We start from the raw sequence: 72,089 nt of genomic DNA on the forward strand, positions 1-72,089 counted from the left end.
TATGAGCCAAGAGTCGGCTCTTTCATGTTTGATTAGACATATGGGTCACGCCTGGGTCTGAAAATTATCATTTTGTGTGGTAATTGGTAGTGTTTTGTTGTTTACAACTGAAACTGTGGTGTAATTACAAACAAGGAATCTGACACTGAGTCAGGAAATAATATTTGTCTCAGAGGAGCACTTGAGAAAAAAGAAGTAAAAAAGTAAGCACTATGAGAGAAATAGAAGACTTCTGTTGATAAGAAAAGAGGCTAAGCAAAGAAATTAAACATTTGTAATTACTTTCTGGGTATGAGAGGGAATATGAAATTGTTGTGGGTGAAGACTAATGGTCATAGGTGAGAGAAGAAAAGGTGAATGCATGTGAAGTAATAGTGAAGGTTTGTGGAGGTGCAGGAAGAAGTATAGAAGTAGTTTGTATTTGTTCAAACTTCGGATGACAAAAGTCCAAACAACATTATTACTTTAAAATGCCAACATCCTGTAGAAAATAATCACTCACAATCAAAAAATGATCAGAAGAAGTTGGAACAAAAAACACTGGACAGAGTGGGGACATAAATATATATTGTTGTTCGCGGTTGTAAAAAAAGGCTGCAGTTTCGGTGAATTTAGGCTACAAAACCACTGACCGAGATTTAGGGCAAAAAAGTTCCTGGTTACACGTTATAAAAGACAGTTTAAAAAGTTAATAAATGTACGTAAATGCAGACAGTGAAGTAGTTACGAGAGTAAGTTATGTAAATTACATAAAAGTACGTGAAAAGTTACTTTTGTTTTCACATCGGACACCATTTAAACTCTTCTTAAACTCTCTTAAACTCAAGATTGCAGGGGAGAAAAGTTTAAAGCATAAATATGAGTCTTATATCGCTGCCTGTACAAACGCCCTATTGACCAGTCTTAAGGAGGACCAAACTAAAATTGTATTCCTGTCTCAACTTTCTAATTGACAGTGTCTTGTAGTGCTGGCTGAGCTGTGTGTGTCTTGCCTTGTTTCATTTGCGTTCTGGACGGGCAATCTCTGTCTCTTGTCATCTTTAATAACTTGTCAACCTTTAAAAACAAAGAAACTTTGTGTAGTGTCAGTAACACCCTTGGATTAGTTTAAATGGGTAAAATAACAATAAAAAAGTAATCTAACTGAAATGAAAGGAGTCTCTGTCCTTCAATATTCTCAACAAGCTTTAACCCGATCGACTTCACACATGGATGTTGTATTGCTTTCACGGTGTAACTTTTAGAATAGGCGATTTTGTTCCGAAAATAGTTTGGTCCCAAATAGCTTGCGGTTAGCAAATATATTTGTGTAAATGTGTATATATGTGTTTTACTTCACCACAGGGGAAAATCAACATGAATGACAGATTCTCAGGTTTGGCATTGCAATGTGTCCTCATTCAGATTCCTGCAGAGACCCTGTATGTGTGTGTGTGTGTGTGTGTGTGTGTGTGTGTAAATCAGGATTAGCTTGTGTGTAAGTGTGCCTGAGGAAGCATCTTGTATGTGTGCAACCATTATGTGGTGTGCTTGTGTGTGTGTGTGTGTGTGTGTGTGTGTGAGTGTGTGCGCCTTCAGCCTTAATTTGATGTCTAAATAAGTGGTTCCTGCCCCCAGGGGTTTCCTAGCAATATATCACCGCAGCAACAATGGAACTGCCGTTGTCATCGTCCCCGGGGACCAGCCGCTTGCCCGCTCATGCATGGCCTTGTGGGAAATGCGGACCTGGCGAACAACGCACCGACGCTAAATGATGCATGCACACACACACACACACACACACACACACACACACACACACACACACACACTCACTGATATGTGGTCACATATGAACCTGCAACCTGCTCATTTATTTCTCTTTTCATTTCTTGATATGCTCACCCTGTTTTCTTCTCCCTCGCTCCCTATATTTACATCCTCCTCATCCCGTCTTCTCTGTTACACTTCCCTCTTCTCAAGGTGAGATGTGTGACAGTTGCTTTAAGTAAATTGGTTTTTAGTGAAGTGTCCAAAACAGCACAAAGGGAATATTGAAAAGTCCTTGGAGAGATCCACTTAGAGAGGAGAGAGAGACAGTCAGACAGGAAGACAGAAAGGAGGAAGAAAGACAAAGACGACAGAAAGCTGTCTGCTGGAGTCTTTTGCCCTCACTATTCATGTATTTGCACAGTTATAAGCCAAATAATAAAGGTTGAAGAGAATGAAAGATAATTAAATGAGACCATTACCAATCAGAAAGCTGCGAATAAAACTTCTCCTCATGACATAAAACCTCACTGTATAGTTTGTTTCTATCCTCAGATACGACCATGAGGGGCATTTCCAAAATAGCACATTTACTGTTTGTAGGAAATCAAAACATCCACACATTCTAAACGTAACCGTTATAGTCATTGACGTTGTGAAATTTCGGTTTAGGCAACAGAAGTATTTCCCTATGGTTATAGGAGAAAAAAAGAACATGGTTAGGCATTATAAAAGATAGTTAAAAAAGTAAAATAAAACAAAAAATAATAATAAATAAAGGTTACTACGTAGCCGATAAAACTGCCAGTAGTTAAGTATAAACACAAAAACGCAACACAGGGAAGTTAAGTAACTTTACATCAAATAATTCTGTCTATTTTTGATTGGATTTTTTTGTTTTTGTTTTTTTAGCTTTTTCACCTGTAGTGTCATGCAAAATGTATGTCATTTTACAATATTTAAAGGCCGTTTTCTCAAAGGGAGTTTTTCTTAATACTCTCAGCTGGAAATCTCCACTTCAGTAGCACTTACACTTACATTACAGCACTTTTTTTAGAAAACTTCTCATGCAAAAATAATTGTGTTAGTAATGCACCAGGTTTGCATGGTGATATCTATTATTTATTTATTTTTACCTTACTCACCTGAAGTGTGACTTTAACCAGGTCACACATAGTACTGGGGAGCAGTTTAATGTCACTATTACTGCACTTAAAGATGGTGCTAAGATGGTTCTGAAGGGATGACCACTCTAGTATATAATAATAATATAATAATATTAATAATAATAATCTCCCTTTCAGGAAACAATAATCTAGTATAATCATATTGAAGCAATATTGTAAAATGTATTTGCATCATTTACATGGTAACAAGCTGGTTTCACGATGATTAATTTAATAATCACAACGATGTGGAACTTATTATGTCACTGTGCATGTTAGTGAACAATAATGAGTAAATGTAGTATTTACATCTAATTTGGAATTCATTTCGTTTGGCCTAATGGTAATAGAACTCTACATGATGTGGAGATGATTGGAGAAACAAACAAACAGACAGTATCCCCACAGGCAGTGTTTAAATTAAGCTGTTTCTTTATTTTTTCCCCAGTGTGGATATAACTGAGCCGTACTTCTCAAAAGCTACATACACAAGTTTGGCAGCGCTCCATGTCATCAGCCAGTACTTCATTTGTCAAATTAGGCATCTTGTGATATGTTTTCTGTGCTTTCCAAACCCTTTACAAGATTGTTACAGTTTCCTAAATCCAGACTGAACCAAAAAGTCTAAAACTTTTTCTCATCACTGCTTAAAAAAAAATGTTTTCCACATGATGCCAGATGAATAAACAGATATTTTTCAGATTACATTCTAATAAACATCAGAAAGTTATTTAAAGACTGGTTTAGCACATTATGGAAAAATTGTACCGCTATTTACCAAACTAAACCTGTAATCAGTCATTGTTAGCAGAGGTCGGGCTCTCAGTCGTAATTGCCTGTGCGACTAAGATGTCATTTTCTCTCCCTCTTTGTTTCAGTTTCTAAACTCTCAGACGATCAACTCAATTCACCTTCCAAAACAAATCTCTCTTTCTAGCCTCGCAACCAATTAGCGTACTAGGAAATCAATTAAGCCCATTGCTAAACGAGCTATTAATAGAAAGCTGACAAACAAAAGGGTGCCATATATCATGACGGGAGCTGATGTTTTTAATTAGTGTAACATTTAACATCCGTAATTAAGAAGACATAATGAAGAGATATGACTGCAAAGTGTCCGCTGTTCAGCTCCTTTGAGGTGATGTTGAGTGTGTGTGTGTGTGTGTGTGTGTGTGTGTGTCTTGGTGTTTGTGTGTAAGTTTAAGAAATATGTTAAGGCCTTACCTGCTGTGTATGATGTACTTAAAGCTATAAAAACAGATTGTTGTTTAGAATATATTAATTGATTCTGTTGTCTTAATGTCTTTTTCAACACCTTAGTAGTTATGAAAACAGAAGAAATGTGCACTTGCTGTACTTATGCACTTATTATATTTGTAATATCATGATAGAATACATTATTTGGAACAAACAATGTTGTGTTCTGGCTATTTAATTGATTAAATGTTACAATCATATCTCATATACAAAGGGAAATGCCAGTAAATGTACTTGTAATAAAAGTGGGAACAACAGAAAGAAATCAAAAGTTGCCAGGTAAAGAGGCTCATTCTTTAGTTTAGTCACACACAAACACGCACACAAACAATTCAGCTGCTGATTTGGTTACTGCCTCAACAAAACGTAGACTAACTTTAGAGAATTATTTGATAACTGCTACAACTGATTTTGAAATGGTTGCCAAGTTGCTTATGTAAGAGCCACAAATTCCCAGACAAGATACTTGAGACATGACTTCAGCATCCTCAATGATGGCTCTGGCCCTGACCTGGTCACCACTGACAGACATGGGCCTATAAATTGACATTTCTTAGTTTTAACCCTCTGGAGTCCACAAAAGCTCCAAACACTAGAAAACAAAGCAGCGTGGAGCCCTACTGTAAATTTACCTCTAAAGTTCTGGCTGTAAACTCCATGAGGCCAGTTTCAGTTTGATGATGATATACCAAGTAAAACTGGAGACAAGCTCAAATATATTTAGTATAAAATGATAGAACTGGATGTAACCCTCTTATATGTTATATTTGCAGCCTTTGTTCACATTTGCAACATTTAAAATTATTTAATGAGCATGATAATGTTTTAAAAAGTAAAAAAAGGATTCAAAATCACATTTGATGTTGGACTAAAGGACTAAAAAAAGACACAAAATGACCAAAAAAAAAGACACAAAATGACTAAAAAAGACACCAAATGACTTACAAAGACACAAATTGACAAAAAAAGACAAAATGACCAAAATTTTTACACTAAACACACAAGACACAATTAAAATAGAGTCACACTAGAATAAAAACCAGAGTTGGATCACAGGATCACACACAACCACAAGATCACATATATGTTGGTTTTTCTTTGTTTCTTTTTGGTTCAAAATGTTGATCCAGTAAGTCAGAATAAAAAAATCTATTATTATTAGGTCATATAGGTGAGGTTGTACTGGAAAAATGACATACCAACATGGCATTTAAACATTTTTGGTGGTGTATACGGGCAGGATGAAAAGGATTCAGAAATGGACAAAATAGCCCAAGACTCCATAGAGTAAGTAAAAAAGCTGAAGCAAAAAAACCTGATCTACAGCATCACTGCAGGATATAGGTGCATGCAAAATACATGTTGGGTTCCTACTTATATATGTATATATACTTGCCACAAGGTAAAATATTAGGCAACTTTTAATGAATTGGCTTCAACGAGGTGGAGAAAAACACATTTTTATCCTTGCCAACAACATTCTACCCTGCATTTGTGCCCTGCAGCTGCAGTGTTGTTGTGTTGCAGTGAGTGAGAGATGGAGAGAGAGAGAGAGAGAGAGAGAGAGAGAGAGAGAGACAGGTACAAATGGAGCAGCAAAGACACAGAGATGCTGGTAATAGCGGTGTAAATATGTCAGTGTGGCCGAGCTAGGAAGCAGGGGAGTTGACCTTGGTCATAGTTTAAGACCTGTCTTTTATCGAGCTAGCTAGCAGCTCTGAGAGCCATTCATCTGCCCACTGCCTCGTCTTTCTCTCTCCTTCTCTTTCATTGTTTCTTTTTCTGGCTTTTTGTCTCCTTGGTCCTGCTTTTATCTGTCTAATTCCTTTTCCCTCTTTTATCACTCACTTCAGAATTCAATTGAAAATCCTTGTTATCACTTTGAAAGCTTTGCATGGTCAAGCTCCCTCTTACATTACAGCGTTACTACAGCCCAGGGCTTGTTAGTTGTACCTCGCTCCAGACTTAAAATCAAAGGTGCTTGGCTTTATGCTTTTGAAGTTTTGGCTTCCAGACTTACCAAATCACTCCCACAGGAACTGATCTATGCTCTTTTGAACAGAGATCAAACCCCACCTGTTCAGACCTGCCTTTGTTCAGTTATTTTGGTGGGGTCTTCTTATCTTAGAACTTTCTCGACAAAAATGTTTTATGTTATGACTATTTTTTAAAACTAATGAAATGGACAACACAGGTTGATTTACAGCCTGTCTCCCTTTCTTCAAGCAACTCTATCCCTATGTACTATATCCTATATAATTTATTGGTTGCCATATTCGGCTTAAGCTGTGTTCAGACTATTGGTTACAAAACATCAGTTACAAAGGTAACTGGTAACATGAAACTACAAGTGCATCTCAATAAATTAGAATATCATGGAAAAGTACATTTCCAGTAGTTCAAGTCAAATAGCCCCAACCAAGTTTTGACTGCATATAGATGGACATACTTTTTAGAGACACTTTCATATTAAACATACTTTTAAAAATTGTTTTTTTTGCAATATTAAACATTTGAGACACTGAATTTTAGGTCTTCATTAAATTTAAGCCATAATCATTATACTTAGAAGAATATTAAAGAAAATTAAGACATGAAATGTTTCATTCTGTGTGTAATGGATCGATATAATGTGTTAATTCCACTTTTTGAATTGAATTACTAACATAAATAAACTTTTCTAGGATATACAATGCAATGATTTGCTGCACTGAAATGTAATTATTACAAAGACAATTTATTCCACGTTCAAACAGAGGGACTTTTTTGTACACTAATTCTGAGTTTTATGCATTCTGTTTTTATTTGAGTTTTACACAGCGTCCCAACCTTTTTGGAATCAGGATTGTACAAACTGACGCCCTGTAATTGTTGCTGCATGCTGGATGTGATGCATTTCAGCTCCCCATTGACACAGTGAGGTGTCAGTCAGTCCTATTGTTTCTGGCAGCAGTCATATAACACACATTTTAAACACACACTAGCTCGCTGTGGCACTGAGCTATAACTATGCGACCACATAGGTTGCTTGTTTCTACCCTGAAAAATGACACACATGACTGTTTTCAAAAACTAGAGCCCCTACTTCCAGCAGGAAACAGGAAGCAGGAAAGTCCTAAATAACACAAATTGTTTAACTTTGTAAAACAATAGCAGCTTGTTCAAATTAAGGCAACAAAATTTCTTGCTTAAGATCAGAAAAAACCTGGTTAGGCACAGAAAAAGATAAATAAATGGTCTTTACCCGTTTCCTCCAAACATTCAGGTCAGGGTAAATCAGTTGTGGATGTGTTTGTCTGTTTAGTCATCTTTTCACCAAAATGCATGCTGGGATTGTCTCCGTTTTAACAATGCGACCACATAGGTTGCATGTTTCTACCCTGAAAAATGACACACGACTGTTTTTAAAAACTAGAGCCCCTACTATCAGTAGGAAACAGGAAGAAAGAAAGTCCTAAATAACACAAATTGTTTCACTTTGTAAAACAATTGCAGCTTGTTCAAATTAAGGCAACAACATTTCTTGCTTAAGATCAGAAAAAAAACATGGTTAGGTGCAGAAAAAGATAAATAAATGGTCTTTACTTCCAGAAGTGAGGTAGTTACATGGGTGACATAAAGCGTGACGTAGATGTGACGTAGGTTGAATGGAAGTTAAGTTATGTAAATTCAAATGACTTTGTTGGCTTTTTTTTTATCCACAAGACATAAACAAAAGTCTCCTGTGTGAAATTGTATGTTTTTGTGTTCTTTAACCCATCAACCACGGACCTTTACATTCTTTATACTCCGTATCTTTGCTTCCACCTTAGTTTTTACAGTCCGTAATGTTACTTCCACATTAGCCTACTTTATAATTCCTTCACACAATAAATTCAAATGTAAATATAGATCATTTTAAGCTGCTGTACATATTTTCTTTTACACATTTCTTGTTATTTAGGCAGGTTATAGCAACTTTCTGTGTATTGTGGTGCATTTTACAATGTAGCAGCAAAATATAATATATAATAATATAGCATAGCATATATAATGCTCTTAACTGATGATATATGTTCTCAGACGCACATAAGGCTATAAAAGCATACCCACGTCAACGAGCACTTAAACACCACTTCAACTGTGAAGTATTGTTGCTGCACACGTACATGTACAGTACATGACGTACTTGCCTATTCACATACCAACATAGATGCTTAATCTGAACTTATTCTGAATGTCTTTAGAATCATTTCATCTAACAGTAGCTTTTACAATGTCACTTTTACATTCACAGACGTAAACATTACTTCCTCTTTGTTCCTTCTTTCATGCTGCTTAATCACGCTTCCAAAGAGGCTCGATTCTCTGTGTAAGTTGCACACACACCCACCCAGTCTCACGCAACCACAAGTCCTTGTTAAGTCTATTACAGCATCTACAGTCTCAACGCATATTTTTAAACTGGCTTAATTAGGCTTTCTGACTGTGAAGTGATTAGTGGCAACATTTCAGTTTTAATCAGTTTCTAGAACGCCTCTGGAAATCATGTTTGTGATTAATTTTTAACCCACTCCTTTTTTATTTAGCAACAAAAAGACCATTTTGAAAAACGAACTGTAGGTAACAGCCTACAGTGTCTGTGAATTATATCTGCACCTATAGAAGCTACTATTTCACCTCCAACAGCTGAAAGATTGTGCATAAATACCATGAAATCAAGCTACTTAACTCAGACAACCGGTGTGCTCGGGATCAGCTGATGTGTCAGCTTAACTTCCATATTACTATCACCAGCTGAGCGGTCTATTTAAAAATGCCGTTCTTCCTGGTTCCCCCTCGGGGGTTGCATTGATCTCTCCCCGCTCTCGCTTTTTGCTGTCTTTAAATTAGCCTTCACAGAGAGCGATATGAAACAGAGCCTTCATGCCAAAATAAAATCTATATTTACATGTATTCTCATTATAATGTGTCTATTCAATTTCTGACTGGCTGGGCTTTTAATCTACTATGCCCTTGTGAGGACTGGGCCGACATGCAGCAGTATTCTTTGACTCTTATAAGTACAAAAAAAAATGTTATTTAGAAGGCAGTGTGATTGTGAGCAGAGGGCAGACTGCTGAAATCCTGGTCTGACTGAGTCAAATCTGCAGAGAGAGTGATTGAGAAAGCTCTCTCCCCACCTTGATAATGACTCTGGGAGCTCAGCTGCTAATTAAGTCAATGCTCAAAGGCACAGTGATAGCAGCTCTGGTGAGGCTGCTTAGTGCTCTGAAGTCTGATAAACTTGGCCACCAAGCAGCTCCATCTAGGCCCTCGTCCCCTCGATTCTGGTTTCCTGCCAAAGTCCCACAATCCTGTTCAGGTCAGGGTAAATCAGTTGTGGATGTGTTTGTCTGTTTAGTCATCTTTTCACTAAAATGCATGCTGGGATTGTCTCCGTTTTAATGAGTATTGAGGATGGCTGGATGAATGGAGGACTAAATGAAATGCACTGCTGCTGCATATTAAGTCTACGCTGTCTGAATTAATAAGGCTGCAAATACAAGCAAAAGGAAATATATCCCTCATGACAGCTGTGATATAAAAACAACAAATATAATATATTTGCTGCTGATTGGTGAATAATCCATCTGTGATTTATTAATGGTCTCATAGAATTAATTTATGCCACGGTGTGTAAAAGGAGACGTAAAACAGCATTATGAATACAGAATCATTTACTGTATCAAGCTTTCATTTTTACGTGACAGGCATCATCAAGGAGACACCAAATAAAAAACAAGCGTGCTAAAAAACTCAATTAAATAATGACGTAGCCTATATCCTCCTCCTTCTACGGGAGCATTCACTAAAACCATAAATCTTGAACAGCTGAAGCTGTTGACATGACATTGTGAGTATGGATGTTGATAATTGATGTTTTCATTAGAGGCCTGTGACATCTTCAGGTTAATTGAGGCAAATGGGCAATCAGCTGCACATCTGGTTCATTAGCAAATCTTCTAACATCTCTGTTCCTTCTCCTGATGATGATGATGATGAAGGAAATCATCACTTTTTTTGAAGTAACTTTATTATTACGTATACTTGTATACTTGTATAATTATTAATAGATGCACAAAAGTCAGACTAACTGTATTGAACACTGGTGGTAGCACCTGGTGGTTTGTATTGCAGTTATTTCAAAGCCTCATGTTAAATGTCTTTATTTTGCTGCTAGGAGCTGGTAGCTGAAGTTTTGTCTCATTTCAGCCTTCGTTCTTCTCTCATTAAGGTTTTTTTTTTGTAATTGTCAATCTTAAAAGCCAGTGCATCCATCATACAATGCGGTCTCACTCCCAAGTCATCACATGCTGAAATTTTGTCACGGCCCTCGGCGTGTGATACTGATGTACAAGGCATGACCTTTTGTTTTTTTTTGAGACTAATTGGGCTATTGGCTATTAGCCGCGTTCCTGTTTAAGCCGAAGCGAATTTGAAGAGAAATTTTGTAATTTCCCATTAAAGAAACGGCAAATGAGCGACATTTCTATCAACTGGTATAGAGCGAATGAACAAAGCTGCATGAACACACTTTGGTCAGAAGATAGTGATGATCGGATAACTTTGGCCACCCATGAGGGACACTTCTTCTTCTTCTTCTTCTTCTTCTTCTTCTTCTTCTTCTTCTTCTTCTTCTTCTTCTTCTTCTTCTTCTTCTTCTTCTTCTTCTTCTTCTTCTTCTTCTTCTTCTTCTTCTTCTTCTTCTTCTTCTTCTTCTTCTTCTTCTTCTTCTTCTTCTTCTTCTTCTTCTTCTTCTTCTTCTTCTTCTTCTTCTTCTTCTTCTTCTTCTTCTTCTTCTTCTTCTTCTTCTTCTTCTTCTTCTGCTTCTTCTGCTTCTTCTTCTTCTTCTTCTTCTTCTTCTTGGTTTTCCAGCAGAGCAGAAACAGCTGATCAGCCATGTCAGTTAAAAATTTGAACATATTCAGAAAACAACATTTCTATCTCCCGTGTGCTTTTATGCACATTTGTTTCCATTAAGCTTTTCTCATGCCAATCTCCAAAATATGCAGAGAAATTTGTTGATGGAAACACGACTAGTGACTACAATGTAAAACTATCTGTAGGTATTTGGATGAACAGTAGGTGACCGGTTCAACCCACCGGTCCTCCTTGATATCGTGGCATATATCTCATAGGGCCACGATTTAAAAATAAACAATAAGAGAAAACATTGTAAATGTAAGAAGTAGCAGCAAAAGTTATGTATAAGTTTAAAGTTATAATAGTGCAAGGCAGTTAATATTAGCAGCAGAAGTTTTCTGTTTTACATAAGTGTGCAATTGGCACAAAACAAGTGTATAATCCCTACAATTATGTTTAGATGGATACCATTAACTTTATATATTAAGAGGAAATTCAACTTTTTTTTTCCAGTATTGAAGAAAATGATATTATGAAGCCAACATCTACACATGTATGGTATTGAAACATAAGGTCCTTCCTTATTACTGTGTTCAGTTTTTGATCAGGGCTGTTGCCACCTGCCTGTGAACCTGAATGTGCTGTATATGATAATGTATGAGATTGTCTGTAGCACTTTGCACTATCTATTGATTGTGTTACCTTTCATTGCTGCACTGAAGTTTGTGTAATGCTGTAAATGTCAGAGCTGTTTATCATTTTACATCTTTCACTCCACCGTCCGGACTGTGTGGCAATAAAATGAACATGAACTATGCCTGAAGAGGGATTGGATCTCTTTCCAAATCTGTCATCCATACCCAACACGTGCGCTTATTCATGCAACTGTGTGTGCGTCAGGGGCACGCTAGGTGTATGCATGCACGTGTGTTCATAGAAATATGTATCTGAATTTGTGCAGGTATCGCTGTGTGTTTATGTATGAACATGTGTGGTTCCGGGCACATGTGTGTGTGTGTGTGGGTGTGAGAGGGCCCAGGATTAATGCCTTGCTGTCAAAGGGCCCCAGATGATGAAGTAGTCAAACCACAGGAAGATGGGAAGAAGAAAAAAGTCTGAGTAAGAGAGAGAGAGAGAGAGAGAGAAAATGTGGACGGATGAAAAAGAGACAAAAAGATCAGGGAGAAGATGTTTCTTTCTTTTAGAGAAAAAACGCTGTTAATCATGAACAATATATACATATTTTTGATTAAAACAAGAAGAGGAATTTTATAGATGGAAAGTGTTTGCAGTAAATTAAGCTGTATTACTAAACAGCCAACAAGGCAAGCATCCAAACAGATATAAATTCAAAGATGGGAGTTATAGTTTCAGAGGCTGGGAAATATCAATGCAAGTGCCTCGACAAATAAATTATAAGCTAATTAGAGATCAGATAAACAAACACTAAGGAGAGAGGAAACAATAACAATGGAGGCAAAGATGAGGAGGGCAAAATGCCAATTTGGATTAGGTTATGAATGGCTTTTATACTGAGAGCTGAGTAGAGGAATCTGACAGAATATATACTGTATAGTTTTAAAGACCAGCCCCACAGCTGGGTTATACAGAAAAAAAAGAACATGATCAAAATGTAAATGAACATGCTGTTTCAGTCTCTTATTTTCCTTAAGGGGAGCAATGCTAGGCCTGTCACAATTACTACTTTTGTTGGATTATATATTGTCGATAAACAATATCATTGTCATTTTAAGCATTATTTTATTTTATTTTATCAGCATCACTTTATGCCAATGTAACCCTGACTTCATGGTTTGGTAGTAGGGCTGGAGGATATATCGATATATTTTTAAATGTGATATGGAATTAGACCATAACGTACATATTGATAAAGTTCAAATTTGCGCTGTGATCCTTGATTCAGGCAAGCTGCTTTATGTATAAATGCTGCCCTTTCTAGGGTTTGTCATATTTGGTTCTTTTGTAAATATATTTATTTCAGAAATAGATTGGGCTATTTTTATTTAAGATTTTTATTTATTTAAATGAGCACTTTATGAAACTTTGATTTAAAAAAAAAGATGCGTCTGTTGTTATGCAGTACTAGTGAAGTGCCTGTAGGAAGTATGTATTCATACACTACATGCAGACCACTATGTCTGCAACTCCATAAAACACTTACTTTTCATAAGGTACGCACATCATCCAACACATACACACTGAACATTGATATTGGCTGGAAACTATTTAAATATTATTGGATAATCACACACACAAGATAGGTAGGCTAAACAGACTAAAAGATGATATGAGGAAAGGATTGACAGATTGATAGCTCTTTCTCGATTCTGTGGGTGGGTTCCATATCGCCCTATTTGGTAGCGTTCTCCAGTCTCTGTGGCTGGTGGGCAACAAGCGGCCTACAATATCTCTTATTTACTTATTCTTTAATCTTCTTTAATCAAGACCAACATCGGTATGTCAATATACACTCAACTAAACTCTCTCTGGGTTCACAGCAGTGTGTTATTGCATCAGCTTGTGACGCCCCTCACATACAACTGAAAAACAAGGGCAGGAAGGAACTAATTAACCTTAGGCCAAGGTGACATGTAATATTAACAATTACACATGAAAATAAATAAATAAAATAATAGTTGAAGTGCCTTACATGATAATTAAATAATTATTTGTAACCAAGATTGTATTGTGTATATTAACTAAGGTAACACATTAATAAAATGATTGTATAATAGCATAATAATGCAAGTACATCCTTTCAAAGAGCAATGAACTTTTTAATTCTTAAGTATATTAAGACATTTGAATTGGAACATGAAATAAATACTGCAATATCCTTAATAAAGATAAAGCATTACGTAAAATAAAACCACACATCCAAGACAATATTGTTTTTTAATACAAAAAATATTTAAATAAATATTAAACATTCATTACTCAACGGGCAATAAACTACCAATCTGGTTCGCCAAAAATCTTTGTTGAATAAGTTAGATACAATTAGCAACCTGCACGAATTTCCTTTGGTTGCCACCGTTGCTTGATAATGATTTTGGTTATTATAAAAAAAATAAAAAAAACATGGAAAATTGCTAGATATCAGCTCTTAAATTAAACTCTTATGAGCTATTTTTGTTGTTATCATTATATTTGTCCAAACAAATGTACCTTTAGTTGTACCAACCATTAAAATTAACAAGAAGTTGAAGAAAACAATGGTCTAATGTTTATTCCATGACTGTTTTAAATAACTTTGACCTTGAGAAGTGCTACCCACAAATGTACACAACTATCACCTCACAAATTTCAGCACTGAAAACAAAATCTGATAATAATAGATCTGAAAAATATTTATTTGTATGAGAAGGTTAGCAACGAATAGGCAGAGAGTCTAATCACCACTCCGAGGCGTGACCGAGGCTGTCTAAAGGTCCAAATGACTGCTGGATAATGAGCGACAAATTGTGAGTCTGTGAGTGTGAAGTGTGTGTAGAAGATTCCACAGTTACAGGAAGCGAATCATCGGTACAGCTGGTGAACCTCTGGGTTGCCGGCGGAAACTCCAATCAGACCAGCTGAAGCCACCCAACTTCCTGATGAGAGTCCAGATTAAAACCCCCAGGAGTGACCTCAGCTGTCATTGACACACACACACACACACACACACACACACACACACACACACACACACACACAACCACACACACACACACACACACACACACACACACACACACACAAACACACACACAGGCCCACTCACACCTAGGTATGTATGGCAACACACACAGGCACCGTGACATGCACACACGGAAAAACCTACTCTCACAATCACACACACACACACACACACACATGCACTGTGATGCTAATTAAACTCCACACAAACATGACACTACATGCACATAGCACTGTACTAATTAATCCATACACACACATGTGAATATGCACACACAGGCTTGGACATGAGACACACATACGCATGCACACACACACACACACACACATACACACACACACACACACACACACACACACCAAGGTGTTAATTAAACATTGTGACAGGTGATGTCACTTCCCTGTGCCAACTCTGACAGAATAGCCATCCATCGCCCACTGTGTAAACCAGCTGCCACGTCTCTCGCTCTCTCACATGCAGAAACACAAACACACCACCTAGATCCTCTTCAGTAAAATAATTATACAGCCTATCATTTTTGATAAGAATTTCATACATTTATGCACATTTTCACTGCCATCATTGAGCAAAAAGGACCAACGTTTGGTGCATTTCTAGATTTGTGTAATGTCAAAAGAAAATCTAATCGGAAATCTTTAAACTAGGGCTGTCAAGATAATGCATTCATTTTTGATTAATTATTAAGTACATCACGGGTATACAATAAAAAAAGACCCAAATATCTCTTGGTGGGCTCTCATCAAGGCAAGGCAAGACAAATGTATCTGAATAGCACCATTCATACACAAGGTCATTCAAAGTGCTTTACAGAGGCTTAAAAATACATGAAAAAAACAACAGACATTTAAAGCATTAAAAGCCTGTAAGCATGTAGCATGTAATGTTAATGCGTATGCGGAGAGAGCCAGCATGAGCTGATCAGACCACACTTTTGTGTTTTCAACCCTTTAGATAGAAACACAACAGTGGAGCATTATTAAGATTTCCACTCTGGAGGATGGTTTAATTTTTTCTCGTTTTTAAGCCCCAAAAACACCATCACCGTCTAAAAGAAAGGAGTAAACCTTTTTACTCAGGGCTTAAAGCTTTTCTTGCTAGTCAAACAAGTCACATGGTTTAAGGGCACAGGCAAGTGTGTGTCAGTAACCAAAATATAATAAACTCAAACTAAGAAAAAACATTCAGTATTCCCAACTGTATGTAGAAGCCAGATGAGGCAGATAAAGGCAGAGAAACTTAAGGACTTGACAACACAACTGGCTGAACTTAACTTTGCAGATATCACTCTCGATCATAACACAATAACAATTTCATAGAGCTATCACACCACTAATAGTACTCATTGTCTGAGCTTCCTGATAGTTGCAGCCCCTGAAGAAGAACAGCTACCTGCTAACTGCCAACAACAACAAGATCAGGACCATGGAGAGCACCACAGGCCTGACATATCCACTAATCACTGGGAGTTGTTTCCTTTTAATACTTCTGTCTTTCTTTGCCCATGATTCATAAACATAATGTCCCAGAGGTTACAACTATCCACCCTGCATTAGTCTATCTACATTAAAATGTAGCTTAATGGGGGCGTCCCGGTGGCACACCTGGTTGAGCGCGTACCATAGAGGCTTTGTCCTCGTAAGCGGGCGGCCTGGGTTCGAATCCGACTCGGAGCCCTTTCCCGAATGTCTTCTCCTCTGTCTCCCCTTTCACTCTGTCTCTATCAATAAAGCCCAAAAATGGCCCAAAAAATATCTTAAAAAAAAAAAAAAAAATGTAGCTCAAATACAAAAATACACACCTAAACTGATACTTAAACTATACTAAAGAAACTTGCAGTTCCCCTATTCCTTATTTAGCAGTTTGTTTGCTTATGTGTTTTACTTTCATCGCATGGGTATCTTCTTTCTATCCTGGAAAACCATCAGAATTGGTTTTGTGTGTGTGTGTGTGTATGTGTGTGTGTGTGTGTGTGTGTGTGCATGAGGTGAAGAAAGTGTGTGTTTGTGTATGTTGGAGGTTGTCTTTCAGAACATCTGCTGAGGGGATAAATGATGCACCTGGATACCTGATCTTGAGCATTTACACATGAGTGCCAAATCCCGCCTGCCTACACACACACACACACACACACACACACACACACACACACACACACACACACACACACACACTCATTGCCTGAATCTTGGCTTCATCTCAGAGTTCATTTCACATGGCATGCAAAGCTCTGCTTTCATATTCCTGGAAGTTTACTCAGTTCCTAATGTGTGTTTGCACGTATGTGTGTGTGTGTTTGTACATGTCCATGCATGTGTGCACACATGAATTTGAGCCTTTCCATGTTAATAAAGCCTACAGATATAGCTGTCAGCTTGCTGTGTTGATTCAGGCTCAAGGCCAAATGCTCCAATATCCTCCCTGAGTCTACTGCCATCTTTCCATCTGTCCGTCTCCTCTCTCATCATCTCTCTCTGCCCGCATCTGTCTCTCTTTATCCCCCGACTGGCTATATGTGCATCTGGTCATCTGTCTGTACGTCTGAGTGTCTCTGTCCTGCCACACGGCTAATTCCACAATGAAGATAATGAGTAAATTGAACATAGAGACACTGCTTTATATCTACGGAGAGGGTTGGCAGGAGAAGAAAAAAAAGAAAAAATCCACCTGCAGATACTCTTGCACTGTTAATTATTTTCAACAACCCTCAGAGAACAGGTGCAGTGTTTTTGCATTCAACTGTGGTTTGCAAATGTAGTTAAGAAAGTGGAAGTGACATTGGCAGCATAATAGTAACAAGAGAGAGGGGGAAAGAGCTTAAAAAACAAACAAACAGCATTTTCTGTGACTGCACTCCATTCTCATCTAAGGCTGAGAAATTGCCATCTCTGATTATTCTATGATGCTTTCACCCAGTATTATTGTTAAAGACCATTTTTCTTTTAAAAAAGGAAGGACAAAGTAATTTACTGTTAATATTTAGTAATGCACTATCAGTATCTGGTCTTCAAGCATCACATTATAAGATAAGATAAGATATTCCTTTATTATTCCCGCAACAGGGACATTTTCAGTGTTACAGCACTTAAACTGTATAGCAAAAATAGAAAGAAGCATCAATAAAATAACAATAATTAGAATCAAACAATTTTAAAAAGAAATATCAAAAGTATTTACAATTCAAGCAAGAAGAAATGTAAAATTAGGAGCAGTAAACACAATAAAGACATACAGATTATATTTGGTAAGAGGTTTCAGTGTGGACAGCTCTTCAAAGTCAAGCCCCTGTTCAAGAGGCAGAAAACGGGAAGAGTGGGCGTGGGAAAAGTGAACAATGTACTTGACATGAAAAGTGTTTTTGTGTGTGTATCTGAGGGAGAAGTTCTAACAAGAAGCAACATTTTTGAATACTCGTAACAACGTGAAAGACATTTGGCTGATTTCAAGTATCACCTGAGTGTAATTATGTTTCTTATATGTATGATATGAGATTTAGCCTGCAGGAATGTTTGTTAGTTGCAGCCAAGTGTTGTGTGTTTGTTGTGACTCCTCACCTATGCAGAGAGAGATTATGAATGAAAATTTTAGCATCTCAGCACACCCGAGTGAACTCTTGTCCAGTGGGTCGAGCAGATTTGTTTTTTTATGAAGAATGAATCTTTGAGTTTATTTACATACACATGAGAAACAAGCTTATGCAGGAAGGCATTTATATATGCATTGATTATTCTATTTACCATAAAATCCATGTTTACATGCAGGACAGTAATCGTTCTCTCTACTGGCTGCTTTATTTTTGAAACCATTATGCTGACAGAATGACTGACAGAAGACACTGATGTATGTGGAGTATTTGCACTGACAGAACAGTGAGAATTCAGGCTTCAGTGAGAGTTTTACAAATCGCCAGATTTTCAGATGTAAATTTAGCCCTATTGTGACTACTTAGTGACAGTTTCTGTTGTGGTTGTAATTTAAATCAAATGTTTCTGAACACAGTGAAGCAATACTATGTCTGAAAATCTCATTTCATCCTGCTGCATTGCTGTTTTTTGTTTTTTGCCATGCACATGGGGAACTGATTAGAAACTCCAGCAGAAATCTAGCCAGGATTCTTTAATCCTCTGTCCCAATTATGGAAACTGGGGTTCTCATTTACATGAAGTTTAAAGCTGCACTAATCAATATTTTATATATATACAGCTGATTAAATTGAATATGCCTATATCAGTGACGAACCCACTGAGAATTATCACCCGACTCTGCAGTTCCCTTCAGCTTTACTGAGCATTTTGGCATCTTTCAGCTGATTGTTTTGGTTTTAAGTGGAGCATTTTGCAGCTAAAGTGCAAGATATGTTCCCCAGGAGTTGGTTGAGACCAAAACAGAGTAAACAGATTAATGAAGCCAAAAACACAACTCCAAATGAATGGTAATGTTTCTCTCAGTCTGCCTGATATCTATTTGCGAACAAATTTGCTCTATCAATCAGGATAATAATAATAATAATAATAATAATAATAACAGTAATATAAACATAATATTTTATTTGTCTTAAGTCCTTTAGCACCTTTCGAAACAAGGTTACAAGGTGCTTGACAATAACATAAAGACAATTAAGAACACACAATGAAAGCAATTTAAAAAAAGGTTAGAAGTTCAAGAAAAGTGAGTTTTTAAGAAGAGATTTAAGAGATGACACTGAGTTTACCTGCCTGAGATATCCAAATCTTGAAAGCCTGAACAACAAAGGCCCGGTTTGGATTTGGGAACCACTAGTTGAGCCCTGCTGGAGGATCTCAGGCAGCAGTCAGGCTCATATGAAGTAAGCGAATCACTATGTAAGCAGGAGCCTGATTGATGGCTTTAAAAACAACCAAGGAAATCTCACAGTAAATCCTAAAACTCACAGGTAACCAGTGAGGATTGGTGTGATGAGCTCACTTCTCGTCGTGTGACTTAAAAGCAGTGTTTTGGATCAGTTGGAGTCTGTGGATGTTATGCTGGTTGATGCCATTACAATAATCAAGTCTGGTAAAAAACAAGAGCAGGGATGACTTTAGATGTCAGTGTTGGTCTTACAGCTTGCTTCCCCCAAGAAGCTCACAAAACAACAAGTTCTCCAACATAAACGGCAGAAGTGGTGTGTCAGTACCACAAATTACGGCACGTAGGTACGTATCGCAGCTAGTGGTACATCGTCGCATTCTAAAAACACACGTACGGTCTGCGGTTAAAAAAGAGGATTTATGTTGTAAAACCACTGACCTAGGTTTAGGGCAGAACAATTCTGGTAAGACAGTTAAAAAGGTACGTAAATGCTGGAAGTGAAGTAGTTACAAGTGTCACGTGACTACCGCAAGTTACATAGAAAACGTGATTTACGTAAACAACGTAACTTAAGTTAAAAATGGTTTACTTTTGTTTTTACATGGGACACGAAGCCCGTTCTCCTGGGTGAAAATCTGCCACTTGTTTGACCCATCCGCCACTCCATCCTCCCACTGAATGTGGGAATCCGCTTTTTTAAACTTCTCTTTGCAGTCAATCACTACGTCAGCAAGATGCCGGTGGATGTAGTACAGCGGATGGTGAAATACGGAGACATAGCTTGTTTTTCGCTGCCTGTACACACAAGCATTTTTACGGGAGAACAGGCTGCACAAAACCAATCAACACAGCTTTAAGAAAGCAGCTTAGTACAGGAAGCTGATGTTAAATGTATGTAAACACACCTAATGGAGATAATGATGACTCGCTGTGATATGGAATTTGAAGAGAACTTTTTTCACACTTTTCTTTTCTCCTCTATGGACTAATATGTCATATCATTTATGTGTTTAGACCTGGTAAACCTGCACAGTTGATTACGAGCACATGGCACATGCAGTGATTTGTGGTCTCCCCCCCCTGCTGTAAACCCCCTCCCCCAATCCCTTGACCACAGCTTTCTTATCGACTTTCAGCTCAGCCTTTAATACCTTGGAGTGGCACCAGAGGATCAGGAAACTTCACCATCTCAGTCTGTCTTCATCTGCTCTGTGCTCAGCTTTACTCCGTCTCTTGTCTCTCTGCCTCCATCCATTTTTCCCCCCCAAGTCTGTGTCTCATTGCATTTGTCCCTGTCTTTTTGATCTCTCTCATGCACTTCTTTCATCATCTCGACATCATTCTTTCTCGCTCTGTCATACTTGTACTGTAGCTCTCTCTCTCGGTCCCCACTTCTGTCTCCGCCTCTCCTCATGTCTCACCTTGCCCTCATCTTTGCCGCCTCTCTCTCTTTCTCTCTCTGTCTGTCCCTCTCTGTTTTCCAATTTCACTCCCTCTCTCTCCACTCGCTGTGTAAATCCCCTCTTATCCACTCCCAGTAACAACTCGCTGCATCCGGCCCTCTTGTTCTGTCACTATGGATATTTGTTCTAGATTAACCTCTCACGCTCCCTCCCTCCACTCCCCTCTCTGTTGCCTTTTCACTCATCTCTCACCATTTTTTTGTTGCATCTCCTCCTCTGTTCTCCCTCCTTCTTGCTATTTTCTTGCTCTTTTGCTCTTCATCTCTACTCCGCCTCCTCGGGAGAGCTGCGACATCAGTTTAACTGGCATCGCGGCGTCTAGTCCAATGAAATATAAATGTCTGTCTCTCTCATGCGCATCCTCTGCTTCCATCTCGCTCCCATTTGCACAGAAAAAGAGAAAGAAGGACCCTGATGAGCCACCAACCGCCAGCCAATTCCCGGGGATGACACGCATGTTTGTGCCTCACCGATTGCCGTTTGCTTTTCATCTAAGGGATAGATTGAGCTCTTGACCCCCCCCCCCCCCCCCTTCCCTTTCTTTTTTCCTTTCTTCAACATCTCCTTTCCTCCTTTATTCGTCCCCAAAGTGTGCAGATGGATTTTACACACAGAGAGAAAAGTGTTTTCCATCTCAAATGTTTTTAAATATATATTTTCCTGCAGTCAGTGCAAGTGTTCAACATGTTGGATCCAAGTATGAAAGACAAGTTGTTTTTAAGTTGAACAAATAATAATTATCGTGATTATTGTTATTAAAACAAGCCGGTTTGAGAAAACAGTGCCAATATAACAACACAATTTCTGGACTAGATACAGAAATTAGACAGTTTTGATGATTTGAAATAAGAGATAATTTTTTGATGCAATGCTGTTCTGTTTAAGAATTTTACAAAATAAGAAAAACTTCTCAAATGTTTTGTTTTAGCATGAGCAGTCACACAAGAACGAAATTACGATCCAAAATTGGCAAAAAATTATGATGTAACTTGATCAGAAAATAACTGTTTGAAAAAAATGTTGGTCGACATACCAACTCTTCAACTAATCGATGGTTGATGGGGGCAAAAAATCGCACCGGGCCACCACTCCCCACATCCTAGAGCCATTCAATCGTGTGATTACACCTGTATCGGGTGCAAAATGAAAAATGAGTTTTAGTTGTTGAATGTTCTGCTTGAATAATTTCTGACTTTTAAGAGGAGCCCAGTGAGCCGGCTACAATCTGGCAAAGGTGAATATCGTTTGTTATTTGCCAAATAAATGACAACAATTTTAGTTTTAAACAAGCTTTTGAAAGATTTCTAAAATATTTATGTTTTCTTATTTTTAGGACGATGGTCTAATAAATTTGTAAAGCACTGTAGATATTTCTAAAAAAAAAAGGGGGGTAGGAATAAATACGTTTTTACTTAACTAACTACTCCTTTGTGAGCATGAAATACTCAACTTTAAGTACCGGGAGAATTTGACGTCAATGTTTCGTACAAGTTTTCCTTTCTTTTCTTCTTACTTTTGTTCATTTTTGTTCATTTCATCATTGCACTAAGGCCTGCTTGCTTTATATCTGCTTGTTTGGTTTTTAAACATGTTTGAAATAAAGATACTTCATCCATTCATTCATTGATTTTTGGAATAGTCTCCATGGAGAAAAACAGACCAGCCACCACTGCTATCAATCAAACAATAGACAAACAGATCAGAAGGTGTCGGCCTTACAGATGCTTATCAATTGGTACTAAAAAAGTGTGAAGGTTGATACTAATATCACCTGTTTTTATCATAAAAACATAATCCAGTGGTCTTGGTTTTCATTGCTCCATCTCCTCCAACATTTCTAATGTAAAATATCAATGTATGCATCCACAGAGCAAATACAATGTTAACCCAGTCTTAGAATGGAAATAATCTAATATAAGGAGTTGTGAGCGAGAGAACAAAAGAACAACACACACATTTAAACAACAGACATTATTTTCAATTAAGCTGCTTATACTGTGAACTACTGTCGATGTATGATGGATCTCAACATTTTCTAAATTGCATTATGATTCAGTGAGACATTGTGATGCGTTTCCTTTATGATGGAAAACTTTACAGAAGCGTTAATGTTATTATGATTTACTCAATTATTCTTGTGAAACAAAGGTTTGTTTTGTGAGTGAGGAAGCACGAGAATGATCCTGACTTATTGTTGACAATTACATGTTTCAATACAGAGCAGGCAGATTGACTGATGGTGGACCCATTTTGTCCAAAGGGAATTGCTGTTTTTTCAGCCAAATATGGAGACATTTTGTTTATTCCTGAAGTTAACAATACAGTATCTCAGTATTTTGCTCAACAAAAGACAGGAGGACTTGGGAATCAGAGCCCCAACTAAATAATGGATGCTCCTCTCAACCACCTTAGTCACATATATCAGTTATTTCTTTAAAGCAAGAAAAAGTAGCTTTAAATCTACTTAAGAGTCAGTTTTCAAGCTCATTGGTTGCCATTTCAACCTCAACAGCAAGACATTTGCTAAATGGATTTCATTAAGAATCCACTTGGTTTAAATGACAGTAAAAGTACTAATACCACACTGCAAAATTACTCCACTACAGGTAAAAGTCCTGCATTCAAAATATACTTTAGTAGTATAGTTTCAGCATCAAAATGTACATAAAGTATCAAAAGTAAAAGTGTGTATTGATGCATTTATGTAAGTAGCGTTTTAATTGTGCAAGGATTTGGTTTTATTTAACTTCTTAATATACTGTTATGAGGTTTATTCTAATAATCAAAAAAAAGATCACGGTAAATGTGGACCAGCTAAATACAGTGGAGTAAAAGTACAATATTTGCCTCAAAATGCAGTGGAGTAGAAGTATAAAGTTACATAAAATGGAATTACTCAAGTAAAGTACAAGTACAAGTAAATTGTATCCTCTCAACCACCTGAGTCACATATATCAGTTATTTCTTTAAAGCAAGAAAAGTAGCTTTAAATCTACTTAAGAGTCAGTTTTCAAGCTCATTGGCTGCCATTTCAACCTCAACAGCAAGGCATTTGCAAAATGGATTTCATTAAGAATCCACTTGGTTTAAATGACGAAGAAAATCTGAATTCAAAGGCATTATTGTGTAGCGTGTCACACTGTTAGAAGGCGGTTATGGAAGTGAAAACAGTTGCTTAAAACTAGACTGAAATGGAGAAGCACCCTCTAGGGGCCGAGCACCTTGTGACAATTGACTTATGGGCATTTTTTGAGGGGAAAAAAAGATGAAACACAAACTTTTTTATCAGTCACAACCAGATATTATACCCCAACTTTGAAAACAGACTAAAGTTAATGTTTTATGTCAATCCTACCAGTAGTGGAAGAAATATTCAGATCACTTTCTTCAGTAAAAGTACTAATACCACACTGCAAAATTACTCCACTACAGGTAAAAGTCCTGCATTCAAAACATACTTAAGTTTCAGTATCAAAATGTACATAAAGTATCAAATGTAAAAGTATGTCTTGATGCATTGATGTAAGCAGCGTTTTAATTGTGTAAGGATTGGGTTCATTTTAACATCTTAATATACTGTTATGAGGTTTATTCTAATAATAATAAAAAAGATCACATTAAATGTCGACCAGCTAAATATAGTGGAGTAAAAGTACAATATTTGCCTCAAAATGCAGTGGAGTAGAAATATCAAGTAAAGTACAAGTAAACTGTATCCTCTCAACCACCTGAGTCACATATATCAGTTATTTCTTTAAAGCAAGAAAAGTAGCTTTAAATCTACTTAAAAGTCAGTTTTCAAGCTCATTGGTTGCTATTTCAACCTCAACAGCACGGCATTTGCAAAATGGGTATCATTAAGAATCCACTTGGTTTAAATGACAAAGAAAATCTGAATTCAAAGGCATTATTGTGTAGCGTGTCACACTGTTAGAAGGCGGTTATGGAAGTGAAAACAGTTGCTTGGAGGTGTTTGTGTTGCATGGATTTATTCCTTTGTCTGGTGTCTCCATGAATGTGTGTCCCAGTGTGTGATTGTGTCAGTTTGTGTAAATATGTGCGCATCTAGAAATGTCTGTGTGTGTTTGCTGCACTTGGTAATTAAAGCAGTGTGTGCCAACCCAGCGACAATGTAATACCACTCTAATCATCCTCTGCTCGCCCATCTGTGTGCCCAACATGACTCTCTCCCGCTCTCTCATTGCACTGAGTGAGAGAGACACAGCGGGACAAAGAGAAACAGAGCGCCACTCATTTAGAGAGAAGGAGAAGGACAGACTGGAGACACCGACAGCTAATTAAGGGGACGCAAAGACATATACAAGTTTATATTTTATATAGTATGGTACTTAATGTTACGGTTGAGATTAATTAAGAGATTTGAAAACATTGGGTGGTGATACTACATTTAGCCCACAAATTATAAGAATAAACAGTCAAGTTTTGGTAAAATTTTCCTCCCTAAATCTTTCTCCTTCATATCTGCCAATAATTGCGCCACCTTTCTCTGAAGAAAAAGAAGCAGCAGCAGAGGTTTGTAACTACATACCGTAACACACATGCACACACACATACCAACGGACTGGAATAATAACAATCCAACAGACTTTCTGGCAGCATTTTGGATGGTAATTCATGGAGAATACAAATGGATTTGTGGATTAAGTTGGTTGCCGAAGATTTGGGGAACAGTTTTTTTTTCTCCACATCATGTTGTTCACACACCAAGGTCTAGTTTTCATTCACACATTTGTCAGTTGCTCACTGTGTTATGTTTAAGGGAAACCTTCACTCTTAAATAGAAGGACTATGGGCCAATTAAATCATTTTCTTTATGAGATGAAAATGTGGTCAACAGTGAAATGCTTGAAATGTTGTCAAAAGATGTTTTCTCAACAAGTTGGGTTAAAGTTGATGGTATGACTACACAGGTGGACTTGTTTGCAGTTTAATGGAAGAAGACATGCCAGGGTTTTGTCAAATAGTTGATATACTTCTGGTTGAAGATGACATTTTTTATTGACACACAAGCAATTTACAGAGAACTTTGATGAACATCGCCATTCTTTCAAGTATTACCAACTGAAGAAAGGTGTGTCATAAAAATCAACTGAACTTAAATGTCACAATGAAAGTTTGTACATTATACCTTCATTTATTATGTTTTAATTGACTGCATGGGAAAAAAAAATCCTTAGAATAAATGGTGTTTTTGAAAATGTATTTTTCGTGGAATTAATTATTCTGTCATTTTAATCATTGTTGTATTATAAAGTTTATTTTTTTTTAATATGTAGTGTTAATTTAACCCAGTTTAGTGAGTTAAAAAGCAACTCTTGACACAGTGTTTAATAGTTAACTATTTTGAAAATTTGAATTTAACTCTGTAGAGTGTGGAGCTATATAAACCCTGAAAAAGTGTTAAAATCAACTCTGTGGGAGTTAATTCAACTGGTAGGATTGACGTAAAACATTAACTTTAGTCTGTTTTCAAAGTTGGGGTTTAATGTCTGGTTGTGATTGATAAAAAAGTTGGTGTTTCATCTTTTCCCCTCAAAAAATGCCCATGAGTCAATTGTCACAAGGTGCTTAGACCCTTGCATCACGTCTGAGGGTGCTCCTCCATTTCAGTCTAGTCTTATGCAAGCACTGACAGGAACAGGGTGCTTATAGCTTTGTAACGCAAAGTAAAGTAATGTAGCTTTGTAAATGTGTGTCTATACGTTTAAAAGCCCGGTTAGTGGCACTAATATCACTGGCATATCCTATTTCTTTAAAAATCCTTTAGTTTCAGCTTTTCGTTTTCATTATTCGTCTTATTTGAAAAGAAGCATCGGGAAGCCAAGAAGCCAAAAAGACAAGAAGTCCACATTTTAAAAATTCACTGCACTTTTTGTACTCCACCCGTGGCTCCTGCCCCTTCTGTCCTCTTGTACCTCCCTTCTGCTCCCCTTGCCTCTCCTCATCTCCAACACTTGGAAATTGGATGGTCTAATTTCCAGCCGCCCACTCTTGGCTGCTGTGTCCAACAGGCTGAACACCACACTGTCAGCCTGTTGGACACAGCCTGTCAGTAGCATGTAACATTTATAAGTGGGAAAGCTTAATTTCCAGCCCTGGAGGCAAGCTTGCTTGGCTCTTCCAACCAAATGCAACCACAGAGTCACCTCATGTTGAAAATTTCAACAGTCAGGCGGATGTACATGATTTTATTAATTGTCTGGGGCTGGTGAGCGGCCCTGGCTTGGATTCCTTTGAGGGATCTGAAATGGGAAAAGAAGGGGGTAGAGGTTTTGGGAGTGCAGGTGGCAAAGTTGTACTTTGAATATTATAGTTACTGGTAGACCATATTGAATTCAAATGTATTGGTGTCTGCAGTGGCAGCTGAGCTGGAAGTGATCTACAAGGAAAGCCAAAAAAGTGACAAATACACTGCAGCTATTTAATGAAACCTACTGAAACCTTGCACTAAAAGCTCTTTATATTTTTTACATCCATATTCATTTTTTTTTAAAAGACACAATAGCTGTTGTAACAGTAAGTTACTGAGGATACCGGCAGCAATAAAGCTACATAATAAAGGAAGCAATCCGATAGATGAGCAGCAATTCACTGCCAGCTTCAGCAATTTACTTATTTCTGTCCCCCAGACTGCTCTGCATTTATTCTGTGTGATTTATTTTTAAGTGAAATTTCTGCCCATTGTCATGTCCACTTACATATGCATTGTGCTCGCTGTCAATGCAAACTCCACTGTCAGCCTGGGGAAATGGTAAACAGTGGTGTTCTTCTTCTGCTACACATGGTGTAACAGAAATAACAGCCACCTCGTTTCTCCTTCCAGAGAGGAAGCACGGAGCTCGAATGGAGGTTCACATTGAACTAAACTAGAGCCTCTGTCCGTCTGTCTGTCTATCTGTCTGTTCTTTGATATTCTCAACAACCGTTTATCTGATTGACTTCCCATTTGGCGGGCGTATTGCTGAGGACTCACGGACGTGCTGCGTGGAGTGCGAGCTCTTGGATGGTTTATCTACCAACGCGAGGAGCAGCGATTATGGAAGCTGAAACGGTTTACTAAGCCTGAAATCAGCTGTTCTTATCATCTTTTATGTATTTAAAGGAGTGTGCTTCCCAGACAGAGAACCCTCTTAATGATAATCATCATACTATGATCATATCATGATGATTAGGTCATGAAAATATTATGCTGGAGCGTTTTGTAAAGCACTGATACAGATTGTTGTTTTTATGGATTTTATGTAAGCAAGATGGCTGAAGTTGTATACGGCTCTTGTTGCTGATTAAACCTTCTTCTCTGTCCATTAAAGCTCTACTTTAGTCAACAGAACTGCATGAAAAGACAGCAATGTGGGATGGAACTGAATAATATATAGTGAGAAATAACTGCATGTGGGCTGTCTTTATCTGGAGTGGTACTGTAACGGACAGGGATAAAATAATACAATAGCCATGTTTGCATTAATGTCAAATCGAATTGTTGTGGGATAATCTGTCAATACTCATTAAAGAAGTAGAGATTGTGCGAGAAAGAAAAAAATATAACAAAAAATAGGTTGCTAAACGGAAAACTGTCCCACGAGAGAAAAAAACAGCTGATTAGTCATATCAGAACTTATTCTGAAAAATCGTTTCTATCTTCCGTTTAGCACATTTACTATCTATCGAAAAAGACAAAAAACATCTCAAGGGAGCGTAAAAACATTTATGCGGATTTTCGAATGTTTTATTGAGTTTTTTGTTTCCATCAACCTTTTCTCATGCATATCTTCAAAAACATGCATAGAAATTCATCGATGGAAACACAAGTTATTTCATTTTTTCTACACAAAAAATGAAACAACTTGACATATTACCTTTGCCAAATTTACAACAAGGCACAAACAATTGTGAATTTGTCGCAGACGGCACTTCACAAAGTTCATAAATGTTCCTCCTAAACAATTAACTAAACAGTTCCAAACAGGCACATTATGAACAGGTACTGAAGTAGTTATGACTCAAAAATCCAACTCCCTCTCGTGCAGGTATATGACCAACCAGCAGCAGTCTGGTGACAACATAATCCCTCACTGACTTCCCACCAATTAACACCAACACATGTACTAATTAAAACAAGCAGCCAAACCCACTCCTGAATCCCACCTTTACCATTGTTCCCTTTTTTGCTATAAACCCTCCTCTTTTTTCTGCTTTTCTTTTTCATTTACTTCTTCTACCTCCCCTCCTCGCGGTCTCCTGATCAGCTCGGGGAAGTAGAGCTCATTTAAGACTCTAATTCACAATTACATGGACAGGGGCTGAGGTTGACCCTGTAGACTCAGTCACACACAGCCACGCACACACACACACACACACACACACAAATTTCCATCCTCTTTTTTCCCTATCTTTCTAAATTTCACACGCCCACACACACATGCACGCACATACACCTGCCTGGCTACTGCTCCCCTGTGTGATTTTTATAGTGAAAGGTTAATTTGAGTGTAAGGAGCCCAAGGCGATGACTGGGTAAAAGGAGGATAGAGAGAGAGAGAGAGAGAGCGAGAGAGCATGAGAAAGAGAAAGCAAGTAAGAGAGAGAAGGAGGGAAGAGTGCTAATTCAGTTCAGGAAAAGCACCCACTTTAAGGAAGAGAGCGAGAGAGACGGCAAGAGACAGGAGAGAGAGACTTGAGCACTCAGAAGCGATATTTAATTAGCCTTGGATGACTAGCTGACTTGCTAGAAAAAGGCCACTCTCCGTGCGCTCTTCTCTCCTGTCAAGTACCCTGTTAGTGAAACCTCCTTTGAGACAGATGGAGGGAGGGGAGGGAAGAAGAAACAGGGAGAAAGCAACAGATGGAGAGAGGGGATATTGAGAGAGAGATAGAGAGCGAGAGAGTTTGAGAGACAAAATTGTAGAAACGGATAAAAAAGCAAGAAAACATGGAGTGGAGAAGATACACTGACAGGTGAGATTATAGCCAATGGAAAGTTGGACAGATTTTCCCATCAGACATGGAGACCAAATGCCAAAGTCAACATACCTAAGCATGCCACTGCGCTGTGAGCAGAGCTGGTATGTATACACAGCTAAATATAACATAAACCCACCTCTGTTGACAGGGTTTTCAGAGATACGTATCAGGGTCCAAGGCTGCAGACAAATATGATGTAAAAGGCTGTTTAAACAATAAATATATCAGTCTGAAGTCGAATCAGACACAAAAACAGTGCAAGTTTATATGTTAATAATACAACAAGATGTAATTTTACATCTCTGAAAAGATATAGGGCGTTTCACATCCTGTGTTGACAATTATAAGACTGTAAGATGTATGGTGTTTATGGTATGTATGATGTCTTGATATGATAAATAGTTGGTTAGATTTAGGTACCAGAACTACTTTGTTAAGTTTAGGAAAAAGAACAGAGTCTGGTTTTTAAAAAACTACTTCTCTAAGTAACTGAAAAACCTGAAAAAATGTCTTGGGCCATTATTTTAAAAGGGTGTCGATATGGGAGTTTATTTACAAATTTACTTAAAATAACAAGTTGACCTTTAGTTTCAAACAGGACATGAACAGCAGTTTCCTGGGTCAAGTCCTGTGGTTGTTTGATCCATCCATTCCTCTCACCCACCTTAAAAACAATTTATCTGCACTTATATCAACTATGGCGCCAAATTTACTCACAGCACCTTCAAAACGTGATTCACGTAAAGAACGTAACTTAAGTTAAGTTACGTTTTAAACTTTGTTTGGCTGTCAATCACTACTATGTCAGCATGATGGCTGCCTTACAGCAGACAGTGAAATTATTACCATCTATCCATTTTCCAACACTTATCCGGGGCTGGGTCGCAGGGGCAGCAGGCTAAGCAGGGCATTCCAGACGTCCCTCTCCCCAGCCACAACGTCCAGCTCCTCCTGGGGGACCCCGAGGCGTTCCCAGGCCAGGAGAGAGATATAATCCCTCCACCGTGTTCTGGGTCCTCCACGGGGCCTCCTACCAGTTGGCGAACCTGGAACACCTCTAACGGGAGGCGCCCGGGAGGATCCTTACCAGATGCCCAAATCACCACAACTGGCTCCTTTCGAGGCGAAGGAGCAGCAGCTCTACTCCGAGCTCCCTCCGGCTGTCTGAGCTCTTTACCCTATCTCTAAGGCTGAGCCCAGCCACCCTACGGAGGAAACTCATTTCAGCTGCTTGTATCTGCGATCTCGTTCTTTCGGTCACTACCCAAAGCTCATGACCATAGGTGAGGGTTGGAACATAGATGGAGCGGTAAATCGAGAGCTTTGCCTTCTGGCTCAGCTCCTCTACCAAATTATAACCTATTGAACTAAATTAGTCTGCTCCGTTTATTTTAACACTGACCTGATGTAAACTGAGGAGGAACCCTCATAAGAATAGTTGAAACATGAGTAGATTGTTGATCACATACAGAAGTAACGAAGCAAACACACCACTGCACATTATTATATGTCTTCAAACTGAAAAGAAGTCAGACAAAAATGCCACCAAAAGAGGAGAAAGCAGCTCTAGATGAAAATGAGTTGAGCACTGAGACTTCCAGCTCCGTTAACAAGCAAGCTGTGGGAAACCTCAACATACCCACATATGTAACATCACCAAACCACAGACTATAATTTGTGGCTCAGTTAAATATTCACACCAATTTCCCAAAACGCGTCAATTCTCTCCTTGACGTTTTGAGTCTATGGATGACTCATAACTTTTCCATTCATTTTCAGAAGTGTAATGTCAGTGTCAATTACTCGCACAGTGGATGTCTAAATTTGAAATAAAACTTTTAACTTCCTCGTCACATAAAGACGCCACAAACTTCCAATAGTTTAAATGTGCCTCAAAAGAAAGTGGAAAGTGAAGCAACACATCCGGAGTATTAGCAGGCAACGTGACACTCTTCCCCACACGACCTGCTTTTTTCTTACAAGTAGCCCTTTCTTGTTTTTTTTTTCTTCTTCTTCTGCCAAAGGCTGCTGAGAAACTACACAAATCCTTCCAAAGAATCTGATTTTAAAAATGTATTGCATCACACAAAGAACCACTGATCTGACAGATTTGTTTGTCTCTCAGCTGTAAACACTGACAATATCTACCTCACTCCTGAAATGTTACTGATATAAGGGCCTGTCTCTCTCTCTTTCTTATTCTCACAGGCAGGTGATTTCCACTCCCGAGATACCTGAGTATGCCCACATCTCTACCCTCCACACATTTCAAGACTTGTTCAGGAAACTGCAGGTGGTAGGTGATAAATCTAAAGCACGTTTGATATGATTGTTGTAGCGATTCAATTAAGTTGAGTAAGATTTAATCTCTAAACCCTTCCCACTGCCAGATAATATTTGCTGACTATCAATCCCACTCTATTCTCTCCTCTTATGGAAAATGGCCCGATAGTCATCTTGCGTGTCCTCATGTAACCGTTTTTCTCTCCTCTTATACTGTAGGTCTACCACGTCTGTCTTTTTTGCTCCTTTTTTGTTTCCATTTCCCGTACTGACATGTGTGGACAGGTGAGTGAAATGTACTCCAATATATTTATGCAGTTATCACTTTGTTAATGCTGTTAATGTCAATTAATGGGGTTTAATCAACTGACTTGATGTTAAATAAAAAGTGCCTGAAAAACAAATGAATAACTTAATGGAAATATAATGGATTTAGTACTGTATTGATTATGCATAGTATTTAATAATGGCTCTATTGGTCAGTCAGACATGAAATCCTGCAGATTTTAGTGAACCCAGATCAAAACCTATATTCAGATTGCATTAGCAACCGGGTGGGAATAGTCACATGGCAGCTATTTGGCTTTTTACACCCAGTTCTCCCAATCCTGTGTTCTTAGATGGATCCCATTGGTCTGGGCCATGCCTTATGTTCTTGTGGCTTAATGTTAAAAAAGTATATGGAGGGTTGATTTCTTAACCAACTGGTTAGCTCGTGTTTGAAGTCAATGGGCCATTGAACCCAGTGCTGCTGGTTTGACTCCCTGCTGTACAGAAGAGACACATGTTTTGTTCAGTTTAGTGTGGATTGGTGTGAAAATGGTAAAGGTTGTTGATCGGAGGGTTGGTTAGCAAAACTGATGTCTAACAGGTAACGGTAACTTTATTGTGCTCCTTTACCATGCTCATGCAAGAATGACTCCTAATAGTTAGAAATGAATACCTCTGGATGTAATAAGTTACTTTCTTATTTATTATTCAGTTAAAAAATAATACTTAATAACTTGTTGGCTATGGACACATGGGTGCTTGTCTTTGCCATGATGTACACCCGGGTGTAAATAGCCACATTGATAGCTGGGTGCTAATCGCTATAGCATTTATTTAGCTTGAAACTAATATTTATTTAGCTTGAAACGAATATCTGAATATATTACTTTTTCAAGATCTTTTTAAGACCATTATGAATGGCCAATTTCATATGTCTGCTTACAAAAAGTCTGAAGGAATGTAAACAGTGGGTATCACTCATTTCTTCACAACCATGGTGATAATCTGCACAATATACCGGCAAAGCTACACCAACAGATTGCCAAATGCAACTTGAGGAAACTTGAAAATACTATATTGCTTCATACTTTGAAAAGGAGACGTGCTCGGTTTATTCTCCAGCTAACTGCTACTGCAACTAGTCAAGCTGCAACAGTTTGCATGCTCTGCTGCATCAAAGAATGCAAAGCACACCTGGCCAGGAGCCGTTTAGCTCAAACTTGTAGAGTACACCTGGTATTTGGGTTAGATCAAGGTCGAATCACGGTCCCACCGAAAAAGAAAATGCTGTGTTTGGGACTGGACCAAGAAAACGTCCTCTGAAGAGTCTTTCTGCAATTTTTTTTGGTTTGCAGTTCGCGGTTAGTGTGTTCACACCTGCGCAAACAAATCTCACAAAGAGGAAAACATTAAGCAGAGTTTAATTTAACTGGACTTAAAAGTGCAGGTGTGAAAACACCCCAAGTCATGTTTAACCATCTTCCATGAATTTCCCCCTTTTCCAGCTGTATGGTATTATTATGTTCAAGCATTTCATTTTTATTCATTAAATTCATGTGCTGTATGACGCTTCTTACATCTTCCAAAGCTCTCATCTCTGTAATTTGTGACAGTAATTACAGAGAGCTCTTATCTCATGCAAATCATCCATTAATATTGCAGATGTCCTGTGTTAACAATTACTTATACGCTGTCCTCAAAAGTGTTTCCGTCCAAATAGCGCTTATCTCTAGCCCTGTTTCCCTCTCCATCTGCCCCGCAGCCACGCCCTCTTTCTCCCTGTCTGTCTACCTTGATAAATTGCAGCTGGTTGAGAATGCACATCCACAGGGACATGATAAATATCCATAGAGAATGGATTCACAATCTTCAAACACTCGTCTAAAAGACAGCTCTCACCCCTGAGGAAATACTTCAACTCTATTTCTCTCTGACTTTTCTTTCTTTGTATCTATTCCCTCTCTTTAAAAAACCTTTTAAAACTCTTTTTTTCTCCATCGCTGTCTACACACATTTCTTACGTTTGCCACCCACAGGAAACACTTCCGTGCTCTCTCTTCCTCTCTCTAGGTCCTAAAAGCCAATTTGGAGGTCCTGACATCGACACTATCATGAATCCCCGGAGTTAAGCCAGTGAAATAAACGCTCAACCTTTCCTCCGTAAGAAAAAACACAGTTTCTAGAGATGTAACTTTGAACGGTTTGGTCAAGAGTGCATACAGGTCTTCTGGAATGCATTTACACAGCGTAAATATCCTCGAGTCAATGAGGATATGATTTGTTACAGGGCTACATGGTGGTGTAGTGGTTAGCACTTTACGTCTCACAGCAAGAGTTCAATTCTGGCCTGAAGCTCTTCTGTGTGGAGTTTGCATGTTCTCCCGTGTCAGTGTGAGTTCTCTCCAGGTCCTCTGGCTTCCTCCAACAGTCCAAAGACATGCAGCTTAGGTTTGATTGGTTATTCTAAACTTACCGTAGGTGTGAATGAGAGTTTGAATGGTGTACCCAGCCTCTCGTGACCTGAGTTCAGATAAACGGTTAAGGATAATGGATGGATGATTTGATACTATGGATGGGAATAATTAATCGATGATCGATTAATGGTCGTTAAGGATTTGGTCGATCACATGGAATATTTTAATCGATCTGTGTATCTTTTTAATTTCAATTTTATCTCTGACTGCGTATCAGTCTGATCTGAAACACGGCCGAGCGTTCAGTTCTGAGGCCGTACGTCAATAAGCCAAAGAGCTGAGACTTAAGTTGGATAAAGCTACAGTTTGCAAACTGAAAGTTGCAGAAACACACAGAAATACAAGAGTATTAATTTGAGCAAAACTAACTTACTGTATCAAACCTCGTTAGCATGAATTACTGAGTTTAATTTTATCCAAAACTTATTTAAACACAAAACACATTTAAATATTAAATAACAATTAAAAATTATGCCTCTTCGGGGGCTAAACTATAAAACATTGAACTCCTTGATGTTATCTTTACAGTTTAATCTCAGTTGATTTAGTTTTACGATTGACAGGATCAAGTCTCTTTTTGTCCTGTCAAAATAAAAGCGTCCGTTATCAAAACAGGTTTTTGCATAGTACTGTATATTTTCTTTTCTTTTGCCCATGTATGCATGCAGCGATTAATCGATTAAGTGATCGTTAACGTTTTAGATAATCGAGTTAGCAGGTTTCTTCCAAACGCCCATCCCTATTTGATACAGATTCAATTTTAATCCGGACCATTATTTGGCCTCAAATCAAGAAGGCCATGTAATACGTTCAGTGTTTGGTCAGTAATTTTAAAGGAGCTTTATGCACACCTAAAGTGTACACACACGTCATTACCTGTATCTGTAGCTGTCCAACAAACAAAACTATCTGCCTCTGTATTTGTTTTCAGAAAGAAGTGGGTAAGGTTTACACCTGAAGTCATGTTAAATTGGGCAAATGGGCAAAAAGCATTTTCTAGCCTGGAAACCAGACAATTTGTACTTGTTCTGCCAGTCACTCTCACGTTTTGTTGCTCTAATAGGTTGTTGGTCCATTCAGTTGCTTTTCTGTCTGCATCCTTTGATAATGCCTCTTGGTAGTCAAAAAAGGAACTGAGAAGTTTACAGATTAGTCTGGTGATGCCAGGCTATAGTTCTACATCCTCATTCTGCACTTTTCATCATTTCAAGAATCACATTATCTGATTCACAGACATGTCAACCATGCCTTATTTTCTTAGGTAATAAGAAGAGACTTTTAGGAAGAAAAAAGCATCTGTTTCTGTGTCCTCATTTGTACTTTCTCGTGTTCGGACACATCCCTAATACACACCATGCCAACACTGATAGATCAGACTTTGGGAGTTTTGCTGCAACATTAACTCGGCACACTTTGTTTCCAGCTGAAAACTACTCTACACACTATCCCATTGTTTATTCATCATACACAAATCTAAAATGACTAAATGACTAATGGAGTTAATATTGTGCTGCAACAGATCTAAAACATTCATTGGGCTGTGTGAAACGGAGAGATTATTTCTGTGTGAGTCAGCTGCCAGCAGATATCCATCTGAACAACCCTGTGAGTTCTTGATTCAACCCTCCAGGTATTTGAAAACTTGGAGCCACTACATAAAGTATTAGTCTAAACAAGAAATCCCTTATTGTTATGGTGGATTGTGTCGGCCTATAATGGAATACGTGAAGCATTTAATTCCAAACACTGTAAATCCATTTGGGGATGAAAACAATTCAACCAGTTATAATTTCAAAAAACACTGGCCAGCTGTCTGCTAACACATAACTATTTACCAAGAACAAGGCTCAAGATGGCTCCCTATTTTAATACTAATTAATTCCATCAATTGTTTTCATGCAAACAGTTACTCTGACAGCAGTGTTGTGTGAAACAGTTTGGCGAGGCAACTTCCTATTTCACTCTTTTGCTTAATCCTTGACTAACTATGCTCATCAACACTCCTGACACACACGCACACTATGGGGCGCATTTTATGCCAGCGAACTATACTACAACGCCTAAACTGTGTCGCCTGCGCCTGCAGAATGACTGATAAATAGGCGTGCGTACAGTCACGCTTATTGCGAGTACACCAGATAATGAAGGGGTGATGGGTGATAAGTGTCATGCGTATACTGCACTTACTCTTCCTCAGTTTCGCGCCTGAGCAATGGTACAGTCCCTAATATACTGTTAAAGGCGTGCACGCATTACACACATTAACGCGTGTGTCACTATTGTCCTAAAGCAAACGCTTCAGACGTCTTAATCTGTGCATGTGTAGACTTGAAATAGCCTAAACTGTCTCATCGGTCTCTCTTGGTAATACAGGGACTGCTTGAATTGTGAAGCAAAGCAGCTGTTAAACTCAAAATTTGTCATCATAAACTAAATAATTATTTGTACATTGAGATGAGCGTGCGCACAGGCATCCACCCCTTGCTATTTGATTCCCACAAACACTACGCAGCGTGTGTCTGTACGCTCATGTAGAATTGTAGTTAACAGTCACGCGGGTCTTCATGTGACATAATTGAGGCGTAGGTCACCCGTCACGTAGGCGTATGCGCAACAACGCGCGTGCAGCATCTGCGCCACGCCTACGTGACGCTCGTCTATCCATTGAAAGTGAATGTTATTTACACGCGCACGTTAGAGGTTTGATGTCATCGCATAGGCGCTGTACACGCGTTTTAGTATAGTGTGCTGGCATAAAACACCCCTCACACACACACACACGAAACCATGACATGATTATCAGGACTGACAGGGGTTTCCAATCTTCTAAGGTAAACAGGCTCCATGTTTAGACAGGGAGAAATCAGTATGTGATCCCTTTGGACTCTCGATTTCTCTCTCTCTCTCTCACACACACACACACACACATGTACATGAATGCCCACAGCCTACTATTATATTATACATTCTAGCATATGCACACAGGGAGTGAGAGGTTTTGCAGATTTCATCACAGAGCAAAGAGAGGAGATTTGCTTGGAACATGTTTGTCAGGAGAGTTTGCATTGCACTTAACAATCAGTGTTTTAATGTTTAAATGTGTGGAACCTTGACTCACTGTTCCTTTAAAATATCTGCACGTACTAATGCTTTAGACAGTGACGTTCTGTGTGAGGATGAAAAAGGGAAGGCAACATCAACACACATGCTTGACAACAGCTCTCCAGCATGCGATAAGGACGTGGAGATACGGCGCCAAAATGAGCAAGGCTTCATCTCATAATTTAGTGCACGGGGGTGCCATGTAGCCTTCTGTCTGCCAAAGCAAAAGAGCCACCTGTTATCCTCAAAGTCCAAAATGTAATGTATCCACTTCACTTGAATAAACTGAAGATACAGATACTTAAAAATATATGAAAGTGACTTTTTCCTTTACCTCTAATGCTATTTATCTATCTAGATATGTCAGTCCCTAATCATCGGATATCAGTTATACAAATCATGACAAATATAAAGATGCCTCAAATAACTATTAAACATCTTTTTCTGTCTCTTTGAGCTTTAATTTATCAGACAAGAACTAAGACGGGCTCAGAGGATAAAAGACATGATTATCTGACATAATGTGTGTCAAAACATTTGTGTAATTAATTAAATCCTGTCAAAGAAAGCATGATGTTTGTAATTAGAATTAAATGATATAACAAATCATCCTCATTCATGTGCCAATTTGAATAATTTTCTTATTGAGTTTGGTTCATTTGGATCTTTTGGTAATTTAAACTAAAATAAAAAAGTACTGGTACTTGGAGGAAAAGATGAAATTGCTTGATATTGACATCAAGCCATTAAATCTGCAAAGGGAGTAAGTTGAGGAGGATTGACAAAGTGGGAGGTAGGAGGTCAACAAACTGTTGAAATTTGACCTTGTTTGTGTCGCGTTTCCCTCTTACAGTCAATAACAAAGATCTTTGCCTAATCTTAACCTGAACCAAAGTACTGTATGCTAATAGAGTTTTCCTTTTGCAATTTAATTTTTGTAATTTAATTTTCAAAGAAGAAACTTGTGATGTAGTATAAAGAGCTACAAAGTCCGCAGAGGGAGGAGCTTTGGGTGGATGAATGGTGGTTAGATGGGTCACACAGATGTAGGACATTCACCCAGGAGGCTGGTATTCATGACCCATGTGCACATATTTATTTCAACCCAAACCAAGATATAACTGTTGTGGTGCTATGCTAAACACCTAAGATACATTTTAATACGCTCAGGCCAGCAAGCCTGTAACATTTTCCCTACATGTTGGATTAGATGTGAGGATGGAACCAAAACTTCCCTGGGTGAGTGTAAGCTTATCCTATCTCATGTCCAATTGACCACCGTTCTAGTTTTCTCACCGTTCAGTTTCTCTCACATAAATTGAGCAACTACTTTAAACTTTGCAGTTCTGTCGGTCCAGTGGGCCAGCCTGCTCTTCTTTGTCGATGATAAGTTAAAATGTTTGTGGTGGTGTGTGAAACAACTGCTTTCTTAGTCTTTTGTTTCCAAAATGTCCGGCAAAATATGCTTCCAGCTTATTTTTTGTGGTGTGTTCAATCCAGATCAAAAGCACAATACCTCATCTATGCAAAGTATATCAGTCTAACTCCCACTGCCTGCCTAAACCTAACCTACTGTACATCTAAACAGACATTCATCTAAATACAACAAAAAGTTCTGTCATATAACTAAACAAGTAGTTTCAACGTGTGACAATGAATCATTTAAAACAGCGACCATTTGACAGTTTTAAATAGAATGTCATATATACTATAGAGAGTCATCAGCAAACAGCCCATTCTGTTGTTTAGGTACAGGGACATGTTACTTGTTTCAGGTAGCAGTGATATGATCCAAAAAAAGCCAGTTTGACCAACAGATCAATACATTTGAACCTTTATCAAAGACCAAAACACAAGACCAAGACATCTAACATTTTTAGTCATCATTTTATAGACCACTTATCAGAACACGTCACTCTAGTGGCCAACATGATTGCACACACACAATGGTTGCAGAAGGAATCAATAGCGGGCTTACATAGAAATCACAGGAAGATTTGTAATCTTATTTTGAAAATGTTGTATGCTGCAGTGGGCTGCCAAAACCAAATAAAGGTACTAATAAAAGTCTTCATCTTTATACATATACATTATTATTTTATGCATTTACATACACATTTTTTATACTAGCCTATCCCTGAGTGACAGCATTCGACAGTAAAATAAAGAAAAAGTTCACTGAGGAAGTAGTTAGTTTCTTCACAGCATTCTTATTGTCTATGGATTTTTTTCGCATTGTCAATATTTGTATACAAATAATTGGTTTATACACTGCCATGGAAATTGTGAAAGAAACACATTGTTCTCATTACAAAGTAATCCAACAGAGAAGCTGGGCTTAACTTTCTTTCGCTGGACAACAATGATTGTTTTTGCCGTATATAGTCTGAAGTCTGAACTGCAACATAACAGACCTTGTGGTGAGATTGTTATGTCATCTGCTGTTTCTAAGGTCAAGACTGGCCTTCCAGATTCAACAATAAATGCCAGTTGCCTTTGTGACATCTCATGTAAAACACTGCCACTGAAGGACTCAAGAGGTTGCCAAAGTCATGTACTTTAACAATATAAAACTGTCAGTGCCGTGAAAATCCAACAGATGGAATTTATGTACTCAGAAGCAGACAGAGCTTAAGTGAAGATAAAACCTGCCTGCTTTGTCTCTCATGGCCTTCAATGCTGTTTCATAGCTTGAAAGCTAATGTGTTATAGAAGAGACACAGCCATACAGTGCGTTACAATTCATTTCAGCCCCAAGAGTGAGTTCATATCTAAAAATGATATCAATACAAGGCTTGAATTGGATAAAATCAGGATTGTTGGGTGTGCCAAGCAATGTTTCAGAGATGACAGATGTTTGAGAAAAGAAAGAGAGAAAGGGAGATTACATCCAATGACAAGAAAAACAGAAATCAAGAGAAATACAGAGAAAAGGCAGAAAGATAGAGAGGAAGATAGACTAAAATAATCTATCTTGGCATCGTCCTAAATGGCAGCCAGCAGTCAAGTAATTATATTTGAGCAGCCAACTGATTTCTCTTTGTGGTGTGTGTGTACTTTCTCTTGAGTGTGTGAATGGGTGCTCGCCAGTGTGTTTCTCATCTCATCTGTGTGAAGATATGAATATTAATGACCCTATTAGCAGACACAGATGCCAGACAGTGCTTTGGTTGGCGTAACATGGGGTTATATTGAAAGCAAGTGAAATAATGTGAAATATTGTCTTTGTGTGAGAGCAGGAGAGAACTGATTTCAGCGGTTCTTCTATCTGCGGGAGTCATCGACGAGGTCACATCGCCGAGGTAGAGCTTATTAAACATTCCTATCAAGTTGTGATGATTTAAATTTGAGCGTGTCAATCCAAGTGAGACAGCTTAATCGAAGATGTAGTCTCTAAGAAAATGATACCATTAGAGAGTGATTTTAGCTTCAATCTAGGCTTACAAGCAATAAGGAGCTTTTGCAGACGTCCTAGTTCCTTTTTTTCTTTTTCCACTGAACTGTTGCTGAACTTTGGTGTCGAGCCACGGAGGAAATTTCATTGAGGAGCCATATTTTCCTTTCTTTACATTAATATATAGTTTGTAGTGAGAGGGATGATAGAAGCTTGAATGTTAAGAATTTAATTGTTATTTTCTGTCATAATGGAGTCAAGATAAGGTTATATGTAGTATTAATACTGAGGGAAAACAAGAAAAGTTCCCAATAGTGAAACTCAAGCACTGGTTAAGTCTATGCTCAATTTAGCTTTACTTTGGAGCCATATCAGGCGGCAACCTCCCAGTCTGAGCAGTGAAGCAAATTCAGTCTGCAATCTTTTAAAAATCCAACAGGGCTTGCCAACATTGGTTACAAAAGAACTCCGGTCCTATCTATCTCAATGCAAAATGAGACGACTTCTCACTTGATTTATTACCTCAGAAAAACTTCTTGTGGCAACATTATGGTCTCAGTGGCTACTTAAAAATCTTATTCAAGACAACTTATTTGCTGTGTTTTTCGTCTCAGAACTTTGACCCTTTCACCGTGTGTTTTCAGTTCATGAAAGTTCATTTGAACATTTTGTTCATTTAAAAATTTCTTGTTCAGCGTTCGGTTGTACTTAAGTGAAGTGTACAAAACATTCCCTGAAGTATACTAAAAGACACTTCAGGGAGAGTTTATTTTTGGATACATCCATTTTTAGATACTCTGCAGTTCCACTCAGCTCTTTGTCATACAGCTCTTTGTTTTGGTTTTACAGCTCTCCAGCTTTATGAGCATATTTTCCATACGATGTTTTCAGTTAAAAGGCTCTAAAAAGGAGCTGTGTGTTGTTAACCTGCCCAGCAACCAACAGCAGACAGCCTAAGCTAGCCCAGAGTATTTAGCAGAAAAAGAGACAAATATTTCCACCAGGAGGCGCTAGAGACAAAAAAAAAAAAGACATTAAAAGAGAGTCAATATTGGTCAGAAACACGACTCCAAATGAGTGATCATGTTTCTTTGTCACTGCAGGATGTGTAATTAGGATGTGTAAACTGTTTGTTGACAAGTTCTTCATATCAACTTTAAAGTTGATGAAATGTCAACGTTGTGTTAACAGTGGCTCAAAAACAGTTGCATGTTTAACCATTGCAGCTACATTGCTCGAGGGCCATCTTTGTAAAATAACACAAGGCTAGAGGTCAGTTTATACACATTATTTACCAGCCCCAACCTCTGTTAGGTGGTCCAGGGTTTGACAAACAAGCTATTTTTTTTTTTTTTTTTTTACTGCTTTTTAAGCACTCTGGCACTTTATTTACATTCTAACTTTTCAAAAAAGGTCCTCACTGTCAGGTTGTAAACCTAAAAACTGGTCCAAATCATGATCCACACCAACTCACTGAACTGGCATTTAGAAAAAGTTCCATTTTACTTGAGTTTATTCACTGAACATCATCTTCTGATTTGTGTTTGGCGTTATTTTCTATTGTATTGCTCGCATCATTATTGTGAACATTTTTCAATCGTTATTTTTCATGGATGTAGCTCGGTCTCTAGCATACTATATAGGAAGTTAATCCATCTTTTCGATTCTTTTCAAGTCGGCAATAACTTTACTTCAAGGTCACATCTACAGTACCGCTTTTACAGACACATTTACAATGCATGCAGGCATTTGCACATAAAGAGCATAAATAAGCCTCAAAACCATCAGAAATGCTATTTTATGCACAAAAACACACAAAGAAACAAACAAAACACACACATACACAGTAACCTTGGGTATGTTGGACAGTAAGAGTTACATGTATAAGCAGTGAGCTTTAATAGTTTACGAAGCAAATGTCAGCTTTTAATAGCTTTTTTAGAATTCACCCACGTACATGCTTGTATTGTATGTTTAGAGACGTTCAATGTTATGTTGCTATTCGATTTCTACTTTTTCGTATAATCTGTTAACTTTAATCATTTGTAACTTCTTTCCATTTGCATGTTTTCCTGATTTCATGTTATTTCAACATATTTTATCAGTCTGTGTCCCTTTCTTTTAAGCACTTAAGATTTTAGACGTTTTTCTCTTTATTTCCACACTTTAAAAGCAATGATTTGTCAGAGAACGACCTTCACTTTGGTTTAAAATCAAATAACCAGTCAAAAACAATCTAAAATTTAAATGATGATAAATGATTCACTAGCACATACAATCTTTTTACCAATTTCCACTGTGACCAACTCCACGATCCTCCACCTGTATATACTGTAAGTTTACTGCGCAACCTGCAGCAGAAAGTAATGCTCACAAACGCCTCCTGCAAGCTTCTCCACCTCCCACAGTCTGAGGGCAAATGTTGCTTCCTTTCTGCCTCCCTGCAGGGAAGACAAGCCTCCCCTGTGGTGGGATCAAGGTGTTGCTCATGTCTGGTCAATGTGACGGCCTCGTGACTCGCCCTCAAATGTACATCAGCAAGATGCTTTCATTTGGAGGCTTCATACAGCATCCTCAGAGATGCTCCAAACTCCCTGAACACCCAGACAGCTTGACCCCCCTCGGAGCAGCCTGGTGGTTAACCTTCACTGACGCTGCATGGGGCGCTTTCTTCCTCACTTTGCCTGAACTCTCCCAACTGTGGTCTACTCAGAATTTCAATTGCACTACACTGTCCCGCTGTAGCAGCTCGTGCCTGGGCTGAACCAGGACGCGTGTCGTGAACGCCAACCACAGCCTGCCGAGCCAAAAGACACGACCTTGTGCCGATCTCTGCTTCCAATCCTGCAGTTTTCCAGCCCTGAGCTCCCACTAGGTCACAGACTGTAGTGACCTCTGCCTCCTTCAGCCTGGACTGCAAGCTGGCTGAGTGGAACAACTTGGCAGGAACGGGCTGTTAGTTCAGACTGCTTGTTTGAGAGAGTTTGGGATAGTTATACTGATTTAGAGGCATTTTATTGGATGTGCAATGCAATGAATAGCTGTAGAAAAAGGCAAAATAAACACAGGTGCAAGCAAACAATTGCTAAGAGTAAAACAATTCCTGAAAAGGAGCTGCTTAAGGTCAGTGGCCTGCTCCCTTTTCATTGTATAATAGAGAAGGAAAGAGATACAGCAGGCAGCACTCCTAACCCTAACCCTAATTTTAGAACTACACCATTATTTTACACCACACTACTCATAAATCAAAGTGGTTCAGTGGTTTGACTACAGGAACTAACAAGGTTATGCTTAGCACACACACACAAGCACACACTGACACACTCTACAAGCTCTTCTTATGAAGAATTATGTCCGTGGTTATGTAAAGTGAAACAGCTTTGTGAAAAAAGGTATTTATTGGTCCATTTCCCTTGTAGACAGTGTGTTTCCCTTGTGTCACTGCGTGTTTTATTGCGGTATCATATTTAGACTTTAAATGTGTGCAAGTGCATAAAAAAAGTATCACTAAAAGAACAGTGCAGCAGCCATTCTTCCCGAAATAATCCAACTAAAACTGTCATAAATAAATGTCTCAGTCTGTTTTCCACAACCGAATTGATGTATGACATGTGGTATTGGACAGACTGAAGTGCTTTTTCTCTTATATTTTTATATGCCACTGTTTTGACAAAGTTCTGACAAATAGCGCGCTTAAGTGAAAAAAAGATCAGGATTGGACAGATGAAAGTGCCCATAGGGATTTACATTTTTATACAGAGATGAAAAAAAAAGTTGAAAAAAAAAGGTTGTGACTAAAGACTTGTGTTTATTTCGGCACAGGAATCACACTTAAAAAACTTAGTTGCAATATTTCTGTGAACATATTACACTCCTGGCTCTATTTATTACAAAGCTAAACAATGACACAATGTCTAAACTAACATGTAGAAATAGAATAAAATACTATTGAATAAAATCAAATAAAGTAAAATGCAGTGCAAGTAAAAAACGTGCAATGTACTTACAATGTTATAGAGACTGTATCCCAAATGGGACACATCTGCAATGCCGCACTTCCCGGTGTTTTCACGGTCGTTTCTAATAAGATCGCCACCACCAGTGTAGGTATAATTGATTTATACATGTTTAACAATCTACATGTGAAATTTACATGTCAAATTATAATACACAAGTAAATCTGATAAGAGAAAGCAGTAAGAACATTTGGGGGTCACTCATCCGACGATCTTAAAAGTACATCTTTATTTTTATTGTACTGTATTTTATTGTGAAGGTCCGGGGGTGTTTATAACGATCCAATTTCCCCCGAAAAACTCAGCAGCCCCCATTGTTTTATTGTTTTACAGCAAGGAGATCCAAGTGTCTGATTTGGGATACAGTTAGCGCACGGCTAATTCACCGGCGTTAGCATCCTTTTGCTGACTCTGGTAAACCCGAGGCTAACGTACACGGTTAAAAAAATATACGGTTCGGAAGATAAGAAGTTAGACTATAATTTCACACCATTTAATTAATTGAAAGCCTGACATGATCATTTATATTAGTAGTTAATGTAAAATTTTGATAGAATCTCAGCCGAACGGTGTCCGATTTGGGACATTTACAGTTACGCTATATGCTATGTCAAGTATAGCTGATTTATTATAGTGAAATAAGAAGTTATATAAGAAACAATAATTGTTTTAGAAATAAGAGAAAAACATCTGTGTTGATTTCTCCGGCTGGTTATGGCTTGAAATGTGATGCAGATATTCCTTTTGCCACTACTGTAACCACGGTAACCACGGTAAACAATGCTGCTGCAAATGCATCACATTTAGAAAAAAACATGCCCTGAATAGATATGGCCAAGGCTTTATTTCATTGTGGATTGGTTCCACAGATCAAATAGGAATATCTGCTCTCTGAAACGAACTGTCAAGTACCGGCACTCAAAGGTTCCATATCCAGCTCTATTTATTCTGTAATCTAGCTTTTATTACAAGCACATTTATTTGCCTCACGGATAACGGCATCTCTTACCTTGATCTTGCAGAAAATGTGTCATTTCCCCGTTGCCTCCACATGCATAACGTGAGCACATAAGCATATCAAGCATTTGCTGATAAAAGGCGCACACTAGTTTTGGTGTGAGAAAAAAAAGAAGCCTTTGAGTTTTTGACAGAAAGGCGGTGACCACAAATACAAAGGTGGCTTGCCTTTGAGTTAGATAGGTAGAAGAAACCCTGTAATGGTCAGAAGAATCAGTGAATCAGCAGCATAGTTTATTTTTTTACAACCTTAGTTCCCAGTTTGCACAGACTCTTACTGTGTTTCTTTCTATACTTCACCTCATTAGCTGATATCAATGAAAACTGCAACCTATTAAAAAACAACAACTGAGTTTTCCGTCAATAAGGAGGAGAAGCCAGCAGCTCAGCTCTCCACACACACACACACACATATGCACACACGCAAATATTTCAAAGTTAAGGTTTTGTATATAACTTTACTGTTGCTGCTTTTGTGTGGTAAAGAATTGAAAAGGGTGCAACTGACCGAGCATAAATACAACCAATGTTTATCAAAATCACTACTTCAGTGATTATATATGAATATATATCGGCATTTTCAAACAACAATCTGAGAAAACTCACAAAGAATTCCAATATGTGCAGATGAGAAAAAAAAGAAATCCAAAAGGAGCTTTTTAAACTTCTGACCTCAACAGCATTAATAAATACATCCAGACCAGGGCTCAGTGGGCTTAGACATCGACAAAGGGTCCAAATTCAATTTAGCATTTCTGCGACAAGAAACAAGAAAATGACAACACCCCTGCAATGATTTCCGTTTGTCTTCACACATTTTGCAAACCATTAAACACATAATAATCTGGTGACACAAATTTCACCCAAGGCTCATGGTGACAGCCTTCGAAAGCTGCAGGTTGCAGGTGGCTGCGGTCTGTAATCAGATGTTCCAATACAAAGAGGCCGAGCTTTTCATCGAGAGGGGACAAAAATCTGTCACACATGGTCACACAAGGACAACGAAGAGGAGAGAATAGAGGAACCAGCACAACCTTTTAACAGAATGACAGAGACGGAAACTGCTGTCCATGTAATGCACCAAAACACTGTTTATATTCTCACTTTTAAAGAGGAAGCTACTGTTCAATAGCTGAAATATACAGGACTAAGTCAATACTTTGCTTGAATGAGTTTCAGACTGAATAATACTGTCAAGAAAGTGATGTATCTAAGAAAAAAATACAGAATAGAGAAAACAAGGTGTTGTCCAGCAAAGAGCAGCACGAACTTGCCAAAAGTAAATGCTAATTAGTTTTCCTGAGGAGGTGTAAGACTGCCTTTTATCGCTGGAGAAGGAAAGGCACCGTCCAGGCCAAAAAAAAAAAAAAAAAAAATCACAGCTTGGAGGCGGAACCACGGGTGGAGCACATCAGCGCTGACGTCAGCAATGTCTTTCAGGAAGCAGTCCAAACAGGAAATATACTGTATATGTAACAATGTGTATTGCTTCTTTGTTTATTTGTTGTCAGGCATTTTAAATCTTTCATTCTTGCAGAGTTTTTGAAGGATCTTGGGTTACATTTACAGTAAGCTTGCATGCACTGGGGCAGACTGCGTGCCCCACATCAAAGTCTGTTTACAGGTGTTGTGGAATACTAATGCATATATGAAAAACGTTTTATACGAAGAAGATTTTACGCCGTTGAAAGTTTGATAAATTGCCTCAAGGGATGTCACTTTGCTGAAGACTACAAGTTTGTACGTGAAAAAAATCTGAGGGTGTGGAGTAGCATAACGCATTAAAATCTCTAACTCTACTGTCCTGTTGCACTGTGGGTAATGTAGGCACAAGATCAGACAAGGAGAAAGGTGTGTTGAATGCAAAAAACATTATATCTCTGGTTCTGCTGTATCAGTTTTGATACTTTGATACTGATAACAAAAACAGTTATAGGTGGAGTACTAAGATTTCTAAACCACATCTACTTTAACTACATTTCCCCCTGTTATTAGGGCTTATTCTCACCATTATTCAACAGAGAACCTTGCCCTTTCACATGTGTCTCTGCTGGGCTCTTTCTCACCCGTCAGCCGTCTCGTTACATATCTCATGTTGGCTCTCCAATCCTAATCCTGCCCTGATCGGGATTTACAGTGGAGGCAATGATTAAGTGGGCTGACCTTCAACTTGAGGACCTGGGTTCAAGCCACCGTGACAGCAGGCATATGTCCTTTTTGAAGTATCCTTGAGCACAACAGTGAATCCTCTGCAGCTCCGGGCGCGCTCACGCTGCACTGTGACCTCGCTGTGGAGGGAAAAGCAAAAAGGCAAACACATTCACATGGGGTCTGGGGATCAGGAGGCTACTAGGAACCAATTTGCCACGACAATCTTTAGTTACTTTTTCCTGTTTAGAGACTGATGAGTGTATAAATGATGAAGCATCTTTAGCTGATAGCAGCTAGTGCAGCGAATGAGTAAATTCTAACTGTAAACATTTTTGCATATAATTTGCACTCTGCACATTCTCCACTTAATTTGCACTAAGTTGTATATAGTATATTGTATATTGTTAAATGTCTTTTCTTAGATTGTTTATTTTTGTCTTTATCTTAAAAATTGTGTGAAAATTTTGCGGCTGTAATTTCCCCGCTGTGGGATTAATAAAGTCAAATCTAATCTAATCTAAATCTAAACGTTCATGCTATAACAGGTCTATATAAAAAAAGACAAATGCATTCACATTATTTTAAAAAATCTCAAAAAGGTGCATAAAGTTAAATCACTGACTTCTTGCCTGGTTTGAACAAAGAGTTGAAATGAGTTCGGTTTGTGCCACGTGGTTCAAGTTGTGAATTGAAATTAAAGCTACTTGGTTGTGTTTAGGCAACAAAACTTTTTAGTTATGGTTAGGAAAAAGATCTGGGTTTAAAAACAAAACAAAAACTTCCATATATAAGTTCTGGACTCAATTTCGATGAAGATTAAAAAAAAGACGTGGTGTAAAATGTAACACATTTACGTATGGAAGTTACTTTACAGGTCTCAGGTATAGACCTTGACTGTTTTATGCACATGGGGTCTGGGGATCAGGAGGCTATTAGAAACCAATTTGCCACAATAATCTTTAGTTACTTTTGCTATGAAGAGACTGATGAGTGTATAAATAATGAACCATCTTTAGCTGATAGCAGCTAGTGCAGTGAATGAGTAAGTTCTAACTGTAAACGTTCATGTTTTTGTGTCTGGTTCTGTTGAGAAAAGTCCACAGAAGATGCTAAATAAGGTATATAATTACTGGTTTGGCAGCTTTGGGATCTTAATCAGACACATTAATGGTTTGTCTGCATTAATTATTCTCTCTGAGAAGGGATATCTTTGAGAAAACACCAGCCCATACATCCCCAGCCCCTCCCTCCCTTGATTGCTTTGTTGATGCTTCATGTTAAAGCCAGCGCATTTGGAAAATGAGGTATTAGCAGCTCTTCTTTCATCATATATTAGCTGCTAATTACCGACAACACATAAGCTTATTAAAGTCTTTGGAGGAGTACAGGAGATAAACCATGAGCTGCTTGGTGATGCAAGGATAGACCTGTTAATAAATACACACACGGTTTTACATAATACTTTTTGTGCAAGTACTCGCCAAAAGGAGCACACAAACATGGAACCAAGTTAATCTTTGTGAATCAGGCTTCTGAAGGTGCAGTCATGCCTGCAGTTCACTGAGTCTGAACCAGAGTGTAAAGGTTTACTCACTGGACTTTTGTTTTGGTGAAAACCATAGCTTGTAACAAAGATTAAAAAAATACACAGAGTCGTGAAAAGCTCTGGCATTGTGTTGTACACAGCTTAATATTTTGGCAGCGGGTTGACTCAAAACACATGTTGATTCGAGTTTCAATAATTTTAACTAAGCTGTGTTGTAATTCAACTTTTTTTTTATTTTTTATTTTTTTTAAACCTTTGTAAACACTCAGTTGTTTTTGTCTCACTCCGGGTCAGGAAAGTGCTCCAATTAAGTTTGCAGTGAGCCTTTATAAAGATGGCTGGTTTAAAGTATGCAATGTAAAATAGAAAACAAATAGTAGAAAGGTTTCATCCATTTGGCATGTGGCTTCCATCAGAACTGAGTGTCATAAAAGCAATTTAAATGAATCCTGCCTTTATCAAATCTACATCATTTAACCTCTTTGTCAGTTCCATTTATACCAAACCTCCTCCCCCATCCAATAGTTGTATGAAAATGTACATGTCACTATGTCACACTGTGTGTAAGTCCTGAGCATTATCAGCTCCTCATTTGAATTTTACATATATGTCTGTTTTTTAAAACGTTTAATTACCAGAGGCACTTTCTGAGCTCTACTCACTGCAAGGGGACTTCATTTATAGTAAACTCTTGGGATCAGTGTCTTCTTGCAGCAGGAAACATAATGTTTTGTGTGCAGAGATATAAAGCATGGGTTTGAACAAAGAGTTGAAATTATTTTGTTTTTAAACACATGGTTAACATTGTGAACTGGAACAAAAGCTACTTGGTTCTGTTTAGGCAACAAAACTTAATGGTTAAGGTTAGGAAAATTATCTGGGTTTAGTAAAATTTCAATATAGATTTGAAAACAAACTGGACTAAACGACTGGTTAAATAGGTGATGTAAAGTGTGACGTAAAACGTGATGTAAAATCGGACATATTTACATATAAAAGTTTATTTACATGTAACTTAAAATAAGAGTAATTTTGATTCAAATTATTAATTCAAAATGCTGTTTTTAAACATTTTGATTCATACCTTGACTGTATATGACTGTTTTTTTTTTAAACATTTGCAGGTCTAATAAAGAGATATCATGTCAATATAAAAACAGACAAATGCATTTACATTATATTTTAAAAATCACAAAAAGGTGCATAAAGTTAAATCACTGATTTCTTGCCTGGTTTGCACAAAGAGTTTAAATGAGTTTGCTTTTTAACACGTGGTTAAAGTTGTGAATTCAAATTAAAGCTACTTGGTTCTGTTTCGGCAACAAAACTTCTTGGTTAAGGTTAGGAAAAAGATCTGGGTTTAGGGAAAAATAAACAACTTTCATACATAAGTTCTGGACTCAATTTCGATAAAGATTTTTAAAAAAAAGACTAGACTAAACGACTGATTGAATGGTGACATAAATGGTGTCATAAACCGTTACGTAAAGCGTGGTGTAAAATGTAACGTATTTACGTATGGAAGATACTTTATAGGTCTCAAGAGTGTTTTATGACTGATTTATCTTAAACATCTGCTGGTCTAATAAATTCATAACAGGTCTACATAATAACAGACAAATGCATTAACAACATTAATTCACAAAAAGTTAAATACTGACTTCTTGCCTTGTGGTTTTATATGTTAAACTGATGAGGAACACGAAAACCTCCCTGCATGTGAAACACAAAATTCAGTCCAGTTAACACAATTAAACACCTCTGCTTTTCGATTCGTGCTGCAGCGTGACAGAAAGAACTTTGTGACTTTGTTTGTCCTTTAGAATTGTAGCTTGCTGTGGCTTTATTTGACTGTGATGGAGTCCAACAGGAAAGCAGAAGCCCAGTTGTTGTTTTTGGAGAGAAGCTGTAATTACCTGTGGGCTTCTCTCTCACTTGATTAAGGAGGAAAAACTAATCCTGGAGAGCTGAGACTGAAACACACACCAGCAAAGATGCAAAGCATGCACACATACCCACGCACATTTCAATACATGCACACACACACACACACACACCATGTCATGCACCAGCACAAACACACAGGCGTGCACACATATACACGTGTACACACCAATACTAAAGCCCAGAGGCACGCTGTTTAATTGAACTTTCCCACCAATCTACCGACTGTTTTTTCCCTTCTCTCTTTTCTCCTCACTTTGTTAATCAGTAGAGAGTTGGAGGTGGCGAAAAGAGAGACAGAGAGAAGAAAAAGGAGGCAGGGAAAAAAAAAACAAGGTAGAGAGAGAAGCGGAGGGAGACAGAGAGAAAAAAGGAAGGTGAGGTGAAATTCAGAGAGAGAAGGAGAGAGGTGGATGGAGGAGTAGAGGTGTTAGATGGGTAATGTAATCCTGTGGAGGAAACAGTTAGACCCAGGGGGAATGAGCTTTTACAAAGGCAACTTTATCAAAGGATAAATTGGAAAAGTGGAAAAAGGTACTTCATAGTTATCAAGTATACGCCCACAGCTGTGGAGGAATTTAGAAACTGATTATGAGATATTGAAGTGGTTGTCATCGGTTTTTAAAAAGTCTTTAATTGTAATGTGCGTGTGAGCGTGTCAGTTTGTGGGTAAGAGTCGTTGTTGATCAGGAGCAAATAAAGAAAAATTGGGTTTTATTTATAGTTGGAGCTGCAAAATGTCACAGGGACTAATGTTGCGTTTCGGGTGAATAAAGTCTTGTCATATTTAAGTGAAATCCGCTCTAGGTTTTTACACGAATGAGCAAAGTTTACTGCAGTGAGGGACTTTATCTACTGTGACTACAATGTGGTTAATGCAGCTGCATAGCTGGCCTCAAAAAATGTGACCTGATGATGGCTTAATAATCTTATTTATATTTGTTTACTGTATATACTGGACACTCATCTTTTATTTTAACATTCATACTAATGGAGTTGCTGCTCTTCTTCTTTTAAGTTTTAAAAAATATATTATTTGTTTTTCAATTGTTGTCAAGGCCCTTTTAGAGCCAAATAGAGGAAGGGGCTTGGTTGTAGGTGACTTATTCATTGCATTTAATGTACTTGTACCTTTTTACTCTTGAAAAACCAAAAAAAGAGATCTTTATAAAAGAAGTGGACCAACCAAAATTACAAGAGTAAAAGTGAGGGGGTCCTAGGTTGATCCAAGAATAGGAAAAGAAGTCTACTGCAACAACTTAATCTACTGTTAGGACACTGTAATCTGGTTAATGCAGCTGCAAAGATGTGACCTTATGATGGCACTACTTAAAAGCTAAAGTAATCTTATTCATATACGTTGACTGTATATACAATTATCTTCTCTTTCAATGCTTATATTGTAGTAATGGGGTCGCCACTCTCTTTTTTTTTGCATTTTTAAAAATTATTATTATATTTAAATTCCCTATTAGTTGTATTTCACTTGTTGTCAAGACCCTTTTATTTTGAAAGCCAGAGGTAGAGGAAGGGGCTTGGGTGGCTTGTTCATTGCATTTAATGTATTTGTACCTTTTTACTGTTGAAAAACAAATAAAGAGAGCTTTAAAGTTAGCTAAAGTAAGTGTATCAACCAAAATTGCAAACCTAAAAGTGAAAGGGTCCCGGAAATCACAGGGTTTGTCCTCTGAGGACCATGAATATATGTGCAGAACTTCATGTCCATCCATTCAATAGTTGTTGAGATATTTCCATCTGGAGCAAAATGGACAGACTGCTACTTCTTTCTTCAGAGGGATGTGGCTAGCATGACAAAAACAAAAAAAAAGCAGAAACAAACATTACTGATGGCTCTTTTATATCCAAGTGTCCCAGTAAGCCATGACAGTGTGTCAGTGAGTGTTTATGCATGATAGCGGGACCCTGAAACTGAAGCAGCTCAAAGGATTTCAGCCATCATGAATGTTATTATTTACACCTGCTCTTCTCCTGCTGTGACATGTCAAAATGTCCTCCATGAAAAAGCACTATGTAATGTTCAAATTGAGGATTTAAATTGAGGAAATATCTCTTTACTGCCATAGCTAGAGGTTGAGCACAGCTTATGTGTCTGTTCTGTCACTTTCACTGGCTGTTTGCAGCAAATTAAAAAAAAAGAAAAGAAAAGAAAATACACTAAAAACCCTCCAGTGGTCAAAATAAAGTGAAATGCACCTTTAGAATTTCTCCTGTGACAGATGGCGAAGTGACTGAGAGGTCATTTAAAAGATCTCATTATTTTGATTTGTGTGTATTCTTTATCACGGAGTATTGTAATGTAAAGCGCTTTGGCAATTTTGTTTATTTTCTGTCAGAGATACAGAGTGAAGCATCTTTGAATTTGTGCGAGTGAGAAGAAGAAATGAGGCGCACACATATCTCACTGACAGCTGAAGCTTTCTGTCTTCTATTTCTCTTTTCCCCCTCTGTAATTGCAAACGCATTTATTCCAGCTTTGTAGCTGGCTTATTCACAGCTGCGTCTAGATAGTAGGAGGCAGTTTCAGACACTTATTCTTTATTCCCCAGATTGAGAAACATACTTATCAATGCAAATGAAATGAGTGCTGTGAAGGGAGAGGGGAGGAGGGGAGGGAGCAGTGAGAGGAATACTAAAAAAAACAGAGGGAAAGAGAAAATCCACAATGAAACCAATCAGTGTTCAGGCTGCTGGTGGAGAGCCAGGGGAACTGAAATCATAGAAAGTGACCGATTTTGTCACTTCATTTAGCTAATTTGGGTTGTGTATCACAGCATTGAGCACAGTATGGCAGAGAGAGTTTGAAGGTAATCCAGTTAGTTGAGAGACAGTCCTGTCTCGGCTCTCTCCTCTGCTCACCGACTGGCTCTTTTGTGCCCGCGTTCTGATTGGCTGAGTGCTGACCAGGCTAAAAGCTTTTGAAGTAGAGGTGAAGAGCAATTAGAGTCACTGTCACACACACACACACACACACACACATAAAAACACACTTTACCTCTCTCCCGTACAATCCCTTCTGCTCACACACACCCTGACACATCCTCATAAACACTCTTTAACACACATGCTACGACACCAATGACAAACACACACTATAACCCACAATACTTTCTTTTACTCACACACACACCACTCTCCCCCTCCAGTCCTTATGTAACTCATGCTTTTTAACACACACACACACACACACACACACACACACACACACACACACACACACAATACACCGGCTGAACACACAACCAACGTCACTCAGTTGAGCCTTGAAACAGCCTGGCTTTCTCGAGCCCTAAATGCAAAAACGCTTGCAATGTTGGTGCAAATAAGTAGCCTACAATATCACTTTGATTCCAACAGCTACACCGGTAGTTAGTTTCCTGATATTGTTAGTCGCTGCTTTATCCCATTTGTGATTTTTCCCAGGTAACATACAAAGTGCTGAGATCAAACGACTGCCAGTTGATGCGAGTTTTGACAGTCTGGTAACTTGCCATCACTACATCCTGAACCATGGAAGGCTGAACAGCTTATGCTAGCTCTGTTTTGTATAAAAGAGCACAACACTGATTCTACAAGAGCTCCACAATAGCACTAGGAATGCATTAAAAAAATAACATGAATGAAACATAACATCCAGTGGTAATAAATTCTAACATTGAAGATGCCAGTCCTCTTACCACAACTTGTCACATACTGATGACTTTTCAGGACACTCAGCTTCTGATACCCACGACTGAGAGAGGCTGATCTCCCCTCAAAAATGACCCTACAGGTTGTTTGTTCAGGCAGCAAAATCTGACCAATGTTTACGTTTTACACTGTCCTCCCTCACCCTCTATCAGCCGTAGTAATTGACAGCAATGCATAGTTTAGGTGGATGGGTTGAACAGTAAACTATTTGATTTAAACACAACTGAACTTCCATGCTTAATGCTTGTGCATCCTGTTTTTACGTAACTTTGTCACTTTGGACATTTACGTACATTAATTTACTTCTTAAACTGTTTTATAACTTCTTATCAGGCAGGAGTGTTTTTTGCCCTAAATCAGTGGTTTTGTAGCCTAAATTCAATGACAGTGCAGCTGTTTTTTTTTTTTTTTTTACAACCGTGAAGCATACATGTATGTATAATGACGTGTGCAAAACACTCATATAGGTCAATACGGGTGGTATTGACAAATGACATATTCTGTCATTTAGGCTGGAGAACTTGTTGGACAATGGTGTGTGATACCGAGGCACCCTGAACCCCATTTGCTTCAGATTTGGTTTATCTTGGGGACAGTGTGTCACTTTACCATAATGCCTTTTCAAAATAAACATCCATGTTCACAGGAAGTGGTTAACTTTACAAAATAAAACCACTTTACTAAGATTAGGGTAAAAGAACAGGGTTCGGCTTCAAAACGACTACTTCTGAACCACCAGATGCAGTTATACAGGGTGACTCCAAATAACAACGTTGACTCCCCTGGGTCAAACAGGGGTTGTTTGGTCCCATTTACAGTAAAGTAGACACTAAAGCAGGGTATGCTTTTAGCCGTGGCTACCCTGTGATTGACACGTATCTCCCATGATGCGCATTGAGCCTTTCACAGTTTGTTTTTGGATTATGAAAGTTAATTATGATATTTTGATTGTCTAAAAGTGTCTTGTTAAATGCACCGTTGTACTATAAGACACTCTACGTAGAAAGCTTTTTATTTTGATAGCATCATCCTCCCCAACCCCACATTCCTATCAAAACATGGTGACTTGTGGCTTAGAAAAACCAAGATGGGCTTTAAACCTGTACAGTGTCACATTAATGTCCACTTACTTTATACAATCTATGAGACGGACAAGTTGTATTGTCAACAGTTGATAACCAAAGCTATTTGGGTTTGTTGAAAAAGTTGAAAAAAGTTGTTTATTTACTGTTTGTGGTTAAAATGTAAAGTTAAATTCAAAGAAAAGAGACTTTATTTCTTTCCCGAAAGGCTGGCTGAGTTGTTACAAAAGGGAAGAGAGATTTCTCTGAAGGAATCAATAATTAATCAATACTACATTATGCTTTTTCCTACTCTCTGTTACTCTATTCCTCACAGCCGCCCCTTCTTATGTTGCTTCCAAAGGTCTTGGCAAGAAACATTTTATGAAGATGGTTCCGATATTGATCCAAAGTATTGCCTTAATTAAACCCAAACACAAATGCAGGTGCACACAGAGGCATGGCATTAATGCAAATGTAAATGTGTGCACTTGCACAATGCACACTGTCAGTCGGCTCTGCTAGTTGACAGGTACGGCAGGCAAATAGTTCTGTTTGCAAGCAACAAAACTGACATATTTTCACTGAGAATCTGTAGTTCCCTCTTCAGAACAAGACTGAGAATTAAACTGGCAACAGTGCTTATTTTAACCACTGACCCCTGCTAACCATTATTCATACTTACACCATAAATACTGAGGTGTAAAGAGTGACACTCCAATATCTCGACCAATTCAACATACTTAGGTTGACACCACAGTCAATTCAAGGCTAATAAATATTGATTTTATAAATATTGATCTATGCGATGCCAAGAGCTCGATTGAAATTTAAAAAGGAGGGTCAGAGGTGTTATATGTGTGTGTGTGTGTATGTGTGTCTGTTTGTGTGTGTGTACCATGTTTGACACTACTACATAAAAAAGTGACAGATCACTATCAAAGGAAATCTGAGGGATTAAATAAAAACACACGAAGATAAGAATATAATAAATAAGGATAGTTACACCTTGATAGTCTTTTCAGTGTTGATTTCTTTATTGTTAATGACTTGATCAATGACACATACAATTACAATTATCTTCCACATGTGTATTAGTAGGAAAGGATTACTCTCCTACAGTTAGGGTAGTGGTAAAGGTTGTCATGTGGCATACTGCACATTCAACTGACAAATAGGTAGGGTCAGATTTAGGTTGCAATTTTTTTCTTTGTCTTTTCGGTTTGTTTTGTTTATCTATCTGGCTGTCAGCAGGATTACATAAAACTACTGGCCTGATTTTTTTGGAAATTAGGTGGAAGGGAGTAGCATGTGCAAATGAAGAACCTATTAAACTTTGGAGTAGATCAGACACTTTTTTCTTATAGTTTTCCTTTGGTCTTTGTTGTAACCCCAGTTGACTGAGTCATAAAATACAACACACTTTCTTTGTGGCGTCCATGTTGTTTCATGAACACACCAAAGTTAGAAGGACGATTTCCAAGCTTGAAAAGAGAAATGGGACCATCGGAGAAACATTTTAATGCATCATTGGCTTTTGGCAGGGTTCTATGCTGTCTGATTGCCATTTTTGTTATATTATGTTGGCTTTTCTCATGTGAAAAGGGACTTTTTAAAAAAAAAAACTTTGATTATAGTTTCAAGCTTTTTTTCCCAAAAGTGTTTCACAACAAGAAAGAGTAGCAAAGAGAGTGCTCATTGTGAAAGGGTTGCTTGAGGCTTCAGCCTGTTAAACAAATGAAACTCACATCTTCTGTCTCTGCTTCTGACGTAGACTCATAACAACAATGGCGGTCTACATTATCTCTCTACAAATGTTGCTCCTGGCTCTGTGAGCCTATATTGGCATCCAAACATGACATGTACAACACATTTGTGCTGCTCGTCTTGATCGCTATGGACGGTGATTACATTCCTATTAACACTGAGTGAAAGATGTTAATGTTAGCCTTTGCTGGAAGTTAACGGTAGCTGCTAGGTCTAACTAGGATCTAGCAGCCAATCAAATGAATGATACATGGTTTGGTTGGTCTTGTTGGTCATGATAATCCAGCCCCCAGCCCCTGACGTGAACACTTCATGGTTCGAGACCAGCAAAGAGTTGGTGCCGCTCTGGAACCAGTTTTCCTGGCCAAGAGCCGGTTCTTTGGGTGTTGAAACCTGGAGAACTGGTTTAAGGTTAGGCACTGGCTTGGATTTTCTGGCAAAACAGCAAGACAGCAAGAACAGCATTGCCAATTGATTAAAACCATTGTTGATTGTCGATTAAATCAACCATTGGCCCAAGCCTGACTGATAATAATATTTTTAAAAGAACAACTAAAGTCTGTCTCTTTAATTTTTCCTGTAAAGGCTTCACCGAATGCATCAGAAGCACTTTTGGTGAATTCAAGGGGTCAGTGACAAATGTCTCAAGTTGTGCATTTTCAACTTGTAAATCAGTTTCCCTGATGATGGATGTCATCTGGCAGGGTAAACAGCCTCATTCAATTCCTGAAGACAAAACGCTGACAGTAGAGCAATATCCTGAACATCAACATGCATCGTTTCCGAGTGGATACCAGAATTGACTCGTGGCTCGTGATGAATGAGTTTGAAGCTGCAACAGTAACAATAAATAGTGAGTTTGTGTTGCAGTATATGACTGGAAGGGAAAAAAGTGAGCCACCCACTTGTTTAACCAAACAAGTGACTTAATATATATATATATATATATATATATATATATATATATATATATATATATATATATATATACATATCAAATTAATTTTATTAAGTTTAAAGACAAGTTGTCCTCCTTCACTGAAGAAAAAAGACAACTTTGAAACATTGGTAAAATGGACACTAAACTGATGAAGTGATAATAAATGATTGAAAACTAGACCACTTGACTCCTAATCACTCAATCTTGTAATTCACTCACTAGGCACGAGCAGGAACACAGTCTCCTGCTGAGAAATGAAAGCGGCAAAAAGATTAAAAGCAACAAGAAATTCCTAAAGAAACATGAAACATCAACACCTGACTGTGTAAAGAAACTAAACAACCACGAGGGGAAAACCCCCCAAAAACAAACCAAAATCAATTCGTCCTGCTACATCAATGCTACACACACACCATCTGTCACTCACTTTTGTTCAAACACTCACACCACCCTGTCACAATACACACTCATACCTATTTTCTCTTCTATCCCTCTTTCTCTCTCTTTCACACACACATACACACACCTTTATTCCCTCTACAGTAGGGGACATTTATTCTGATTATGTTGGGCCCTGGAGATCGAAGATTGTAGTAATCAGAAAACTGGCCAGGCATCTATCACCGCAGCAACCAATCAAACAGCCCGCTCCACCGGCAGCGAATGGGGAAAAATTACACACAGAAATGATTCCCACCGGTCTGTGTGTGTGTGTGCTTTTGTAATTCTATCCTTGTGAGGACAGATTTTAAAGAGAAAGTTTTCTAAAGTGAGATTTTATTGGTCTTCACTCTAACAAATGAGACTAATATAAGGGCTATGGGTTAGAATTACAGTTAGATTAGAGCTGGGTAAAGAAATTAATGCACTTTAGGGTTCAAGAATTAGTGAATAACTGCTAGTCAGTGGTCAGTCCTCACAAGAATGATTTGCGTTGTGGTTGTGTGTGTGTGTGTGTGTGTGTGTGTATGTGTGTGTGTGTGTGTGTGTGTGTGTGTGTGTGTGTGTTGTGTCTGTCTGGGGAGTGTTAGGCTATTTGTTTTAGCTGATGATAAAGGCAGCAGTGTATTTGGAGAGACAGAGAGTGGGGAATTATGAGAAAGTGTGTGAAGCAAGCTTGGTACCGGCATTATTGGGACCCAAAAGGCCGGCCAGCCTAGATCTGACACACACACACACACACACACACACACACACACACACACACACACACACACACACACAAACAAACACACACACTGTACTGTGGCTCTGGCAGACAACTGAACTTACACGGTTTGAAATAGACTTTTTCTATCTCTGATTCTCATTTACTGACGCACACATGCATCACACACTGGAAACATGCAATTGTCGCATGTACACATTATTATTATTGACATGCACATACACACGTTTACACACATGAGCTGGACTGATCATGAAGACTCAGATATGCCCTGTTGGCAAACACAGATTAATATGTTGCCAAGCATGAGATGGAGAGAGGTGGGAAACACAGAGGGAGAAAACAGCGAAGAAGAAAGGTAGACAAATGAAAGGAAAGAAATGAGACGCTGAAGCGAAGGATCGAGGTTCACCAAGGAGGATAAAACCAGTCGGTCTGTGTCTCGATTTTACATGATTCCTGCTGGTGTCTGCGCCAACATATTTGGATATCAGGGCTTATTTCTCTATATTAAAAAAACTATCCTGCAAAACATGAAGGCTTGTTTTGCCAGTTTTTATATCAAACAGATTTTTTTCATATTGGATGCAATTACAGTGGGTTGCTGACAGTCACCAGGGAGAAAGCCTTAAAGCTGCACCAATCTACATTTTCAATATAAATAAATGACAATGTGTAATGTGAAAAGAGTTGCTCGTAGGAACAAAACAACACAGATTATCAGACGATTTTGCAGCTGCCAGTTCTGAAAAGCACTTTAAGCAGGGGGGTCCCGCATGACAAAATGTTGTCATCCACCAATGTCCGCAAGGGTCTTTGACTGTGTGTGCAGTCCAAAAAAAGAACTGCACGGCGTTTAAGCAAAGAAAGCACGCCAACTGTGCACGATCTGGCACTCCAGTGCAGTGAGTTGTGTATGCTCCTTATGCTGGTTTGCACAAAGAAAAAGGAAATAAAGGGGTAGAAATGGTAGCAGTTGAGGTAGAAGTGCAATTATTATTTCACTCAGCTGGTGGGGACCAAACCAGAGCTAAAAGAAACGTGAATATCAGGTTTAAAATGGTCAGGTGTTCAAAACATGACTCCAGGTAATTGTTTGCATGGAAATGTATGTCAATTGATAAATAGCTTATTCTACATCTATCAATACTGCTCTCAAAACATTTCAAACCTATTATAAACCCTTTTTTTTTGCATCTAACATCTCATGGAAACTGTCTTTTGACTAAGCTCTGACTAAGCAGCCAAATGTTTTATTACACCAACAACCACCTAAAATATGTCTGAACCCATTTTGGGAGAGATTGAATTTTTCTCCTTTTAAGTTTCTGGATAATTTTATTTTCAAAAAAGCTCATGGGCTGAAAAGGAATTATTAATCAAGTCATACAAAAGGGACATTTACTTTCAAAAAGATTCAAAATGTGTTATTCTGCCACATGTCAACTGGGACTGTAATGGACTTTCTGAATGAATCACACCTCTCCTTTTCTTGACCAAATTGCCGCACTTGATAAATGATAATATTCTGTATATAATGATGCAGTAAGTATTCTCAAACTGGCTGAGCAGGAAGGAGACTTGTGCCAAAGTGTGACTCTGTGTTTTTAGTGCTGACTCCAAGAGTGATTCATTGAGAGCAGTATTGTTCAACAACAACAAAAGAAATGGAGACAATGCCTTGTATATTTTTCTCAAGATCCTTTCACATCTGTTTCTCAAGGACACCTAAGCTGCTTCACCAATTTTTAAGCACACAAGTCAACTTTTGAATTCAATCCAAGTAGATTTGTATTATTAGCATTATTAGCAGACAATAAACAGCACAAAAAACTAAACACTTCCTCTTGGAGTAGCAACAATCCAGCAAGAAGACAGAAAAATGAGGCCGTAACAGCTATATCTGTACACGATTTTAACATGACATATTACGCACGTTGTCACACACAATGAGACAGTTAGCTGCAACGAGCTATATCCTCCCATATCCTCGCAATATGGCGAGGATATGGGATGTATCTCGTCTCGTAGAAGGTGCCTTTGTAACATGCACAATGACAGCTGCATGCAGGTTGTAAACACACACACACACACACACACACACACACACACACACACACACACACACACACACACACAAACACAAACACAACCACAAACACACACACGTAAACACTCACAAGAAGGTAGATGCTATCAGCTAAAACTGGTGACAAGGCAGCACATTTCTGAACAGTGAGGTAGTCAGAAGGGGGTCAGTGTGTGTGTGACAGCATTTGGGGGTAAATGAGGGCATCTGTGTGAAAGCTCACAAAGTGTAGTGTGTGTGTGTGTGTCTGTCAGTGACTGCTAGTTTCTGTGTGTGATGCGTATGTGTAATGTTTCCCTCCATCTGTTCTCCCTTCCTGCTTCAGATCCCAGTTATGTTTTCCTACTGTGATCCTGCTGTTGTTAGCTTCACATCTAAGGAGAAAGCCTCCCTGTGTGTGTGTGTGTGTGTGTGTGTGTGTGTGTGTGTGTGTGTGTGTGTGTGTGTGTGTGTGTTGGACAGGAAGAACTCTGAAAATGGTCCATTTGGACAAGGTGATACTCCACACACACACACACACACACACACACACACACACACACACACACACACACACACACACACACACACACACACACACACCTTATCCCTTCCTGGCTCTCCAGGATTACAAAGCCTCATTAAGCTGCCCCCCCACCACACAGACTCTCACTATGGCAAACACACACACCCCAGCACATGTTACGAGCATCTGGTCCCAGTCTGCAAAGTCAATAATTTCCTGTCACATGTGTGTGTGTGTCTTTGTGTCTACAATCACAATTTGAGGCTGTCATCACAGCTGGATACGTCCTCAGTGCTCTGTTTTTGGCCGGACCGCAGCAAAGTGGATGCCAGCTCTATAAAGGGTGAAGTCTGTCCGAGTCACTGAATGAGTGGCGCGCTGAGTAATGAAGTTGCTGAGTGATGAAGTTACACAATTGGGCGGTCATGTTGGAGTTTCCCATTGGCTGAACTTGCTCTTTCAAAATTAATAGGTGCAACTGTGTGTCTGATGGTGACACCCCCAGGAAGAGCACCAGATGTTGATTCTGATTACAATTTTGTGATGCCATTGGGCCCACGATGTCCATGATCATCATCATGGATATTTTTTTCGGACGTCACAACTCCTTCAAAATTCTTTGTTCCATGGTCAGAATTTGATCTTTTTGGTCTAGAGGTTGAATCATTTTATTCACATTCACGTTAGCAGAGCGCTAAAGCTGAAGTAGCCGTTGAAGTCTTTAGTGCACACCTGCTATGGACCCAACAGATGTGGAAGAACAGCAGAAGATCTGGGTATTTTTTATGCACAGAAGTCAAACTTTTTTTGTCATCATTAGCCATTGAGCAGCTTTCATAGAGAATAAAAGAGCCCTGTCTCCAACACTGTATCCAGTTCTCTTTATACATCCATGGTGACGCCTTAACCTCAATAAACACTTGATTTTCTTCCTGAATACATACAATGGCTACACACAATGGTTGCTGTTGCAACGTGTTTGTTACTCGACCTACAAAGCTTGACCTAGAAAGCCTCATGTTAGCTCTGTAAGAGTAGCGTAGTTCAGTGTGTAATGGTAGTGGGTGCGTAGCAAGTTGCAAACAGGTGTTGTTGATCGGATCAGAGAAGAAAAAAATAGTAAAATTGCCTGGTAGTACTAGATGTACAGTACAGTTAAGTTTGTCCATTAATAAACAGTGCAGTTCCTCAAAACCAACATTTAAGGCTGTGGGTTTGTTCATAACTGTCACATGGTAACTTAGGTCTGGTCTCTTTAACAAAGACACATTCACAATAAAACTTAACACGAGTAATTGAGAAAAACAAGTTGTGCAGAAAAATGTGGAAAATAACAAGTCAAATTAAAGATTAAAAAATACTATATATAAGACTGACCTATGCCTGGAATTATTTGGCCACGAAAAAACACATTGACTGCACACAGTCAGGTTCAGATTCAGGTTCAGGTCTTTATTGTCCCTCGAGGAGAAATTTGATTTACAGTAGAGGACAAAAAGAAAAACACAAGACAACATAAAAAGGATGTGGGACATTAATCACAGTTACAGCAAACAACCAACCAAAAATTAAAAGTAAATGTATCAAGCCATTGAAATAGTAGTCACAGTAAAGTGCTGCTATTAAAGTGCTGCTGAGCAGTGCAATCAAGAGTGCAAATTTAGTGCATTTATTGCACTTGGAACAAAGGAAAATTTAAACCTGTTGGTTTTTTATCCAGAAGGGAGAAGAATTAATTCCTCCAAGAGTGGGTGGTCAGAGCTGGCCAGGATCGACAGTGCCCTCCGCAAAACTTGTCTGTCATAGATATCTGCTAAACAAAGCTGCTGCATGCCAATCATTTTGCTGGCTACTTTAACAATACTGAACGGACACATTGACTGCACACAGTCCTGCCATATAACGGGTTTCAACCCCGACCTGTTTGTTCTAGGAAAGCTGCAGAAAAATGATCTGTTTGCTGGAGCAATCATCAAAACAAAAAATGCATTTCCTCTGTTACCCACAATGAAACATTTTGAAGACAGTGAAAAAAATATCAATGAAGACATGAAGGGAAGTTAATATTTTATGGTCAGTTTATTTAAGTCTTGAAAAAAAAGGTTTTGGCTTACTCAATAAAACAGTAGAGCAATTTGACATCTGTAGCCCTAACCTGAGCATACCGTGAAGCCCCTGCACAAAGTGAAGGTGAATCAAATCAAACTTAAAGAAGTTGAGACTTCTCAGACGTCGTAATGTTGACGACCAGACTGACCGACAGTTCCTCCAGATCAGCTGAGTGATCTGTCTTCTGTTTCCGCCTGCCTCCAACTTTACTGGGTTAATTTATCCTGTTCTCTCCATACTGTCTCTCTCTTGCTTGTTTCTTTCCACTGCCAATCTTTTAGTACTGTTCATAAAATTGGCCTAGATTGCTCCATGTATTTTTACCGGCTAGAGAGAGCAGGCGTATTGGCATTTGTGTATATTAGCTACCAGGCTACAGTATAAATCTGTATTGATGATATGGCAGCCCCTATGGGACAAGGCGGATGAGAGCCAATCCTGGAGCCTATTGACTGGTGTGGAATTGCTTTTGTAATATTGTTTGGGAAGACAGACGACTATGAGGGAAAGAAAAGAAAGAAAAAAAAACTACTTACAGCCTAGGTGTGATTTTTCTGTTTCTTTTATTGTTGTAGCTTTCTGGGAAAAAAAGGTGCTCACAGGGCTGAATAGATGAGAAATAACAGAAGGAGAGGAAAAACAAGAAAAACAGAAAAACATGTAAATGTAAATGTACAAGAAACAGAGGTGCAAGAAAGTGGAATGTGGGTAAAAAGAGAGAAAGAACAAGTGACTGAAACTGATATGAGGACATAGGTTAGAATCAGAGGAGTGAGGTTAATGATATCCAGAGAAAAAAGGGGTAAAATATGTAATTACTTTGATGAAGGGTCTTACATGACTGCACAAGAGAGAATTGAGCTTGGAGTGGGAAAAAAAAAATCCTACTGTGTTTACTATTCGTCTGTCATTTTGCCGAGAAGTCGCAACACCCAGAAGGATTACTGCTGTTCTTGTCTCCTTCACAGGGAGATGGAAATATGGTAATATCAGCAGTTTCTGTGTTATATACCAGCCAGTGGATGTTAGAGTGAATGTGCTATAGATGTATTTTGATGGAGTTTCACAGTTTAACCCAATACTTACTGAACAACTTCATATTAAGATGCACTGGATCAGTACTGGCCCTGATACTGGCCCTCTTAAACAGATTGAGTATCAGCCAAATGTGGCTGATCCATAAAATTTACTGTTATTAAGCATAAGTTACATTTACTCAGTCGAGTCGGGCCACATATCAGTTTTTAGTGCCTCAGCAATGCGCGGTGCATAGAATTGCCTTATTCATCCCATTGAGAGCCAAAAAGAAAAAGACCAACGGTATTAAATCAGGACCTGAGTTTAGGCTTAGAAATCTACATTGGGAGAGAAAAAGCTGCATCCCCATTTGTAGTCCACGTGGTTGCTTATAGGGGTGAGAAATCAGATAGAAATTGCCTTCACTGGCTGGGTGAGATATAATTAAGATTCTGAATTATTTCATACATTGGTCTGTTGGGACATCCAAGGGGTCACAAGATATATTTAAAGGTTTGTGTGATAATTACCAAAATGGGAGAGACGGAAAATAAGCTGTTTTTTTAATGACTTTTTCTATAATCTTGTCTTTTTATTGTGAACTTCTGGAGAGTTTTGCCTCCTCAGGCTTCAAGAAACTTCTTAAATAAAACATTTTTTCCTTAAACTACACACACCTATGACAAGGGGTCACAGCAACTTATTTTGAAATTTAGATAGTAGAAGTGAGTTTACTAGTTAGTGAGGCTGGGTGTTTATACAGTACCAATTAAACGTTTGGACACACCTTCTCATTCGTGTTTTTTCTTTATTTAAAAAAAATTATTTGTAACATTGTAAATTAATACTGAAGACATCACAAGTATGAAAGAACACATATGGAATTATGTAGTAAAAAAAAGTGTTAAAAACACCAGTTGTATATTTTAAATTCTTGGAAGCAGCCAACTTAGTGCATTAAAGTTAATAATAATGTAATCTTAAACCATTTAGACACAATTCCAACAATTTTCTGAATATCTAAACATTTTGATATATTTAAAATCTGAGTCATTCATCAACATTAATCACAAAATAATGATCAGGCGCTACTTTGACCGCACTTACCCCTTGACTCATTAATTTAGCATTTAACAGATTTATCAAATACCCATTTATGAGTTTTATTATGATGCTAATCAGAGATGTCACTCATTTCCCAGCTGAACACCTCATTTCCTTTTGTGCACCCACATCCTCCTCTCAACATGTTTTCCCATCCGCTCCTTTCATTTCAGTGCTCTGTTTCTTTTCTGTTTCACTTTGCTGCTTTTGAAGTCTCCCCTCCGATAACTTATTCAGCTGATTTACATGCAGGTCAATTTCTCACAGACACTGTGCCTTTTTACCAAACAGTCCCAGGAACTATAAGTGACAGGACGTTTAAGTCAGCATCTAATATGATGTAAAAGTTCCTTCATTTGTATTTTGCTTTCACGACACTTCAACAAATGTGAAGATTCGGCTTTTTAAACTGATGGATTAACAGATTTGGAGAAGTTGATTTGAGACTGCATGTAAAACTCTCTCACCTTTTATTAAATCAGGAGGTATGAAAGGGAAACTTTGCCAACCTTCAACCAGCTCGAGCTGTAAGTCCCTCCATGCCTCCAGCGGACTGGAGCTCCTCACTTACCAGCCTGCAAAAATCTGCATGTACTGACCGCACTGCAGAGAAACAGAGTCTGGAGACCGCCAAAGCCTCCCTGAAATAGCCTGGGACAGAAGCTACAACCCATAAATACATTTTTACTGAGGTTCCTAGGTCGAAACGCAGTACCCGAGTATTTTCTGGAAAAGTTCCTGTGTTTGAGTGTCTTTTGAGAGTCTTTTCCCTCTCCCTAGTATTCCCTTTCCATTCTTGACCTTACCTTACATGAAGACCTTTCACTCAAACCCCCTCAATTACAACTCACTGAGCCTGGCTTTTATTGACAGCTATTCATAAAGGCCTGTCACATTAATGAATGGAAGCACGGGAATCCACTCCATTATCATCATTTTCTCATTCTGAACTCTGCTTTGCTTGTCACTCACACTCTGCTTTCAATGTGTCACTAGGCCCTTTCATAGCGCGGTCCCGCAATTGTCTCGTTATATTGCCGTAAAGATCCGTGCCAGCGTTTCGCCTTAGGGAGTTCATAGTGATCCCGTGAAAGGCGTGATATTTGTGCCCATTCATAGTGCAGTCTGACGTCACGGAGCAAGGTGGAAGGAGACGGTAGTGACGAGCAACAGCAGTGCTGCAAAGAAGCACAGTGCTAATGGACACTTTGTTTACAGTAAGCAACGTCTGTTTTTTTTTCTTCTTACGAAAAGCAGTGGACACTTTGTGTACAGGTAGCGATGCAGGTTTGTTTACAATAATCAGCGGACACTCAGATCAATCAATCAAATCAAAATTACTTTATTTATCTGGAGGGGAAATTCAGTTAGTCTGTTATCTCTGTTAGAATGAGACAGCCTGATGGCTGTAGGAGTGAAAGATCTTTTGTATCTCTCTGTCCTGCAGCGGAGATAAAGGAGCCGTCCACTGCTGTTTTTTTGGTCCATAAAGGTTTTGTGTAGCAGATGATCTGGGTATTTCAAGATGGCCTCGAACATCTTGACAGTGCATCTCTCCACCACCTCCTCCAGTGTGTCCAACCCGGCTCCAACCACAGAACCAGCTCTTTAGACCAGTCTGTCCAACCGCCTTCATCTCTGTGTGTGATGCTGCCTCCCCAGCAGACTGCAGCATAAAACAACACACTACCACCACAGACTGATAAAACATCTGCAGCATCTTACTACAGATGTCCAGAGATCTGAGCTTCCTTAAGACAAAGAGGCGGCTCTGCCCCTTTTTGTAGAGAGCGTCTGTGTTTAGGGACCAGTCCAACTTATTATCCAGCTATACACCTAGATACTAACTTAGCACCACCTCCATGTCCACCCCACAGGTATTCACTGGCTGAAGGGGTGCTTGAACCTGTGGAAATCTATGATCATTTCCTTAGTCTTTGAGGTGTTCAGTAGGAGATAAATCTTGTGACTCCAGTCACTGAAGGCTTTTATCAGATCCCTATATTCAGATTACTGTCCATTCCTGATACACGCCACAATAGGGTGAAAACACTGGGGTGAAAACAACAACAACTCCTAATTAATTTCAATGAGACCACTGTGTTGATGCAGCAGGGATGCTGCTGGAGGGGAGTCTGGGTAGTCTTACTGCCTACCTGGAGAATGTCTACTCCACCTTGTACTTAGAGCTTTGTGCTAATCAGCTACATTAACTGCAAATGAAGCAACTGACTTTTGATGGTTTTGTTTCTCGTGATAAGATTCAGGCTTAGTCTGCAGATTTTGAGTATAAGACAATGACAATTTAACTTGTTTTAAACTTAAGAATTATGTTATAATAATTTGCACCTTCATTTTCTAATAAGCTTGAATGCTTCTATAGTAGTTTTAAACTAAATGCATATGAATGTACAGCTGTCGTACATCTAAGTGGAGGAATTTGATGAGTTTGAATCAAACAATGGCATAACAGGCGTGTATGTGAGAACTGCATGTGTGTGTGAGACAAAGATAATGAGTTTAATTCAGATAATGAGATGAGCACATTTTATTAGGATAGGATGCATTTTCAAATGTAGTGCATGTGTGTGTATGTGTGTGAAAGAGAGAGAGAGAAAAGAACGTCTCACTTTTCACAAAAAGCTTGCTCACATGTGTATGTGTGTGTGGAAGCATAATACTGAGCTAACAAGCCGTCTTTAAGGCCCCCAAGTGGATTCTCAAATCCTTCTGAGACTTTCCTCCCGTTCATTAGACTTCTACATACACAAACAAAAATGCACACCCACAAGGCACAGATGGAGTGTTTGCAGATAGAAGCACACATACACTACATTAATTTATCGTGTGCTTTGATGAGACGGCATGTGTGCACACATTTATGTTTGTTGCGGGGAGTTAACAGGCAAACTCCAGCTGTCAATTCTGTAGCTGTCTTATGAGCAATACACATATTCACTATCTCTCTCTCTCTCACACACACACACACACACACACACTCTCAGTTTCATCTGAAACACTGTCAGAGGAGACGTGATGACAGCTCTCCAAAAATGACGAATGAATCGGACTTTTCATTCACAATGAGTCTGACTTGCAATTCAAAAGTGTTCCGAGGACATTTTACCATTTATTCTCATCTCAGGAATCCAGAGTGACCAAGATTGAATGAGCAGGTACTCAGTCACTATTAATATGGAAGAGACGGTGCAGTCCATCAGTTTGAAATGGGCAGAGTTGAAATGCTGGAGATGACAGCACTGACAACTGGCCAATCAGCACTTCCATCTCCGCATATCAGCAACCGCGGAAGTTTTATTGACGTCAGATCACATAATTGAAGCCAACAACAGGACATGATGTCCACTGCATGCATGCAAAATCTGGCTGTTTACAGTTCATTATAAAAGTCAAACCAAATGGGATTGTAGTCACTCAATCTATCTATAAAAGCAAGAAGCATCTGTGTGTGTGTGTGTGTGTGTGTGTGTGTGGTTGTGTGTGTGTAGGGCATATCTCGCTGACCGTCAGACTGACCTCAGATTTCGTATGTGGTTTGCACATGGCACGAAGGTGTGCATCCTCGATTTTGAAGATTTTTGAACTCATGTTTCAAAATATTATTTACAGAGGACGCGTTCGGGCTTTTCAATGTTTCCGATCAGACGCCTTTTAAGGGAGCTCCGCCCCATTGTGTGATAGGCCTACACCTGGTCAGTAACACAATTCACTCTGGATTTCTACGCCTGACTCATCTCATCTGTAAGTCTCTTTAGCCTACCTATCTTTAGGAGTTTTAAAAGGTTCAATTTTCCAATAATATTCAAATAGTTTCCAGCGAATATCAAAGTTTAATATGTCTGTGCTGGATGGTTTGGTACCTTATGAAAAGTAAGTGTTTTACGGAGTTGCAGACGTTGTAGTGGTCTGCATGTAATGTGCAAATTCTGTTATTCGTGATTAGCATGCTAAGCGGAGATTTAGCTTTATTCACTTCTTATGTTGCATTACTATGTAATTCAGGGATGACATTTATGTAGCTTACGAATACTTCCTACGGGCACTGCAGTAGTAGGGGATAAAACTGGGATAAAATACAGACCTGTGAAAGGTTAAAAAACATAAAGAAGAGTTACACAAAGGCAATTAAACCAAATGGTTCTTGAGGCATTTTATCTATGGTATCCACAGATCTGAAATCTAAAAGGGTGAGGATTTTAAGTTAAGGAGCCATGACTTTAAGGCCCAGTCCTGAAAGATAAAGTCAGGAGATGGTATTAAATAACAGCAAAAAGGTGGATGTGTCAACAGAACATTAGAGTAGAACACAGAAGATCTCTTTTTCTTTTCTAGAAGGCGCTAACCTATCCAGCC

Source organism: Centropristis striata, chromosome 7 (genome assembly GCF_030273125.1).
Source record: "Centropristis striata isolate RG_2023a ecotype Rhode Island chromosome 7, C.striata_1.0, whole genome shotgun sequence".
NCBI lineage: Eukaryota > Metazoa > Chordata > Actinopteri > Perciformes > Serranidae > Centropristis > Centropristis striata.